The 72,089-nt window shown below is 35.7% G+C and overlaps 1 protein-coding gene across 1 annotated transcript; it reads right to left on the bottom strand.

Annotated features, from left to right (window-relative positions):
- Window positions 1-10,097: 10,097 nt before the first annotated feature.
- Window positions 10,098-23,571, bottom strand: LOC134532367 (uncharacterized). The gene is made up of 7 exons (XM_063368801.1): window positions 23,495-23,571; window positions 22,779-22,881; window positions 20,338-20,392; window positions 16,657-16,727; window positions 12,156-12,303; window positions 11,251-11,308; window positions 10,098-10,289 (listed from the first exon to the last, which is right to left on the bottom strand). The coding sequence occupies exons 2-7, from the start codon at window positions 22,842-22,844 to the stop codon at window positions 10,271-10,273; spliced, it is 417 nt and encodes a 138-aa protein (XP_063224871.1). The 5' UTR covers window positions 22,845-22,881; window positions 23,495-23,571; the 3' UTR covers window positions 10,098-10,270.
- Window positions 23,572-72,089: the final 48,518 nt, after the last annotated feature.

Consider the following 72,089-nt stretch of genomic DNA (forward strand, 5'->3'; position numbering starts at 1 on the left):
GAATTCAACTACTAACATTATTGTAAATTCGAACCACTGGAGATGATAAACATGCGTTCATGTTCCATGGTGGAGGCAGAACCCTTGATACTCACGCTTATGTTCAATCACTTTTCCAACGCCCGCACTACACATCCATCAGACTTCAGCTCTCATTTATTTCGTGTCATAGCGCCGCTTTTCGAATCATTTGAAGCAATCATGTAAAGGTAAGTTCTAAATTTGAACGGAAGCGGAGATGGATCATGAAACGGAGGATCTGCAATTACTCGCATGCTGACACGGAACCGTACAGATAGCTCGGCAAAGCTCAGCTCTTCCGCTTACGTTACTCTGTGCAAACAATCGAAGCCGAGTATTTCGAGGTGGTGGTAGCCATGAGTAGTATAGGTATGGCGGACGGGGGACATGATTCAGGGTGTGGTGAGTGTTCACGAACGCCATCTTGGATTAGTGACATCATGGCGGCCATCTTAAATGGCCTTGACTTTTGACCTTAACCATTAAATTTTGCTAAAATTAGCCTTAAATCCGCCAAAATCACCAGTTTTAATTTCGAAAATAAAATTCCTCCAAAAATCCCCAAAATTGAAAAATAATTTTTTTTTGTGCGAAAGATTTACGTTTTATTCCTCGTAAATTCAAAAATTGCGTACTAAAAGACTTTTGCCTTAGAAAGATCACAAATTCCATGTCTATAGCCTGCGGTAAGCCTCATCTAGGATTATGAAGTTACTGTTGCAATTTCCGTTACGTCCGCCATCTTGAAAATCTTTATATCTGATTTTAAACCAAATTATATAACATTTATAAAAAAATATTTGATAAAATTTTAACAAAATAATATTTATAAACAATATTACACAGAACATTACGCCTCGCCATCTTGGATTCTAGAAAATTTTGTATGTTTCATTACGAGTGCCAACTTAGATGAGTATGACAACATCGTTACAATTTTCGTTATGGCCGCCATCTTGAAAATCCGTAATTTTAATGCTATAAAATCGGAAAAAACCTTTAAATTGATAAAAAAAATTAAGCAATCAATTTTTAATAAATTATTATTTTAAAAATGTACTTACATCATGGAGTGTTCGGTTCGGATACGGCGAGGGACAAAATAAAAATAAAATGTCGATAGATCCTTCCTCCACGGAAGCCGCCGACAGACTAATGCAAAGGAATATATCACCAGATAGTATGAAGTAATGTCCACCATCCTATTTTCCTCTACTGGAGACCACCATCTTGTTTAAGTCGGTTATAGAGTGCTACCGCCACGTTTGTTTAATTTTTACCTGTTAGAGTGCAGTACTCATTTATTATTACTTAACGCTCGCCATATTTAAATTTGGGCGCCATCATGAATTGTGTAATTATTTAGCTATAAATTAGGGAAAATATCCACAATTCACCAAAAAAATCTGGTAATCAATATACTGATTTATTCGATCAGTTCCTGTCCTCAGTTCGTTCTCTGGGCGATGAAAAAAAATTGTATGTAAAAAATAATATTTTCAATAAATATGGTGGAAAGTCCTAAAAGCAGCTTAAGTTCCTCATATACCAGCCTCTAGTAAGGCGATAATGTCCGCCATCTTGGAAAATTGTATTTATTGGTTTATAAATTCTGACAAAAAAACTTAAATTCATCAAAAAATCACTCATTAATTTACATATTGAATCGAAACTTTGTTCGATACTTCGTCAATGCAAAAATTGTACTTTTAATTTAAATTACTACAAAAGTGTCGGATTCTTTAAATAAAACACCACAAGTTTTTCACATACATAAATTTTATTACATAATTTAAATTATACTGCACAAATGAAGAACAAAAAGCTAACGAGATCTCTCAAATATTTAATGTGTTGGGAATCAACATGGTCTAAATATGTACAGTTAAATATGTATTTTTTTATTTTATTAGTTATCGAATTTACATTGTGACACCTAAACAAAAAATAAGTTATTTTTTTATAATATTTATGTACTTTTTTAATAGAACCTTTTTATTCACAACGTTGTTTTAAAAAAATTGTGAAGATAATTTAATTAAATAATTTTTAAAAATAATACTATATCATTATATTTTTCACTTAATTAATCAATTATGCTAATCAATAAAATATTTCGAAATGAAACTGTATTAATTTATTAAAATTTTTATCACATTCAAAGTTAGGTTATTTTAGTCTGAATTTAATGGATTGTAAAATAGGCTTAGGGAAAATACTTCGGCCAGTTGGCATCACTGCTTTCACCTTAACAAGTTTATTATTAAATTGTTTATAAATATCATTTGTACTGAAATTCAATATCATCAATTTATTGGTTTAAAAAAGGTCTCTAGAAACTATTTTGGTGAAAAAATAGTTAATAAAACATATTCATAGTTGTTACATAATTTTAGGATTAATTTTACCTCTATTTTCAGACTTTACCAACAGATAAAAAAATAAAGAATATCCTATCTTTTTCTAATAAGTAGTTTGTATTTCAACCAAAGGACTAAAAGTTAAACATTTTCAGCCTAAATAGTCGTGCTGTTTTGTTTACTATTATGTTATTAAAATAACAATTTTTATAAATAACATTTATTCTCATTATACAAATGATTGCTTTTGTAATTTTAGTTTCTGTGCTAAAGGAAATTATTAAGCTAATATTGTATTTCAGGTTGAAATTTACAACTACCGTGACAGTTATTTTCACGATCTTAAAAAAAATTCCAACATTTTTCGAGGTTTTTCCTGGAATTTTCATTACTTTTCCATCTTTTCCAAAACTGTAGACAACCCTGGTATTAATACTGTGGAAGTAATGTGTTTTCTCTCTGTGAAAAAACAGTATGTATATAAAACTAAATAAATAAACATATATACCATAACATTTTGTCTCTGCCAACTGGCAACAAGGACAAATGTTTCTGCCACATTTCTAGCAGCCAATCACACTTTCTTTAAATATAATTTGTACTACTGCAATATACATATAGACCAAAAACAGATTTCATACAGCTGGTTTATTTCATTCTTTTCATGGAATTATATCACACTAATATTTCTACCTAGTCATATCCTTAAGTTAAGAAAAAATACACAATACACACACACACACACCTACACACACACACATATATATATGAAACTAAACATTCAGATTCCCTTGGCCTAGCAAGTTGTTCTTAGTACCAATTCCACTGTTGTTTTCTGCGAGCCAGTATATTCTCATACTGCCAAATGGAAGCTCCCACAAAAAAAGGCTGAGCTAAACTTGGAAATAAATACCTTCTTTAAATTCGAACACTTTTCTAGTCAACATACACATATCACAAAACAAAATTTAAAAATAGTTGAATGTGATGATGAACCGAGTTTTGCAGATCGTATAACGAGGTCTTTAAGCTCTAAAGTTCCATGTTAAAAATATTTTATTATTATTGGAATCATGCGTAAGAGACAAATAATTCAAGGATTGGCATAGAATTGACAGACATTATCCCACAGAAATCTATACAAATAATGCAATATCTCATGTGCAAATTATACTGATTTTGATTGTCTTATCGAAAAAGTTGTCGGTGAAAAACTGGAGCTGTTAATGTTTTTTTCTAAATATTTTCATAAACATTAATTGTATATGCTTATAATAGCCCAATATTAGACTAATAAATAGCTGTTTAAAATACATAGCAACACTTAATATTCTTTTGTATTATTGTAGCACTGACAATACATTAATGTTTACATTGGATGTATAAGCTCTCTCCAAAATGAAATTTGTGTATAAGCAGGTACTTGGAGTTAACAGAGACAAGAGAGAATATTTAATTTTATAGTATGTATAGAGGTAGGAATATCTATCCAACAACTGTCTGAGAAAAAAGATACGTACGAGGGATCTTCGTCTAACACTTGCTGAGCTAGCAACATTAATATATAAGTAGTATAGAATATGGCCTATTGGCACAGGCGCAGGCGCGTGGTGCCGGTGCCGGGTCAATGACCGATTGCTCTGACGTCCCGCCGGCCATCTTTGATGACCGTGACCTTGACCTTTGACCTTGAGCTTACTTTTCACCTACTAAATTGGCCAAAAATGGTCAAAAGTTGCCAAAATTTACCCCAAATCGCCAAAAATCGCCAAAAGTACAATTTTTTTGGAAAAAAATTTCACCAAAAATATTTTCTCAAAATCAAAAATTAATCTTTTCGCGGGAAACATTCTCGTTTCGAGGGAAAACTTACAGTTTTTAGTCACCAAATTGTATCATTTTCTCAATCTCTTTCAATAGTCTTCGAGACCACCCCCATCTTCGGTGCACTTTCAATTATATCATCCTCGAGTAGGGATCTTTGCTCGTGGACATTCTAACATCCCCTGCACTCGGCCGTCTACAGACCAAATTGCTAACTTGCTACGTAAACTGTTAACCAATTCACTGCTAGGGGAATTTACTGTAGGCCTTGGCCGTCCACATGGGAAACGTGCCCATGAGAGCCTTAACCTATGCTTAAAACCAAAGACATACTTTCTCTTGTGTAATACCGCTGCCGTTCCAACAGGTATATTATCTGGACTAAATTCAGCTCCCTACGAAATGTACCAAATGGTCAATATCATAGCACAGCCATTATCCATTAACTATCTAGCAGTTTGTGAAACTTTTACATAAGTTTTTAGTGTTCTACGTTCCATGTTCAGTCATTCAGACAGTGTTTGCAGCGTCATACATCACATGCGTGATATTTCAGACAGTGTACCTTCTCGCATCATAACCCTCCATCACCGCCGCATTCCATATAGTCATAACCATGCCACTTGCTTCTTATAAGTACATAGAGGCGTGCTCTGGCACCGATAATAAATGGGCTGGGTGCTGCGATAGCATTATATAAAGGATACTTTAAGTAATAAATCAATTTCATGTATTTCCTTCTTTCATTTAGTTAGTGCTGTCTCCAGCCACGTAGCCAGGAACCCCCTTGAGAACTCACCAGATATTAACTATCAGAACTTTAACCACAAGAGAGCCCATACAACGACATGTTCATAACAAGAAATAATCGCAACATAAAAAGTACTTCAGAAAATTAGAATAAAACCATTTAATTCGTGCGACAGTGCTGCTACCTCCAGGATTTTTGCCACAGCAAATGGTGATGTTTTCAAACATCCACTAGAACGTGTTGGAACCAGTTTATAGCCTTACGCAAGACACTGTTTATTAAAACAGTTACTGTCATGTTCTCTTACTGAAATTTGGTTTGTTACCGTTGGTGTTTTATCTCCGGGAGCAGTAAAGCCCAGTCCCCATCCCATACATAACAACCCCACTAGTGGAATGCACCTCTAGCCCATCTCTACATGCAAATAACTTCTAGTGTCGTGTGTGTATTAGCAAGTAATACTTATTTCAATTATTTAGAGTAGCTTAGAATGTCAAGTGTACTGCAAAACCAAAATAGTTTTCAAAAATAAATGTTGTAGAAACAGAATAAACGAACTGTTGCTATTTTAATTCATACTCTTTAATTAGTTATGAAAGTATAATTAACAGGAACATTTCAATACAGTCAGCCTTTTGTGTTCTTGTGATAAGTTTAATCAAGGAAATTGCTGTATGTTTAGTGTTTAAGTTTTACATAAAAAGGTTTATCGTGTCCTTGTGGGTTTGGTGTGAGGTGGCATTGTTCCCCCTAGTCGTGCCACCCCTCCTCCAGCAGTCTTCAACATGTCGCGGTTTGGAGTGGATACCAAGTTCCGTAGGGAGTCGTCATCTTTGTTGTCCTGGTAAAAGTAATTCTGGTAACTATTATTTCTTCAACGGAAGCCTTCTTTTTTAGTACTCCTCATGTGTCCCTGGACCATTTACAGTGCAGAGCATAACCTGGCAGTCATTAACTGCGCCGCCACTTAACCCTCCTGCCATGTAGTATCTTCCTATGACACTGTTCGACTCCAGACTGCAGAGTTTCTCCAGCCAGCTTAACGTCGATTCACTGCTTATGTTGTAGAGCCAGATATACTTTTGAGAGCTTAAAACCTTACCGGGTTGGCTGTACCCACTCCACATCACCCTTTCATACAGAGACTGCCGCTGGAACTATTTTAGAGTTTTTACCACCACTGTAGCATGCAACGTGTAGTAAATTTTCAAGGGTTTTCATATTCTGTCCACTCACTATTCATACATATCTAACCAGTGCCTCGAGTGAAGTAAAAGCGCCAATCTCCTCAAGATGTTCTACCATTACTTGCTGTTCTCCTGATAGCTTTCTATTTAGACTACAGCACACTATGCTGAGCAAGGTGTGAACAACAGTTTATTATCTAGCAAGGCAACAGCGAAATCGCAGCCACCGAGCTTAGTGAGCCATGCTGGGGCCGACTACCCACCCCACAGCAGTGGTTAGTTTGCAGGCTAGCCTGTCGCCCTCCCGGACAACACATAACTTGAACTCTTCCCAGCAACTACAAAGCTCCTCCAGGTTTCGAACCCGAGACCGCGGACAATGACAATGTATTGGATTATAGCCTGCGAGTTAGGTATTATTGGATGGAAAATGGCTTCTAATTCGCTATTAAATAAATTTGGCTAGATAACTTTAAATATGTTTTTAACCATGTGACTCTCAAGGTTCATTTTTGGTCTGATCTTTTCCAACTCTTCGATTTTTATTTAATGTTGAAATAAAATTATTCATCACATTGCTGGGTGATATTTATGAAGATATTAGATAATTTTCGTTTATTTACTAATTTTTAAAATCTCCTTTAGTTTAAATCACATTAATACTCATTACATAAATGAACAAATGTTCAGTGACTATTTAAAGTTGTCTAAAATGTTGTCATATGGGCTGTTCCATGGTTGAAGGAAACTGATAGTGGGACCCGTTGAGCTCTGAATGGGAGTTCCTAGCCACGTGGATGGAAATAGGAGTGGTTCACTGTTAATGAAAGAAAGTGACTACGAAGAGATGTTGAATTATTACAAAGAGATAGAACTTCACATATTGCTGCCGCAGCACTCAGCCTGTATTGTGCCGGGTGCCGGAGAATGTATACACCTACTTATGTTATGGAAGCATTAAGAGTACTGCGAGATCGGTTTTGTAACAGTGAAGGCGAATGTCCATTAGCTAACCCACGGTAAGTTCCACTAGCTTTAATGCGAAGATGCAGTCTTACTGACTCATCACGTTCGTGACGTGTAGAACAGATCAAACATTGTGAAAACTTGATAATAGTTACATTAATCACTAAACAACCAAATTAACATTACACTCACGGTTTGTAAAAAGGCTGCGCGAGGAACTATGATTGTGTCTTCCGGAAAATGTAAAATGTTAAGCGTCACTATAATGTGAAGTTACATAAAATACGTGGATGGTGTATAGTGATAAAGGCTGATGATGCCCTTACATGAAGAGGGAGTGATGAGAGACCCACTGGATGAGACGTGTCTGGCCTCGCCGCGGGTCGAGAGGCGACTGACGTGGCCCCGGCAGCCCGAAGCAACTCCGAGCCACGTTTCCTGTGCGAAGTACGCACAGCGCGGGGAAGACTTAGGTTGATATTTGCGACGTAGTCGTACAGTGAACAACAATTATTTAAATAAGAATGCCAAATGATGTAGTTACTTTAAATGACAAATAATGATGAAATATATAAATACCTAACAATGTTTGGGATTTATGTTCGGTGGATAAATACATACACTAAAGAGACGGATGAAGACATCAACACTCCTCTGGGGGCGTGGAAGATTTTGTGGACTACCAACCACCTTGTATTCCTCTCCTCCCCACTGTCAAAAAAGAATTAAATAAATAAATAGATAAATTAATATATATATATATATGAATTGGTGTTGCCTACCTTTTTTCTCGAACAAGATTTTTATGTTTTTTTTTTCTTGACAGCTAACTCACTGCACAGAGTCTTCCACTGCTTCGGGAAGAAGTGATTGTCTACAGCTGCACAATACTATTACCTACCATATATATATTTAATATAACACTATATGTCACTAAGTAACATATATATAACAACTGAAGAAGAGAGACGAGGGAAATTAATGTACTTATGTTTTATTAATGAACTCTAATTTTTATTTTTATTTTCAAATAAACATATAATATTCGTATAGGAGCGCACACGAGAGCTCTCTTCTCAGGGTTCAGTTATCACTGACTTTATTGCATGAAACTTTTGAACAAAAATCTTATGCGAGGATCACCTACACAAGGTAGTACGTAGCCCTTGCGCCATAGCGTGGGCGGATTCACCGAAAAGCAGCTGGCGGTCACTCCAGAATCATTTAATTGCTTGAATAATCGTTGAAGCTCACACTAAAACAACTTTGTGCACAGCCCGTAGGGCGAATATCCTGTGATGTAACTCATCAGTAAAAGATAGTTAATACCACACTCATAACCTAGTATCCAAAACAACTCTCTCAGTCTCAGGCTTCGGAAAGTTTGGTTTAATATGGTTTCGTACAACCCTCCTTGATGTACCAAGGTTAGTTGAAAGACCCAGGAAACAGCAAGCAGGGTAGATAAATGGGTAGTGTCATGACATCATGTCCCACTAGTCGGGTGTCCATGTTCACTTTGGACAGGTGCTTTACCTAACACTGGGGACACGAGTGGTTGAGGTCCATGCCACTTGCCTTCCACCAATGCTATCCGAGTTGTATTCACAACAGGGTTGAATCCGGATAACTTACAAGATAGGAAACGAGATGGCCTTCGCACTATGAACCATTGGGTTTCCTCAAGGTACTCTCATATTCACCACCCATCAGTACTGACAATGCTCCATTCTTATATCATCAAACCTCGTCATCAGTAGCGACATAGATGTCACCGAGATGTTAAGCCCTTGTTCATTAATTTATTCACTTCTTACCTAACATTATTTTATAAAGTAACAATTAATTTAAAAAAACTGTTAGTTTGAGGTATTACCAGTTAGTTTCCAAAATTTGTCTCACTGTATTGGACCTCATGATATTTACGTCCCTCTACACCAATGGCACTTATTCCAACTTAGAACATCATACTTTGTATATTTTTTTGTGTTATGTGGTTTTGTGCATCTGTTGAACAAAAAACTACACATTCTTCTATATCTACTATGAAAATTTCAATGATAATGTAGATATTGAGAAAATATAAATCTTTCATTCATATTTCAACTTGTACTAAATTTGCAAGAAAATCGGCTGAAATTATTTTTTTTATAATCCTGTGCCCTAGCTATGAAATACTTAGAGGGAGAGGTTCCAACCCAGCATTAAAAAAATTCTTAAGATAAACTTATCTTTGGCACTAAGCCTGTCTACATATGGTGAGACGATAAAATGAAAAGGTAATATTACTGCTATATAAATTTGTGCCAATTTTCCATTGTCTAACATGAGCTAAAAAGGGTCAAATGAGAGCCCTTTACAACTAAAACCACGGGATAACATAACGATGAAGGCTTTAGAATAAAAAGGACAGTAGTTAAATAAGCATCAATAAATGACAGAGAACAACAAAATACAATAAAACCAGTTAAATTTACAATACAAGTACATTAGGGAAATAAATCCTTTTAAAAGAAATAATATTGAAAGAAGACATTGTGTGTGTCCTCTGCATATTCTGTGATTAAATTTTGTTTATCATGCTGTTTAATGGTTTTTAGAATTTTACTTGTTAACTGAAGGAGGTATTTTTGACTACAATTACCATTTATTAGTTCACTATTTTCCTTACTTCATTGATATTATTCTTTGTTATTGATTACTGTCTAATTCATATCTAATGTGAATGTAGCTGGTTTTTGCAACTTTATGTTGGTCTGCTATTAATCCATAGGTAAATAAAATTTTTAAATGGAAGTTTTATTTAATAGTCTTTTTCTATCGTTTGTTATACAAATTTGTTGACTTTAGTTTATCAATAGAATACTTTCATTTAAAATCATATAGCTATACCAGATTAAATTAACTGTGTGCACCAACGGAGAATGTGGGAAATTAAACTATGTCAATGGTATATTTAAAGTTACATAAAAAATAAACAAGTTATTGTTATGCTTGAATGTGCATTTATTTGTAGTGCATAAAATACAAATACAATCTAAATTAAAGCCTTATAAATTTTAGCTATGATTAATGATTACATCCCATAACCTGAATTTTTTTACTCAGAAATAGCATATGCTGCAAGCTATAGTCGTCAATCTTGTAGAAGATCATAATTTCTAGCACGAACTATAATTCCTGAAACACAAGAAGGTAGTATTATTTTATGGTTAATTTACCACAAAACTAGCATACATTTTAAACTCAAAGTGATATATTGCTTGACATGGATAATATATTGCAACACCTTATGAGAACTAAATAAGTATGAAACATAATAACATTTATTAAGTCATTTTGCGGAATAAACTAAATATAGTGAAAAAATGATTACCCTGTTTTTCGAAGGGATATAAATCTTGAAGAATTTACTAATGTTTGATTTTCAGCACAAGTTTTTTAATGTTAACTTTTTAACTGGATGCACCTCTGTTTCCCGGGGTCGAATCATGGTCTGTCAAATATAATAAATTTTCCGTGTCTGTAAACCTCACTGTCAAAGTGTCAAAACTTAACCTAAGTAGAAGCCCGTGTACAGTTGAAGGTTTCTTATTTGTTCCGATAAAAGCTTCCAACATATAAATATACAAGCATCTAAGTAGTTATGGAGATTTATACTAAAGAACCCTAAGAGTTCAAGAAGCCAAATTATTTATCTATGGTAATTGGTTCTTAAAAATATAATAAATTGAGAAAACTAACAAGATATTACGGATATAATTTTTACGTTTCAAACAGATTTAATTCTGAAGTATTTATTAATTTCACATTAACGACATCTCTTATCAATTAGGTATCACACAGGCAGTGTAGGATTTGTGAAAACTCTGTGTATAAAAAATTTGCTATAGAAATATGCAAACGATTAATGACTGAACTTTCATTAAATTGTGTTATGTCAGCGAAACCATTCACATAACCTTCAATGTTTTAAACTTTAGCAGTGGCGTGGGTTGGCAGGTAATTCCTGTAATTGTCGACCGCACAGTAAATTTAAATATATATCAATAAACAACTGACAATGTTAAAAATAAATTGCTTTCGGAGAATTTATACTAGGAACATAAAAAAAACAAAGAAATAATTTTTTTTAACTTACTGGAAACAATTGATGTAGTTTTTCATCAAATCGCAGTTGGAAGTATCCAGATGGTTTGCTGGAAACATAATAAAACAAAATTTACATACAATTACAGCTCTTTAAAACATATTTATGAATATGGATATGAATATAAAGAATACAAAAAATATGAAAAAGAATATCTATGATTAAGATGATTGTGACGATAACGATGATGTAGAAGAAAATGAACATAAAAAATAAAACAAGGCGTTAATTATGATGAAGAAGATGAAGATGAAATTTACGAGGAAGATGAATATAAAATAAATATAAATTAGTTGATTTTTAAGTGATAAGTTCCGAAGTAAAGTAAGAGGGAAAACTGCGACTTATCACCTTTGCCTTCTGCAATGTTGGGGTGATGAAGGGACAAACAACTCCCAACCCTGGACCAAAGAAAGAATCCAAACCTGGTCAGGAATCGAACCTGAGACCCCTGGGCATTATAAACATTTAAAAATACTCAGATAAGACGAAAACTGTGTGAATCAATAAGGATATATATTATATTATTAAGTTTCAGTGATACGACTGGGTACATTAAATGTGTTCTTCGTACTATTGTGAAAAAATGGACAATATTAATGTTATAGGTATGCATTTCCATTTAAGATTTTTAGTTGTATGAATGTAGAATCTCTATATTGTGTGTATGTATTTTATTATGTGTGACATATCCTACATCACACACAGCCTACGTTGCATATAAGTAAAAAAATAATAATATTTTTTTTCCTTGTCTACTAATTGATTAAATTATTTATTAAATATAATTTATTCATACTTATATTTAGATCAATTTAAATGTGTACTAGAATATCATTTGATACGTGACAGAATAAAAGCTTCCTTGCACACGCCTCGCACACGATTAACCTTACCTCGATCTGCACATTCTACATCCTGCTTGTAAGGCACGCACAATGGTTGCGAAATATAACGATGGTTAAAATCATCCAACGCATCCAAGTCCATTTTCCCGTTATTATTGATCACACCTAGAGCGGCGCCGTAACAGATGAGAGCGCACTGCAATGCAAAAAAAATGTACAGATATATATTTGTAGATTTAAGTTTACCTGTAAGAAAAATATGACAATTCGAGGGCACATCAAAGTAGGAAACAATTATTACATGGACAAAATTGTATTAGATATGATACATATACCTAATTGAATCGGCAAATGAAATATTTGTGAGCAGTGAATGTCAAATTTCGTGTGTTCTACTGAAATCGAAATTTATGAGGTCAATTGTAATATTTTATATTATTACAAACACATTTTTACATCAATAAACTATGCTTGTTCTAAAAAACGTTGGTAACTGGTAGGTCCGTAATCCATAGGTCCCTTATATTACGGCACTTATTTTGCTTTATTTCTGAATAGCTTGAAAATATAGGGAGAAAGTGTTATTGGATATGTGCCAAGTTATATCATTATGATTAAAACTATCTGCAAAATGGTGGTTGAAAAGGTAACTGTCTTATTTGTCCAACTCCTTCAAATTTTTTGGGACGGAAGTATCGACGTGTTAAGGCTCTCCCACGCTATTCAACTCCCCGTAAAATTACTTTTATTCAGACAACGAAAAATTTCGACGTCGTGTAAAGCCACTAAAACACGTATGTCTTTTTTCCCCTCATTTTTGGGACATATTTAAATTTTTTTTCATGTTTAAACCAATCATAATAAGTCGATAAAATTATAAATAAATCTTAGTGCTTCTGCAGTAGGAACAACTGCATTGTAATCAAATTTCTAATTAAAAATAATCATATGTTGCTGAAATAAATTAACAGTAAAATCTAGGTTATATAAAATTTAATGTATATTTGACATATAAAGATGTCATTGCATGTCAAGCTAGTTATGTAAATAGATGTATTACTGCGCGTACATATTTATATAGGTAATTATAGAAAACCAGTTTATTCGAAGATAAGAATAATTAGTATTTTGATTGAAAATTAACATGTAAATTTTTTTGTACTTGAAATTAATGGTTATTTTTGAAGAAAATATTTATTGATAGCTTAATTTTTATAATGTACTAGCAGAACCCGACAGACTTTTCCTGCCAGCATTTATTTAATTACCGATATATATATATATATGTATATATATATGTGTGTGTATGTGTATATGTATAATGGATGGTTTGCATGTAATCTAGACACTATAAGGCATTTCATTTGAAATGGTATTCTATTTTAAACTCACTCACCAAATACTTATCACAATTACAAGTTTTTGTTATTGATTATTAAGGACAGTGAAAATCACAATATACCAATTTTAATGGCAATCTGTCGAACGGTTTACAAGTTGATCCGTTACAACGCCATTTAGTGGCGGGTTTAAGTAAAATAAATTGCATAAAAACTTTCTGCATGATAAACACTTTGATGTGCCAACTTTCATGGCGATCGGTTAATCGGTGTCGCAGTTTATCGACATATACACACATATATGCATACATATATACATACATACGTACCAATACCCTAAAATATGTATATAGATGAGGGTTGTGCATTTAAAAATTGTTTTTAAAATAATTACAGTCTAAAGACAATCATGTTTTACTTAACAATATTAAGGTACTATAGTTTTCGAATTTTATATATTACAGCTTTAACAGTGTGAGACAACCTCTCAAGAGACAGCCAAACTACTAAAAAAAAGTTATGTATCAAACCATCTGAAGCGAACATATAATGATTAAAACTGCAGTTTGACTAAATTTATTGGATAGAAAATTTACAAGTGCCAATAATTCGAAAGTGATTGAATTCTTATAGCTAGGTACATATCTTGTTAAGTTGGCAGCTTTTTTTACATCTAAAGACGCCTCAATAATATAGTTGTCTTACCCAACTGTTATGTTGAACCATTCTATGTCACTTGTAATAAATCCAATTATTATTTTAATTTAAATCTCAGTACCACGCTATTTATTAGCTACCTGCACCTGCTTTATCGACCGTGCATATACGAGAGTAAACATTGAAAGAACAAGTTAAGTTTTTTTTTCTATGGAAAGAAAAAATTTGATTTTCAAAATATTAAAAGACATGCAAGGTGATTAGTGACGAAAATGGGATAAACGAATGAGCTGATGACTGCTGTTTTATTTTAGGGTAATCCGAATACGCGCGGAGTTATGATGGTGCGCACAAACGCGTCAATGTGAAGCGCGCGCTCGCAGCATCAACCGGACAACACGCGGGTGAGTGATGCAACGCGCGCAGTTCACATGGATGCGGCGGAACGCTTTGCCACCGAAGGGGACGTGTAAAACTTCAACTGCTTTAGCTGGTAACCGGCATAACAACTCCAGGTATCAGCTCCTTTATTTATCAACTTCGTCATGAACCATCTTGTATATATTATGTTTATTAAAGCGTTAGCTTAGTGAAAAATTAGACCAACATAAACCATAAAAAAGTTAGTTTACTTTTGAAAACGCCTCGTACTCGTCCATCCATGTCCACCCCGGGTTTCGAACCCAGACACCCCCACGCAGGATTGCTCTTTAGCCAACCGCTCCACGGGGACTGGAGTGAAAAAAGGGGGAAAAAAATAATATCACTACATTGTGTTACACGAGAATGACAATTAGTGGAAGGCTCTGAAATACAATAAATGTGGGATTCCTATACAGCGTCTGGCGCAGAGCACAGCTGCAAGGGAATGTCATGGAACTGTGTCCCATTGGGCGCCAGTTGGGAAGGGGGGTGGGGGTTGAATTGTATCCTCTTGGAAAGGTTTAGGTTATGTTAGGTAGTTAAGTTTAGTTAATGTTAGATTAGGTTAGGTTAGTTTATGTTAGTATAGGTTAGGTTATGTTAGGTTAGGTTAAAGTGGATAACTTTCACGATTTTACAGCAGAAAATAATAGGCATTTTAAGAAATCGGAAAGGGTACCTTTCCAGTTTATTTTCCGTTGTGTCATTGTACAGAAAATCCTGAAAGGTACCCTTTCCGAGGGGATACCTTTCCAGTGCATATTTGCATTAAAAGTGAAACATTTTAAGAAATAGGAAAGGATACCTTTCCAGTTTTTACACAGCTACACTACCGCCACCACGAGTATGATAAGTACCCTTTCCAAGGGGATATAATTCTGTCGTCCGCGCCACCTTCACGTGCGGCCAGCCCGCACAGAGAGCAGAGTACACGCAGCCACACTCCTACACGGCCTGAGGAGAGGTACTATTCACAGTTGGGCAACGTGAGAAATTGTTCCAAAACTCTATAATTTTCTTGCTTGTTTCTTTAAGACGTTTCTTTACAGTTACAAGGACCAAAATTTAGTAAGATAAAAGCGATATTTGTGGATAGACGAGGTTTCGAAAAGTAAATTTGTTCTCAGTTCAGTCATGTGATCATTAGTTCTTTTTTTAGCAGCAGTGTCACTGGATATTTATAATAATAAATAATACGCCAAGTGTAATTTACAAACCGATAAAAATATATTTTTGGAGAATCGAACGTAAAAAAATCTCTGTATTAGTTTACTTTATTAGATAATTTTAGATTTATATAGGTACTATTAAATAGGAAGTATTTAAAGTGTTTAACTTTTAACAAGAGGTCTTTTTATTATATATTTAAAACAACCTTATATAGCCCTTATTTTGGAAAATCAAGTGATGATTCAAGATTTTTCCCTTTAAAAGTTTCAGTAAAAAGGTTTTTATTATTAAATTTCTAACATTTACATAAAGCCACAAACCGCGCTTGCTCATCCTTTCAGCACCAGGACCGGATGGCGACTCACGCTTTATAGGATCTCCATCCATGCGTCAGCCGTGCTACGTCAGACGCACTACGTCTGACGCTTGCGACAGACGCTGCTTTGGAATCGCACCAAGAGAGGAATATGATGGAAGGAAGTGGAAAAATCATGGAGTATGTATCTGTTTTGAATTTGAAGTTCCTCTGTTTTGCAATCGGGTAACAAAGCAAAATAAACTAAATCTTGAAATTAGTTTAATATCTTGAATGGAACTTGCTATAGGAATAATCTAAATATGCCATCATGAAGTTAACATTGTTCAAAAATAATGTTAAACAACATATCAGCAAGGAAATACCGTTAAACTTTCGTTACAAAACAAACATGTTTTGCTATCCAATTTGAAAAAAAAAACCTTCATTATAAACGCTAGATTGCACACACCCAGGCTCTAAATTATTACTTCCATAGGGACAATATTATAATAAACCAGTACACATAAAACGTTTTTCAAACCTCATTAAAGCATGTAGAGCATAAAACTATGATTTTACTTTCAAATGTCCGAAACAAAATATTTACACCATAGCCATAATTAACTTAAAAAAATTACATTTATGAAGATTTTTTACTTACGTTTGATTGGTTATTGTTTGGATCCAAGCTTAAGATTATCGGTGTGTGATTGGCTCTGAACTGATCGGCAGCTACAACAAAGCACGTTAAAGTGTTCAGTTCGGTATGTAATTCAACATCACAACTTATGAAATCGTAAATCAATTTTGAATGAGACAGTTGTATGTATCATTTTAAGTAAAAATCTCATTTTTACCCGAGTACGGCGATGCCAAAAGGAAGGGTTATTATGTTATTAGCAGGCAATATATGTTTGTATTTACGTATGTTCCACAGTAGCGCCTGAACTACTCATCCTATTTTGATGAATAAGGTATCAATTGATTAGTTTTTATATGGTCCGGGTGACATAGGCTACATTTTATACTAACAAAATCAATATGATAGATGATACATTGAAAAAAGTGGGGGGGGGGATTGTGGTTTTTCCTGTAATTTTTTTAAAATGTAAACAGCTATTTCCATGTTTTTTGTGTAAGACTGACTTATGTCGTGACGGCAAACGGCATGACGCTCTCTTATGACGTCATGCTCCCCCTGCACCGCAGATCACTGCCGCCGTGTTCATTCGAGGTTAGAAATTTGTATACTGATGTCAACAAGCGGTTTATTTTCTGCGCATGCGTACAAAACGCGGAATACGTACATCCATTTGTTTACTCCTTTCTATGTGTGTGCGCATGGACATTAAACAGGGTGACAAAGTAGAAAAAAATTCTTATAATATGTTTTTCTAGTGTTATTATTATAGACTACCCATGTTTTGTACATAATATTATAAGTGGTTAGTTATTTTTCACTTAACTATTATTTTGTTTTATTTATTTTTCTATTCTCGGTATTCTTTGTAGAAACTTACAGCTTTGTTGTGATTGGGCCGTCACTTGATTCGAGTTCCAAACGTTCATTTCTCATTAGGTTATTTTTTATTTAGTGATTTGGTTGTTATCGGATGTTTATAATCCAAAAGAGGATTTCTTGAAACATAGTCCCTATGTTAGTGCATTAATTTTAACAGAAAGCTTTAAGGAAAGTTTATGATTTTAACATTCATGTATATAAGTATATTTGCATTTATCGTGATATATAATTTAAAACTTTATTGCTTATGTACACATAAAATCATACGTAAAATGCTGCCACTTATTTTGTGTTGGGGTGTCACAGTCCACAAATTGCAGGGTGTACTTTGGATACGGTTGTTGTTGACGTTGGCAAACGTATTTTCGCAAAAGGCCAGGTCTATGTTTAACTAAGCAGGGTGAGATGATTGGAGGGTTTATTTATCGGCGATCTAAACCCGCGGAAACTTCTGTGTAACCCTAATGATTCAGTGTCTTTGACGGAGTTAGAGAGGCTGATAGGATTTTGACTCTGCTCAGTAATAAGCTAATACTTAATTAAATATTTGTATATATTTTCTTGAAGTACATTCATCTGAAAATATATATATATACTATAAAATGCACAGCATAATTGTTTCATCATAAATGTCCTAGTCTCGAATGTTTATTTACTATTAATTAAGTACAAACTATTTTTTTTTTTTTCATATTGTTACGAACGCGAGAGACCAGACCACGATGTCAGGTTTGGAGCTGACTTCTGCCCCGCATGGCCACTGACGTCACGCTCCTGACTTAAGGCATGGCACGCATACCTGGTCGAATTACAAGGGTCAATAACCCCTCGAGAGTGACGCGACGTGGAGTGACGGGATAGTGAGAGTGCGGCGACTGAGTGGCGCGAGGCTGGGTGTATGGAAAGGCGCGAGGTAGGAGGCGAACCACTGTTGAGCCCAGCTACAGTGAGCGGTGAGAACTGTGGGACGTGACAGGCATTGAGTGACTTGAGAATAAATAATTTTAAGTGCCGGTGATTTGTAATTGAACATTAAGGGAAATTATTTACTGTTTATGTACATTATAGGAATCAATAAAACTGTGATACAACGTAATTGGGTTATCCAATACGAACCCAGTACTCCCCACATTATAAATCGTAACAATATGTAAATAGAATGTCACTAATGTACCTGAACCCTTCGGATAAGTTACAATCGATATTAAGATCGTGTCAATAATATCAATTTTGTTATCGTATCAAAGGTGGAAACGGATAATTAAAAAATAAAATAAAAGTAAAAAAACTGTAAATCGACTACGGCGAAATAAAAAGTAAGAAACAAGTAGTTTATTACTATCAAATTCTAAAGGCGTTAGACAAGTATATTGTTATGTAGGATATGCTTGTTTATTCAGTTCTATTGAAGTCTTCTGACAGTTCCATATTAATGTTGATATTTGTATATCCTATTATAATGTATGATTTTTAACCGACTTCGGCGAAGCCAAAAGGAAGTTTTAATGTTTTGTTATTGATAACACACGACCACGGCATATTAAACATTTTAGAATATTATATTAGAATATTATAGCAATGAGAAACTGAATTGTTTCTTACTTTTTTAGTTCGCCGTTGCTGCAGTTCAGTTTTTTAAATTGTTATTTTAATTGGGTATTTTTCGTACATAATTAAATATTTGGTTTGTCCAAAAACTTAAAAACCTAATTTTTCAAGAGATTTGGGTATACAAATTTTTTGTTTATTAATTTTTGATATTCTAAAAAAATGTTTTACCAACAGGTTATATATAAACGGTCAATTTAAAATTGAATAACACAAAATATCATGATATCAGTTTACTTAATGATTGAAAAATAAATTGGCCTTAAAATATTCTCAAAACCAATAAACAACACTTTTTAGAGTGAAAAATTTCTTAAAATTTTTACTAGATTTATATTAAAATACTTTATTTAAATAACCAGCTCAAATTAAAAAAAGCAGATGCAACATAATTTAGGAAGCTACCCTCTTAATGGTTAGTGGAAGATGTCCAATTTACTCGATGCAAGCCTACCGAATTGTCGCGATTATAACAAAGTTTACATCGATATATCCAACCTGTTTCCTCGGGAACAGAAGATTATACGGCGTTATTTACTGAGAACGAAAAAACTAAATAATATCTTTGAAAAATGAAACTCTCAAAACTCTCTTGAGATCAAGATACACGCCGAAAACCCCATTGCCACAAGTATAACTGAAAAAAAAGGCATCGTGTACGCGTTTACATAGATTTATCCAATTATTAAAAGTTGCGTATAGCGTATAATTTTAAAATTTGGTATGTAAAAATAACTATTATAAATTCTAGTTTCGTGGAGTTTATTTATCATTTGCGAAAATATTTTAGGTAATGCCAATGAATCTGAGTTAGTGATTGCATTTTTCAAGACGGCAGCAATTTTCTGCAGCATAAAAAAGTAAAGAAATTTATTTTGGTACACCGTTTCGTTTGTTCTTAACTCTTACAACGCTTACATATCCCAGGGAGCAAAACAAGACGGCAAATAAAACAAACAAATTCGCCACTGCACGACCCATTTTGCTCTCGAGTTACTAATAATTTATTATGAGTAAATTAAGGTAAATTAAGAGAATTCTTCACTGCCGAAATTATTGAATGGTCGAAATCTTGAACGTCTCACCTAATAGCCTACACTGCAACCCCATAAGTATGCTACTAACAATATTTGTCAGTGTCTCTAATAAGCGACGTAATTAATATACATGATATAAGTTTTATACTGATTGTAGCCCACGAGATGTACTCACTTAAGTTACTGTTGTACATTTCGGAGCATGCTGCGAATTGGGCGTCATCAGCAACCTGTGAATCAAAATTAAGGCAATTTTATTTGACAATTTTTGATCATTTGTAACGCAAATGCTTTGTTTCATTTATAAAATAAAAAAAGACCATTATAGGTACTTACATAGAATTTAAAACCAATCATGTATCAATAGTCGAAAGACACACATTTGTGTAATCACAAGAGTCTTGAATAAAAGGGAAAATTATAAAAAAATTTTTTTTTAGGCATGCCTGGATGGATGAAGTTTATGATATACGGGTTTCCCAAGCCAGTACAGAAGTCAATCAGCAAAACGTCATACATATGAACATTTGAAATTAAATATATTTAATGTACTTAAGAACCTAATCCCTTGGCAAAATGTGCATACTAACATGTTATCAATTTAAAATTTAAGCTAAATATTTACATTTCTAGCAATAAACTTAATTTGTTCCTTTATTTTTAAATTCAACTAACATTTGACTTAAACTAGTTAATGATGTTACTGCGGAAAAACAAACTATTTTCTATTTAGTAAAAGTTATGTTAAAGTAACCTATTTTAAAAAGTAAGAAAAATGTCCAAGCAAACTGTTACTCGCAATTGTTATTTTTATCCTTTTTATTATCTACCCTTAAGTTTCATGCTGAAATTTGTGGTAAAATATCTGTTCGTTCAACTAATTTATCGTGGTTTTGGTTCAATATCATTAAGAATGAAATAAATATACAGTTTTCTTCACAAAATAACTTTTAAACCTTTACTTGTAAAGCAATTAATTTTAACTTAACTGTGTTAGACTTTGGGAAAACAAACTGACTTCACTTATGTTTGCAAAACGTACTCCTTTGTGCCCTTGGTATAGCAAGCATTATGAAACAAAATAAGCCTAGCTGACATTATGTCTACTTAATCTTAACATTGAAATTGCAGTCGATTAATGAATTATATTTTAAACAAAGAATCGAAATAAAATAAAACTAATTAAAGACTCTTCATCGTACCGGATAAATATATGTTTGCAGAAATTATGTCGTATTCCGACTCATAAGTTCTATGTTCCGTTTTCAAAACCGGTAAGACATGCGCTGGAAGGCAGAATTTGCGTTGTTACCGTGGATTGAACGGTTTATTGAATATATTTTTGACTTCAATATGGATCTCGTGACTTGATGTTTGCGGTAAGATAAATTCGGGGCATTAATGATGGTTTCTGGTAAATATAGGGCCCTATTCATTGGTAGGTACATGGGAGGACATAGCATTTTTTTCTCACTCAAGTGACTACAAGTTTCATAAAATGTTATACTCTTGTCCAAAGCTATGCCCTATTCACTCAGAGGCTATAAATCACCTGGCAACACAAAGTATACAAATTCTGGTAAAACCAAACACGAAGTTAAATAACGTTTATGTTAAAATTTTACGCCACAATTCTAAACATTAAACTATTATTATTATTAATATTATTAGCAAATTTATTTCCACAAAACTCTTAAGTTATTACAAATAGTAGCCAGTTTTAGCCCACGTCGTTTCTACGATCAAACAGTGGCTTGAATATGAAGGGCAATGGTGAGTGCTTTGTCCTCTTGTGCTATTTTTTGTTCGTCCTGCGTGTGGTTCCTGATAGCAAACACGTTTTGTTTAACAGCTGCTGATACATTAAATGATTTAAGAGTATAAGACAGTATACAAATGTTTTAAGTAAACTTTCTCAGTGATACGTGTATCGTGTTGCCGTCGGAACAAGACATAGAACTAGCAATCCAGCGGTACCTGGTTGGAATCCCGTTAAGCCGTCATCTCGGGGTACCAATGTTGCAGGAAATACCGCCTACATGCTGGGTTGCTTCCTGACCGATTACTTCTCAATTGTCTCTTAAATAAAACTAAAGCATACTAATGTATGTATTACTTTGCGCTTACAAGTTTCACCATCTCAAGTAAAATCACTGCCGCTAACAGCAGACACACTTTGGTCAGAAGGGCCTAATGTTTTGTTTGAACGTATACAAACCGTTAGACGTTAACTAGTTACTTACAATACTATCTGTGATTTTATTTCTAATATTAAGGTTCTGTATAAATACACATATAAGTTCACACATAACTGATAGTTGCAGAAGGCTTTGTTTTCAGAACATTATGATTATACCATAACGAAACAAATATCAAAATATTGTGTATTTTAATGTACTTAAGTTCTTTCTGTAGCAATTAAGTATCAAAAATCATGACGAGAAATAACGAAAAAAAGCTTATCTTTATGAGTTTTTATTTACATTATAATTAATTTGCCTTTTCTGTTAAACATTACGAGAAATAGTTTCTGTTTATTTAAGCCAATGGTTATTCCAGTGTATTCTCAACAAGGTTCTCACACATTAACAGGACAGAATAAAGTCAAGTTATTACCGTAATAGTAATGAGTGTTGAAATAACAGCGATGCACAGAGCAGCAACTAATGGATGACAATTCATTCCGTAGCTTCAGTTAGTAAATTGTAGTAAAGAATCTCTGAAAAAAAAAATACAAATCATCAAATGTTCAGTTTCTCAATCAAAAACAGTGATGATAATTATTATAATAATTAAATAAAATAAAATTTAATTTTTCGAGTTAATTTAGCGAAATAAAAATCTTTGGCACTATGGACGGATGAAAATATTATTGAGAAAATCTATTCCACTTTAAGTTACACATCTCCAAAACACTTCGTAATTAAATAAGTTTCGATACAAACTAATTGACAGTTTGACAGGGTCCTTAGTTAGATATTTATATTTAATTATTTTGGATTTTTAAAGCCAGCCACACAGTCGTTAGACCTAAACTATTGATGTTTAAATTAACACAAATACCTTTACTGAAAAACGGACAAACACATACATATATACTAAGAAATACACACATTCAAGCGCATAAAGACATGCATATGTATGGCCTATACATATATGAAGGAAAACCCTTTAAACTAGTTATAAATAATAATTTTGTTGACAAATGTTATGCAACATTTTTATTATCTATTATAATTTAGTATTATGATGCATTCTATGAGAGACTGTTTTCAAAAACTTAATAAATAAAACAATGACATCATTTAGTTAATACTTAAGACTTCAATTACCAGTTCGGTGTGACGAGCCAGCAGCTTGGAGCTCGACAGAACTGCGACCTGGTGTTTGTGCGACTGCGTTTCTCGCCGATGTGAGCCGTCTTTTTATTGGCCAAGAAAAGAAAAATGCAACGCCACTGAACACGTCAGTTCACAGGAGAACATCGCGATTAACTCGTGACAAAGCAGACCTCATAACCGTCAAGGTTCTTACCTGCAGAAATAAATGGCAGCATTTGCAAGCGCGACGTATCAGCAAATTGCAGTCGTTTCAAAAGACGACAGCAAACTGCTGCATTTAACCATCTATATCCCTGATAGTGTGCTTAATTTATGATCTCATTTTTCAACCTGATAGAGTTTTTAGGTATTGCTCAAAGAAAGTCTATCAATTGTGCGGCTACCGATAAATTTTAAGCAAGTTTATTTTTCTCCGTTTTATTGTATCTATGAGGCGTTTTTGGCTATGCTCACTAAATACGCTAGAGACAACCGCCTGAAAATACTATTAAAGTGCAGTCTTAGCAAGATACGATGAAAGGGAAAGTTGTTGAACCAGAATGTTAAATTTACTAAACTATTCCATAAGAATAGTTATAACTATGTTAATGGGCAGGCTTTTCCCAGAAATTACACTTTTGGTGCACCAGCCTACTTGCATTTACCATAAAAACACTATCATTACATACAAACACTTAAATTATATGTCAAATACCAAAGATAGTTGATTAATAATTTAATTACACTAACTGTGAAAATAAGTATAACAAAAAAACAATTGTGGCTCGAGGAAAAAACTACATTACTTAAAACCATGTTGAAAAATGGTTTATTAAATTTCAGGTACAATACGTTTCTACAAAAAGCTGCCTAAGTCCTTGCCACAGAGAGATTTACCAAACGGTGCGCTGCAAAATTTGAAAGTTCGGTGACAAAACGTTGTTAAGAACTGCCGGTATCAATACTACTAACAGACATACCTAAGCGCAAATGCTTTGAGTTTGTTATGTAGAAAACGTTCTAAGTGTTGCAGAAAACTTCTGGGTTTTTCTTATAATCGCAACACAAGGTAAAAAAAAAATCTTTCAGTAAATTATAAATTTTGCGATTTCAGTTCCAAGATTAACAAGGCGTTAACAGCATACAAAAAAGGGGGTGGGTATTATCGCTACACTACCAAATATATAAGTATATATTTTTTGCTTGAAAACGTGTCTCGTGGACCATAAGGTGTAGGCCTAATTTTAGAGCAAAGAGATGAAACTCAACTTTTTCTGAATGTATTTAATCATATATTTTTTTCTGTTTAATCTTAATATGATATTTTTCATTTTTCAAGTGTAAATAAATACTTACATTACGTTTAATAGATTTAAACGGTGTAGTGAAAAGATATATACAAGATGGTTTGCAAAACAAATGCATGTCGCGTTCATAGATCAGATCCAGACAGGTCCTAGCGATATAAGACTGTTCACCCGGGTCATTCTTAAAATCAAGTCCGAATTGTAAGTTTAGGTTTTCTGTAATTTTGTGTCAATCGACCTCAGTGAGATCGAAGTCACCATGAAGCACCGTTGGAACTTCCGAGTCGCCGACTAGGCCCCCGTATTCGACCAACTAGCTACAGGGATAGAGGTTAGCGGTAAGGAAGAGCGCTGCCCGTACGTAACGCCGTCGTAGTTGTGGACTGGTCGACGACACAATCGGTGGCCCTGCAACAGCGTCCAGCGCTTCAAGTCTGCGGCGCTCACGAAGGCGCCTCACTCGCTCTGCTGGTGAGTTCTGGCGCTGCTCTGGCTCGGCGCGAACCTGTCCGAGCACTCTGCCCTGTCCCGCCGCCTCTGGAACTGAATACTTCTGTAACCGCGCGGCATTGCCTGAAGCAAGCAATTTTAGAACGTTATGTAAAGTTTCACCTGGCACAAATTTTCACTCGACAACTTTTTTTGTAGAACAATCACACAACCAACATGTAAACAATAGCAATTAGGTGTGAAAAACCACTGTTTTAATAATAAATTCACACAGAAAATGTAAAAGTTCACAAAAATATATTTAATCTGTACATTGGCAAGACCAGTTTTTTAGAGGGATGATAGAAATGCGTCTTCGCTGGAATAAATAGGCCTAGAATCAAAGGTTCCATAGAATGACTGCAATGTTCAGACACAATAATGTTTATTTGGGCAAATGTGATTAATGGCAAATATATTATGAATAAGATGTTAATTTACCCATCTGTGATATACAATTTGCATATTGTTTTATTTCTTCATGTTATAAGGTATAAATGACATTATTTCATAAATAAATTAAATTAAAAAAATTAATACAAATATTCATCATATTAATTAATTTTCAATATTAATTAAAATTTATCTCGATTTATTTACTATATTATTCAATTGGATACACGTGTTTATATTAATATTGCATAATGATAATTTTTAAAAAAATTTTATTCCATTAAATTGATTTTATAATTTAACAACCGTATTTGAATATCACTTCAATCATTTTATTATTTTATTTCAATTAAATAATTGTATGCCAATTTTGAGTTTGTTTTTAACACACCATGCAACATTATTTTTAACGCGTGTACTAAGTCCACGCCCACATTTTTTAAATTGACATATTTGAAGGAAACGTGTTTAATTATAACTTAATATTCGAGATGATATCACAGTACGCGAGTACATTTAATTTATTTCACAAATAAATTAAGTAAAAATATTTTGAAAAAATACACAAATAACAATAGCATTATCAACTCACTAGTTTACTGTCCTTCGAAAAACCAAATTCTGACCTTTTCAGTAACGTCGCGCCCGCGACGCAATATAAATAGAAAATATTTCTAATCGTAAAGATTAGAAATCGCGTTCGCCATTTATGTCATGCCTGTGTCGTGGATGCAAAGTACGTAATATGTTGGAATCGCGGCATTCAGGTTGTTGTTATTCCATAATGACTGTGCAAAATGAATGAAGAACGTAATGATAACGCCAAAATAATGTTATAATGATTTTTTTATTATAAAGATTTTTGCCTCTTGCATGCATACAGTCCAATACCGCCTAACGTGATGACTGGTGTAGGTTATTTGCAAGTGGGATATTCTAAAGCATCAGATGCAATCACCACCTCCTTTTTTCCCATGCGAATCATCCAGATTTGCGTATGGAATTAGAGATCTATGGTTGTGGCAGTCACTAATAAGGAGTTGGTTGTGAGTATATGGGTTGCCCCATGCTATACTTATTTTTTATTTTAAGTATAAAAATTATTGTTACGTCTGAAATTTTGTAGATTCATAGCCTTGAAATTTGTTTTGAATAATACATTTTTTTTTTACAAATTTACTTCTTACAAAAAAAATCACACTCTCTTTACACCTAATGAATATAGATACATAGTCCTCAACGATTATCTGTGGTTGAGAATTGTTTTGTAAATATTATTGTTGTTTTACCCTAAACAAATATCCCTTTTAGTCTGGGATCCAACATAACATAAACAAACGAATGTTGTTACGACGTGTTCATTTCACCTAGGATACGGAAAAATGTTCTTGGAGAAGATTGCAAATCTTTGATTGCTGACCTGTCATCTTTTAAAACAACTGTCAATTTATCAACGACAACGCGTCCACTGATAGTAACTTTCCATTTATTTATGATATATTTTTATTTGTTTGCAGGTCACTGTTACTTTAGATATTTTCACATTTTAAGGCTAGAACTCACGGTGTCACGTCGGATATTTAATTTTCTCATCATTTCTTGTTTGAGTGCATTTTCTGTCAATTTATAAACCTAACATCCTAACTGTCTTGTGCTTTGTTTTCGTCTCAAATTTTCTCAACAGATTTTCTTTAAGGATTATGTAATAGCAGTAAAAATTCGCGTATTTTTTTTATCATAATGATTATTTGAGTGAATATTTACAGCTTAAAAATTAACGTTTACCACATATATCTTATGAATTTTGTTACCAAGCAACAGATGCAATTGAGTAAACGGAATACATTTAGAGAGAATTACTTGTTTATTTGTAATGAAAAGTAATGTAGATATGTTACTAACTCGGCGTGTGAGACAAAAAATTTAGAACCCTTAAGGTTAGAGTTTTCGGTTGGTAGTACTAGCTATGTTTATTATTTATACCGAATATATTTTTTTATTCTTGATATGTTTTGGGTGTAAAAATTTTCTTAAAACATTTTTTCCCCCTTTTCATTACCGCAAATGTAGAATTCTGTATTTAAATATAGCCTAATTTTTGAGTTAGCTAAAAACCTTACCAATAAAAAATGTTTTATCAAAATACGACAAGTTACTTGCGATTTTTGTTGGAACAAATACAAAAAAAAAAAAAAGAACACTACACAAAAAAAAGTTTAAAATTATGTTTATTCTAATTAATGCAATAACAAAATCAATTTTTTTTCAATTAATTCATAGACTCTATACAGTTTTATAATTAGTATAGGTGTATTATTTAAAAAAGTAGTAAAAAATCGGAATTCTCACAATGGGATCTACTGCTATAAGCTGCATTTCTTCAAATTACTCCAGAAAAGATAAAAAAAAATATTAATTCTGTATAAATAAATAAATGTAAGAATATAATAAAGTTCGGAAATGATAAAAGTTGATATTCTGTGTGCCGTTGCATTTCATAACGTTGCATGTACTCAACCTGTTGTCATTTTTTTTTTGTTTTGCAAACTGGACATCATGTAGGCTCAATTTTGTGATTTTTGAAAAATATTTCTTTGTTATGTAAATTTTTTATTTTAATAATATCTAAATGTTAATTGTGAGAAATGTGAAACCTATTTTTAATCTAAAGTGAAGTGCTTCAAGATATTCTTTCAACTAAAGACATTAATTTATAAAATCATTAGTTTAAAGGACTTTATAAAAAAATAAGTTTTTGTTTTAAACACTAATATTTAATTACCTTAATCCTTTTCTTTTACTTGAGATGTATTAGTGATAATTTTGGAGCTAAACCTGTCTTGTTTTCATTTTTGCTCACCAAGTTTGACGTCTTGTGTCAATATAATATGGTGTAGCTTCTTAAGGAGATGTTATATTTGCCTCCTTCTTCTTCTTAATCGGTCAGCCATTATATAATCATCTTCATTGAAAACTTCTGTTTTAATCCGCTGGATTATGCGGTGAATTGACTGCCGCCTACCGCCTTTTGGGTGAGTTTTCTTTCTTGATTCCTCAGAAATCATGTTCTTTATTTGAAGAGTGGAAATGTCAAACGTTCTAATTTCCGATTTCTGAAAAAATAGTTTTATCTCACAGTACTGTTCTATTTGCCTAGTTTCGTATCCCCAGCAATGTTAAAAGTGCCAATACACCCTGGAAGTAGTTCAAACACTCGACAAAAGATAGCGCCAGCCTATGTGCCAAGCGGTGCTGCCGTTCGGTGTTCTAAGTGCCATGCAGCATGAATTGTTAGTGTATCATTACCGTCCTGTTGTTATGCGCAGTTACAAGCATCAATGATATTTTTTGTGTCTTTTTATTTGTGGTCGATGTCTTAATTTTGGTGAATTTTTTTTTGTTAATTCTTTTAGCGGTCCTTGTGAGTGGCGTGAGACATCCGGGCCATGCTTAAGGTAGGTAGTCCACTAAGTACGGGAAGGGAGTGAGCCTTGTCTCCTCCACTATTGGTATCAGGATGGCTTCCAGCATGTTTCGGCATGAAGTTTAATCTGCTTTCGGCATCATCGGCTCTATCGAGTTGAAATATTGTCTGGTGAAAGGAACTTTCCGTCGCTTCGTTTAATAATGAATAAAAAAAACATTTTAGTTATTAACCTCAAAAAATTTTTTTATTTATTTGCCACTGGTGTAACCAGCCATGTGCTTTTTGCCTCTTAAAGTGTTGTAATAGTACAGGGCCCCTAGCTTGCAAGTTTAATTTAATGTTTTGTGAAACAGAATACTCATATTTTTGTTAGTTAAGTATGTGCATGATATTATTTAAAAAAAAAAACAATAATTTAAATAGGAATAAATGGCCTGAACCGTTATAAAAATGTATTATTTATTGTAAAATCAGTTCCTTGTCGTAAATTAATTTAATAAATATTTGTGGTGTTCTATTGGTTGTAAGAGCCACGTGATGAGTCAGTCAGCATTTTTTCTCTACTTGTATACCTCTTCACATATAAAGCAGTGCCATTGAACCTAAGGTCCTGGAGCTTCCCTGTTCTATCCACCCCACAAGGTTAACCTAACCAACTGAGGTGGATAGGGCAGAACAACTGAATCACTTCAAATAACTAAAGCGGAAACGGTAAACAAATCGGAAAACAAAGTTAATTTGGCCATGTTTTGAGAAGTCTTAAAGATCTGCGTATTACACAGCTAAGTCGTTAGGCTCATATAATGAAACAAAATCACGTTCCTACCTACTTCATAATTGTTTTGGTCTTTAAATCAGCCTTCATAAACAGCTAAATGTTTTTAAATTTGGTGTACTAAAATAGTTTAAACTGAATAATCATATCTCAGAAAACAGAGAGGAATCTCATCAGGAATACCTATGCAATACAAGTACCCAGTTCTATGGGGGGTTTTATTTTATTTTTTGAACATAATATCTCACATACTAAGTGGTAGTTCTTTTTGTTAAAATAAAAATAAATAATTTAATAAATTAAAAATATTTTCCATAAAATTGGATAATAATTACGGGTTTTCAAGATGGCGACCGTAAGGAAAATTGAAACTCTTGGGAGTCGGTCATTAGATTTCAAGTTGGCGGAACATTCTAAACAATAAAGTAGTGAATTAACAAAATGGCAGATCTGAGATGTGTAATTCAATATGGTGGTATCCAAAATGGCATATCCAATATGTCTGCCGAGGTCAAGGTGAAACCAAAAATTAAGGACAGCCATAGATGGCCGCCGTGACGTTACAATCAAACATGCTGGTCTGCTCCACACACAGATCCCAGTCCCCAGATATAATTTACTATATTAATTTTGTTTTCAGTAGGTACACTTTCCAATATAAAGCATTTCTCTCTATTTCTTTATCTCTGTATATATCCCTCTATAAATCTCCATTTTCTCTCTATATATCTTTCTATATTTATTTAGCTATCTCTATCTTTTTCCATATCATCGTATATTTCGCTATATATCTCTAGGATCCATATATATCTCCCTACATCTTTCGCTATATATTTCTTACTCTATCTCTATATATAAACATTAATATCCCTCTATCTCTACTTTTTTTATTAATCTCTGTTTCTATCTGTCTATAATGTTCTCTATATCTCTACCTCTTTATATCCATATCATAAATAGAAGCCAAAAACACAAACATTATATTATAAAAATAATTTACCTATCTATATATTTATCCATCTTTTTAACTGTCACAGTGTGACATATATAAAAACACGGGCGTTTTTAAATGCAACGTGTTTCGAAAGTCCAAAGCAATCTGTGAAAAACTTTCTGAGAGTTAAGATTTTGAACGAACATTTACACTGTTATATATATATATACACTGTCTCATGAATTAAACTACTAACATTATTGTGAACTTCGAACCACTGGAGATGATAAACATGTGTTCATGTTCCATGGTGGAGGCAGAACCCTTGACACTCACGCTTATGTTCAAACACTTTTCCAACGCCCACACTCCACATCCATCAGACTTCAGCTCTCATTTCTTTCGTGTCATAGCGCCGCTTTTCGAATCATTTGAAGCAATCATGTAAAGGTAAGTTCTAAAGTTGACTGGAAGCGGAGATGGATCATGAAACGGAGGATCTGCAATTACTCTCATGCTGACACGGAACCGTACAGATAGCTCGGCATTGCTCAGCTCTTCCGCTTACGTTACTCTGTGCGAACAATCGAAGCCGAGTATTTCGAGGTGGTGGTAGCTATGAGTAGTAAAGGTATGGCGGACGGGGGACATGGTTCAGGGTGTGGTGAGTGTTCACGAACGCCATCTTGGATTAGTGACGTCATAGCGGCCATCTTAAATGGCCTTGACTTTTGACCTTGACCATAAAATTTTGCTAAAGTTAGCCTTAAATCCGCCAAAATCACCGTTTTAATTTGGAAAAAAAAATTCCACCAAAAACCCCCAAAATTGAAAAATAATTTTTTTTGTACGAAAGATTCACGTTTTATTCCTCGTAAATTCAAAAATTGGGTATTAAAAGACTTTTGCCTTAGAAAGAACACAAATTCCATGTCTAGAGCCTGCGGTAAGCCTCATCTAGGATTATGAAGTTACTGTTGCAATTTCCGTTACGTCCGCCATCTTGAAAATCTTTATATCTGATTTTAAACCAAATTTTCTATTATTCATAAAACAATTAATTAATAAAATTTTAACAAAATATTATTTATAAACAATGTTACACAGAACGTTACACCTCGCCATCTTGGATTCTACAAAATTTTGCATGTTTCATTACGAGTGCCAACTTAGATGAGTATGACAACATAGTTACAATTTTCGTTATGGCCGCCATCTTGAAAATCCGTAATTTTAATGACAGAAAATCGGAAAAAACCTTTAAATTGATAATTAAGTAATTAAGTAATCAATTTTTAATAAATTATTATTTTAAAAATGTACTTACATCATGGAGTGTTCGGTTCGGATCTGGTGAGGGACAAAATAAAAATAAAAAGTCGATAGATCCTTCCTCCACGGAAGCCGCCGACAGACTAATGCAAAGGAATATATCACCAGATAGTATGAATTAATGTCCGCCATGATATTTTCTTCTACTGGAGACGACCATCTTGTTTAAGTCGGTTATAGAGCGCTACCGCCACGTTAGTTTAATTTTCACCTGCTAGAGTGCAGTACTCATTTATTATTACTTAACGCTCGCCATATTTAAATTTGGGCGCCATCATGAATTGTGTAATTATTTAGCTATAAATTAGGGAAAATATCCACAATTCACCAAAAAAATCTGGTAATCAATATACTGATTTATTCTATCAGTTCCTGTCCTCAGTTCGTTCTCTGGGCGATGAAAAAAAAATTGTATGTAAAAAATAATATTTTCAATAAATATGGTGGAAAGTCCTAAAAGCAGCTTAAGTTCCTCATATACCAGTCTCTAGTAAAGCGATAATATCCGCCATCTTGGAAAATTGTATTTATTGGTTTATAAATTCTGACAAAAAATTTAAATTCATCAAAAAATCACTCATTATTATTTTACATATTAAATTGATACTCCGTCAATGCAAAAAATTTACTTTTAATTTAAATTACTACAAAAGTGTCGGATTCTTTAAATAAAACACAAGTTTTTCACATACATAAATTTTATTACATAATTTCAATTATACTGCACAAATGAAGAACAAGAAACTAACGAGGTCTCTCAAATTTTTAATGTGTTGGGAATCAACATGGTCTAAATATGTACAGTTAAATATGTATTTATTTTATTTTATTAATTATCAAATTTACGTTGTGACACCTAAACAAAAATATAGTTTAAAAAAGTAAAGAAACATGCTTTTAAAGATTATCAAACTAAAAAGTAAAAAATCATTTTAAAATTTAATTTATGACAATAGTATATAAGCAATACTAGTATAAATGAGAAAAAAGCTTGAGGCGCTTTGTGCCATATTTTTTGTATATTAAGCGCCCCATGCTTTTTTAACTTTTTAGTTTGATATTCTTTAAAAGCATGTTTTTTAGTTTTTTAAACTATATTTATTTTTAACTTTTTAGTTTGATATTCTTTAAAAGCATTTTTTTTTAGTTTTTTAAACTATATTTATGTATAATTATCATAGGGAAATGAGTTACCGACACTACCTATTACCATCTGAGATAAATATTTGGAGTTGCAACGTCACAAAGAAATGGTAAAGTCTCTCCGAATCATTTACAGTTAGATGTATGGATATAATCATAGAATTTACCGGAAAAAAAAAATATATTTTTCGGAGTGGCCGGGAGTAGAACCCACGATCGCTGAACCCGAAAGCTGACGTCACAGAAGTCGCGCGCCGTAGACCGCTCGGCTAACGAACGTAATGAAATTAGTGGGACATTTTACAGTGATGAGCTACCCACTCTTAGTCGAAAGAGTTACAGACGGACAGACAAACAAACATACAGGTGAAGCTAATATAAAGCATGTAAAAATAAGTTAATTTTTTTATAAATCTTATGTACTTTTTTAATAGAACCTTTTTATTCACAACGTTGTTTTAGAAAATTTGTAAACGTAATTTAATTAAATAACTTTTAAAAATAATACTATATCATTATATTTTTCACTTAATTAATCAATTATGCTAATCAATAAAATATTTCGAAATGAAACTGTATTAATTTATTAAAATTTTTATCACATTCAAAGTTAGGTTGTTTTAGTCTGAATGTAATGGTTTGTAAAATAGGCTTGGGGGAAAATACTTCGGCCAGTTGGCATCACTGCTTTCACCTTAACAAGTTTATTATTCAATTGTTTATAAATATCATTTGTGCTGAAATTCAATATCATCATTTTATTGGTTTAAAAAGGTCTCTAGAAACTATTTTGGTGAAAAAATAGTTAAAAAAACAAATTCATAGTTGTTACATAATTATAGGATTAATTTTACCTCAATTTTCAGACTTTACAAACAGATAAAAAAATAAAGAATATCCTATATTTTTCTAATAAGTAGTTTGTATTTCAACCAAAGGACTAAAAGCAAAGCATTTTTCAGCCTAAATAGTCATGCTGTTTTGTTTACTATTATGTTATTAAAATAACCATTTTTATAAATTACATTTATTCTCATTATCCAAATGATTACTTTTGTAATTTTAGTTTCTGTGCTAAAGGAAATTATTTAGCTAATATTGTATTTCAGGTTGAAATTTACAACTACCGTGACAGTTATTTTCACGATCTTAAAAAAAATTCCAAAATTTTTCGAGGTTTTTCCTGGAATTTCCATTACTTTTCCATCTTTTACAAAATTGTAGACAACCCTGGTATTAATACTGTGGAAGTAATGTGTTTTCTCTCAATGAAAAAACAGTATGTATAGGTATAAAACTAAATAAATAAACATATATACTATAACATTTTGTCTCTGCCAACTGGCAACAAGGACAAATGTTGCTGCCACATTTCTAGCAGCCAATCACACTTTTTTAAAATATAATTTGTACTACTGCAATATATATATAGACCAAAAACAGATTTCATACAACTGGTTTATTTCAATCTTTTCATGGCATTATATCACACTAATATTTTTACCTAGTCATATCCTTAAATTAAGAAAAAATACTCAAATTAACACACACACACACACACACACACACACACATATATATATATATATATATATATATATATATATATATATGAAACTAAACATTCAGATTCCCTTGGCCTAGCAAGTTGTTCTTAGTACCAATTCCACTGTTGTTTTCTGCGAGCCAGTATATTCTCATACTGCCAAATGGAAGCTCCCACAAAAAAGGCTGAACTAAATTCGAACTCTTTAAATTCGAACACTTTTCTAGTCAACATACACATATCACAAAACAAAATTTAAAAATAGTTGAATGTGATGATGAACCCAGTTTTGCAGATCGTTTAACAAGGTGATTAAGCTCAAAAGTTAGATGTTAAAAATATTTTATTATTATGAATCATGCGTTAGAGACAAATAATTCAAGGATTGGCATAGAATTGACAGACATTATCCCACAGAAATCTATACAAATAATGCAATATCTCATGTGCATATTATACTAATCTTGATTGTCTTATCAAAAAAGTTGTCGGTGAAAAACTGGAGCTGTTAATGTTTTTTTCTAAATATTTTCATAAACATTAATTGTATATGTTTATAATAGCACTCTATTAGACTAATAAACAGCTGTTTAAAATACATAGCAACACTTAATATTCTTTTGTATTATTGTAGCACTGACAATACATTAATGTTTACATTGGATGTATAAGCTCTCTCCAAAATGAAATTTGTGTATAAGCAGGTACTTGGAGTTAACAGAGACAAGAGAGAATATTTAATTTTGTAGTATGTATAGCGGTGTGAATATAAATCTAACAACTGTCGGAGAAAGAAGATACGTACGAGGGATCTTCGTCTAACACTTGCTGAGCTAGCAACATTTTAATATATAAGTAGTATAGAATAGGGCCTACTGGCACAGGCGCAGGCGCGTGGTGCCGGTGCCGGGTCAATGACCGATTGCTCTGACGTCATGCCAGCCATCTTTGATGACCGTGACCTTGACCTTTGACCTCGACCTTATCTTAAAACTTCAAAATTTGCCAAAAATGGTCAAAAGTTGCCAAAATTCACCCAAAAATCGCCAAAAATCGCCAAAAGTACCATTTATTTGATAAAAAATGTCACCAAAAATTTTTTGAAAAAATAAAAATGTCTCTTTTCGAGGGAAACATTCCCCTTTCGAGGGAAAACTTACCGTTTTTAGTCAGCAAATTGTAAGATTTTCTCAATCTCTTTCCATAGTCTTCGAGACCACCCCCATCTTCGGTGCAGTTTCAATTATATCATCCTCGAGTAGAGATCTTTGCTCGTGGACATTCTAACATCCCCTGCACTCGGCAGTCTACAGACCAAATTGCTAACTTGCTACGTAAACTGTTAACCAATTCACTTCTATGGGTATTTACTGTAGGCCTTGGCCGTCCACATGGGAAACATGCCCATGAGAGCCTTATCCTATGCTTAAAACCAAAGACATACTTTCTCTTGTGTAATACCGCCACCGTTCCAACAGGTATATTATCTGGTTTAAATTCAGCTCCCTACAAAATGTGCCAAATGGTGAATATCATAGCACAACCATCATCAATTAACTATCTAGATGTTGTTTGTGAAACTTTTACATAAGATTTTAGTGTTCTACGTTCCATGTTCAGTCATTCAGACAGAGTTTGCAGCGTCATACATCACATGCGTGATATTTCAGACAGTCTATCTTCTCGCATCATAACCCTCCATCACCGCCGCATTCCATATAGTCATAACCATTCCACTTGCTTCTTATAAGTATACAGAGGCGTGCTCTGGCACCGATAAGAAATGGGCTGGGTGCTGCGATAACATTATATAAAGGGTACTTTCATGTAATAAATCAATGTCATGTATTTCCTTCTTTCATTTAGTTAGTGCTGTCTCCAGCCATGTGGCCAGGAACCCTCTGGAGAACTCACCGGACATTAACTATCAGAACTTTAACCACGAGACAGCCTATACAACGACATGTTCATAACAAGAAATAATCGCAACTTAAAAAGTACTTCAGAAAATTAGAATAAAACTATTTAATTCGTGCGACAGTGCTGCTACCTCCACGATTTTTGCCACAGCAAATGGTGATGTTTTCAAACATCCACTAGAACGTGTTGTTACCAGTTTATAGCCTTACGCGGGACACTGTTTATTAAAACAGTTACTGTCATGTTCTCTTACTGAAATTTGATTTGTACACGTTGATGTTTTACCTCCGGGAGCAGTAAAGCCCAGTCCCCACCCCATACATAACAACTCCACTAGTGGAATGCCCTTCTAGCCCATCTCTACACGCAAATAACTGTTAGTGTCGTGTGTGTATTAGCAAGTAATACTTATTTCAATTATTTAGAGTAGCTTAGAATGTCAAGTGTACTGCAAAAATCAAAATAGTTTTCAAAAATAAATGTTGTAGAAACATAGAATAAACGAACTGTCACTATTTTAATTCATACTATTTAATTAGTTATGAAAGTATAATTAACAGGAACATTTTAATACAGTCAGCCTTTTGTGTTCTTGTGATAAGTTTAATCAAGGAAATTGCTGTATGTTTAGTGTTTAAGTTTTACATAAAAAGGTTTATCGTGTCCTTTGGGTTTGGTGCGAGGTGGCATGGTTCCCCCTAGTCGTGCCACCCCTCCTCCAGCAGTCTTCAACATGTCGCGGTCCGGAGTGGATGCCAAGTTCCGTAGGGAGTCGTCATCTTGGTTGTCCTGGTAAAAGTAATTCTGGTAACTATTATTTCTTCAACCGAAGCCTTCTTTTATAGTACTCCTCATGTGTCCCTGGACCATTTACAGTACAGGGCATAACCTGGCAGTCATTAACTGCGCCGCCACTTAACCCTCCTGCCATGTAGTTTCTTCCTATGACACTGGTCGACTCCAGACTGCAGAGTTTCTCCAGCCAGCTTAACGTCGATTCACTGCTTAAGTTGTAGAGCCAGATCTACTTTTGAGAGCTAAAAACCTTACTGGGTTGGCTGTACCCACTCCACATCACCCTTTCATACAGAGACTGCCGCTGGAACTATTTTAGAATTTTTACCACCACTGTAGCATGCAACGTGTAGTAACCTTTCAAGGGTTTTCATATTCTGTTCACTCACTATTCACACATATCTAACCAGTACCTCGAGTGAAGTAAAAGCGCCAATCTCCTCAAGATGTTCTACCATTACTTACTGTTCTACTTGATAGCTTTCTATTTAGACTACAACACACTATGCTGAGCTAGGTGTGAACAAAAGTGTATTATCTAGTAAGGCAACAGCGAAATTGCAGCAATGGAGCTTAGTGGGACACACTGAGGCGGACTACTCACTATACATCAGGGGCTAGTTTTTAGGCTAGCCTGTCGCCCTCCCGGACAAAACATAACTTGAACTCTTCCCAGCAACCACAAAGCTCCCTCGGGTTTCGAACCCGAGACCGCGGACGATGACAATGTATTGGATTATAGCCTGCGTGTTAGGTTACAGCTGTATCCAAACATGACAGAGCTTATTTGCTACCTTACCTGATTGTCTTGGAATAACACCCTAAATATATTTGACAATACATTTGTAAAGGTATTATTGGATGGAAAATGGCTTCTAATTCGCTATTAAATAAATTTGGCGAGATAACTTTAAATAATTTTTAAACCATGTGACTCTCAAGGTTCATTTTTGGTCTGATCTTTTCCAACTTTTCGATTTTTATTTAATGCTAAAATAAAATTATTCATCACATTGCTGGGTGATATTTATGAAGATATTAGATAATTTTCGTTTATTTACTAATTTTTAAAATCTCCTTCAGTTTAAATCACATTAATACTCATTACTTAAATGAACGAATGTTCAGTGACTATTTAAAGTTGTCTAAAATGTTGTCATATGGGCTGTTCCATGGTTGAAGTAAACTGAAAGTGGGACCCGTTGAGCTCTCAAGGGGAGTTCCTAGCCCCGTGGCTGGAGATATCAGTGGTTCGTTGTTAATGAAAGAAAGTAACTACGAAGAGATGTTTTATTACAAAGAGATAGATTTTTACATATTTCTACCGCAGCACTCAGCCTGTATTGTGCTGGGTCCCGGAGAATGTATCTACCTACATATGTAATGGAAGCATTAAGAGTACTGCGAGATCGGTTTTGTAACAAAAGGCGGATGTCCATTGGTTAAGCCACGGTAAGTTCCACTAGCTATAATGCGAACATGCAGTCTTACTGACACATTACGTTCGTTACGTGTAGAAAACAGCACACACTATGAAAACGAAAGCACAAAGAACATTAAGCCCTACACAACCAAATTAACATTACACTCACGGTTTGTAAAAAGGCTGCGCGAGGAGCTATGATTGTGGCTTCCGGAAAATGTAAAATGTTAAGCGTCACTATATGTAAAGTTACATAAAATACGTGGATGGTGTATAGTGATAAAGGCTGATGATGCCCTTACATGATAAAGGAGTGATGAGAGACCCACTGGATGAGACGTGTCTGGCCCATGGAGCTAATATACAGTAATACATCTGGAGAGGACAAGGGAAGGCCAGCAAAGGATGCGAGGTGAAGCCGGGTATCGGCGTTTGTTCCCTGCTTCCTACGCTGGAAGAAAACGAAAACGAGCCAAAATTGTCTCGCGCGGCCGAAAAATCCTCCAAACTAAACTCGCAACAGCTCCGAAACTATCAAAACAATCAAACTGAAAATTTTACTGGATTATCTGTAAACATTCTTCCCCACACCGCTTTAATATTTTTTTCTAAACATGAATACTTTCATTTTTAAAAATTAAATACCTATTTACTGCCAAATATTTTTGTGAATACGCAGAGTAAATTTCAACATCGAGGAAAAATTTTTGTTTGCAACTATAGGTGGGGGACACCTGCGTATGAAATTAGGAAGAAGCTTCAAATTTTATTTATATACCACTCTTGACGCATTCAACCCCATACTTTTATTTTTACAGAGAGTTGAAGTGGGAATAATGTTTCAGTGGGTAACACTACCGACATATGTCTTAGTAACGCACTTCTTTTTGTTATTATACTTCTTAAATTTTATAATTTCATACACAACGTTTATAAAAAACGAATTCTTACTTACTTCATTTAATCTATTACAAATCTCTTGTAATATACGTGTATTAGTAGAAGTTAGAAGTCTTTTCAATATCATGTTCATGTTCCAGTCTACTTACTCAACCAACGTAACATGCAAACTTTAGCTTAACACTGGTAGAGAATTGTTTGTAATAACTGTAATGCTATGCATATACTGACAATGTAAGAAACTTTCAATTTTATTAATTGTTTGCATAAGAATTAATAATTTAAAAAAATCATAGAATAGGCCTTTATAGACTGAAAACCTTTCACGTAGTTTCAAGTAGCGTACATAAAAGTTTTTAAATATATATAATTACCAAATATTGTTGAATATATTTAACATTTGTATACATGTTACAACACACATATATTAACAAGCCTATATAGGATATAAAAAGACAGACGCTAAATTTTAGCATTTTGTATTTCTTTTCTCTGTGTGAATAAAATAACAGTTCTTAACGTAGTTGCTAATACATACTGTACTATATTTCTAAAAAAAATACGAAAACCCCTGACATCGTCACCATAACAATGATAAATTTGCAAAATAATTAAGGCACGTCTTTTAATGCTACGAAGCACACTCTTAAGAGAAATGTTTTAAACTTATGTTGGGATTTATCTAATTTCTTAAAAGCATTGTGAAACCGTTCCTTTGAGGGAAACCTTAATATAGCGAACACCATATCATCCTTTAATCGAGTTAGATTTTTCGCTTCTTAAGACCCATTTGTCTTCAAAATGCACTGTACACAATGCATGGTTCGGAGACGCAGTCCAATTTTTCCGCTTTGTCGCTTTTTCCCAGATCTGTCGTTGATCGTCACGTTTTGGAAATCTATGAAAAAAGTAAAGAATTATACTTACAGCTGAAACAACTTCTCTTTGTTAAATAGTTTTCTTAGGTTTTTCGAAAAGTTCGAAGATTAGTTACTTCTGTTTAAAACATTTGCCACTTTTTTCTGATGCTTCAAAAGTTTTGGGAATTAATTTAGTTAACAAATGAAAAAAAAAAAAAAAACCTTTAATACATGTGAAAAGCAACGCCATCTGGCTTGGAATTCCATCGATTTGTACAGCCATATGCGCTACAGGAAATCACCATTGTAGCCGCACACCAGCGCCACTCAAACCTCAAGGACAAGTGGGCTGGGGCTGCGTTTGCAGTAGAAATACGCTCTCTTCCTCTTTCTTTTCAACCCTTCTTCGCAACCGGCTGGCCCTACACATGTCCACTCCAGATCTTCTTACATGCTCCTTGGAGCGAAGCCAGCCGGTTGCGAAGAAGGGTTGAAAAGAAAGAGGAAGAGAGCGTATTTCTACTGCAAACGCAGCCCCAGCCCACTTGTCCTTGAGGTTTGAGTGGCGCTGGTGTGCGGCTACAATGGTGATTTCCTGTAGCGCATATGGCTGTACAAATCGATGGAATTCCAAGCCGGATGGGTTGCTTTTCACATGTATTAAAGATTTTTTTTTTCATTTGTTAACTAAATTAATTCCCAAAACTTTTGAAGCATCAGAAAAAAGTGGCAAATGTTTTAAACAGAAGTAACTAATCTTCGAACTTTTCGAAAAACCTAAGAAAACTATTTAACAAAGAGAAGTAGTTTCAGTTGTATAATTCTTTACTTTTTTCATAGATTTCCAAAACGTGACGATCAACGACAGATCTGGGAAAAAGCGACAAAGCGGAAAAATTGGACTGCGTCTCCGAACCATGCATTGTGTACAGTGCATTTTGAAGACAAATGGGTCTTAAGAAGCGAAAATCTAATTCGATTAAAGGATGATATGGTGTTCGGTATATTAAGGTTTCCCTCAAAGGAACGGTTTCACAATGCTTTTAAGATATTAGATAAATCCCAACATAAGTTTAAAACATTTCTCTTAAGAGTGTGCTTCGTAGCATTAAAAGACGTGCCTTAATTATTTTGCAAATTTATCATTGTTATGGTGACGATGTCAGGGGTTTTCGTATTTTTTTTAGAAATATAGTACAGTATGTATTAGCAACTACGTTAAGAACTGTTATTTTATTCACACAGAGAAAAGAAATACAAAATGCTAAAATTTGGCGTCTGTCTTTTTATATCCTATATAGGCTTGTTATTATATGTGTGTTGTAACATGTATAAAAATGTTAAATATATTCAACAATATTTGGTAATTATATATATTTAAAAACTTTTATGTACGCTACTTGAAACTACGTGAAAGGTTTTCAGTCTATAAAGGCCTATTCTATGATTTTTTTAAATTATTAATTCTTATGCAAACAATTAATAAAATTGAAAGTTTCTTACATTGTCAGTATATGCATAGCATTACAGTTATTACAAACAATTCTCTACCAGTGTTAAGCTAAGGTTTGCATGTTACGTTGGTTGAGTAAGTAGACTGGAACATGAACATGATATTGAAAAGACTTCTAACTTCTACCAATACACGTATATTACAAGAGATTTGTAATAGATTAAATGAAGTAAGTAAGAATTCGTTTTTTATAAACGTTGTGTATGAAATTATAAAATTTGAGAAGTATAATAACAAAAAGAAGTGCGTTACGAAGACATATGTCGGTAGTGTTACCCACTGAAACATTATACCCACTTCAACTCTCTGTAAAAATAAAAGTATTGGGTTGAATGCGTCTAGAGTGGTATATAAATAAAATTTGAAGCTTCTTCCTAATTTCATTCGCAGGTGTCCCCCACCTATAGTTGCAAACAAAAATTTTTCCTCGATGTTGAAATTTACTCTGCGTATTCACAAAAAAATTTGGCAGTAAATAGGTATTTAATTTTTAAAAATGAAAGTATTCATGTTTCGAAAAAAAATATTAAAGCGGTGTGGGGAAGAATGTTTACAGATAATCCAGTAAAATTTTCAGTTTGATTGTTTTGATAGTTTCGGAGCTGTTGCGAGTTTAGTTTGAAGGATTTTTCCGCCGCGCGAGACAAGTTTGGCTCGTTTTCGTTTTCTTCCAGCGTAGGAAGCAGGGAACAAACGCCGATACCCGGCTTCACCTCGCATCCTTTGCTGGCCTTCCCTTGTCCTCTCCAGATGTATTACTGTATATTAGCTCCATGCTTCGCTCTCGCCCTACACATGTCCACTCCAGATCTTCTTACATGCTCCTTGGTCTGGCCTCGCCGCGGGTCGAGAGGCGACTGACGTGGCCTCGGCAGCCCGAAGCAACCCAGAGCCACGTTTCCTGTGCGAAGTCCGCACAGCGCGGGGTAGACTCAGGTTGATATTTGCGACGTAGTCGTACAGTGAACAGCAATTATTTAAATAAGAAAGACAAATGATGTATCTTCTTTAATTAACAATGAATGATTAAATAAATAACAATGTTTGGGATCTAAGTTCGGCGGATAAATGCATACACTAGAGGCGGACGAACACATAAACACACCTCCAGGGCCGTGTGGACTACCGCCTTGTATTCCCCTCCTCCCCACTGTCAAAAAAAATTTTTTTTATATTTATATGAATGGGTGTTGTCTACAGAATTTCACGAACAACATTTTTGTTTTTTTTTTTCCTGACAGCTTACTCACTGCTTTGGGATGAAGTGATTGTCTATACAACACTATTACCATATATATTTTTAATATAACACTATATGTTACTAAGTAACATATTGGATTTAAAGATCACACTTCAACTGAAGAAGAGAGACGAGGGAAATACATGTACTTAAGTTTTATAAGTGAACACTACAAATAATTTATTTTCAAAGAAACATTTAATATTTTTATAGAAGCACACACCAGAGCTCTCTTCTCAGGCTTCAATGGTAACTATCACTGGCTTTAATGCATGAAACTGTTGTACAAAAACCTGTGCATCATAGCGTGGGCGGATTCACCGAAAATAAACTGGTGGTCAGTCCAGAATCATTTAATTGCTCGAATAATCGTTCATGGTCACACTAAAACAACTTGGTGCGCAGCCTTTAGTGCGAATATCCTGTGATGTAACTCATCAGTAAAATATAGCCACCAACCACATTCATAACCTAGTATCCAAAACAACTCTCTCAGTCTCAGGCTTTGTAAAGTTCTGTTTAATATTGTTTCGTACAACCCTCCTTGATGTATCAAGGTTAATTCACAAGACCCAGGAAACAGCAAGCAGAGTAGATAACTGTGTAGTGTCATGCCAACAAGTCCCACTAGTTTGGCGTCAATGTTCACTTGGGACAGGTGCTTTACCTAACACTGGGGACACGAGTGGTTGAGGGTCATGTCACTTACCTTCCTCCAATGCTATCCGAGTTGTATTCACAACAGGGTTGAATCCGGATATCTTACAAGATAGGAAAAGAGATGGCCTTCACGCCATCAGCCTGTGGGTTCCCTCAAGTAATCCCGTATTTCCCACCCATCAGTTCTGACAATGCTCCATTCTTATATCATCAACCCTCGTCATCTTTAGTGACCTAGATGTCGGCGAGATGTTAAGTCGATGAAGTCTTAAGAATAAAAAAAAAGACATTAGCATTTAAATACGCATAAAAAATGACAGAGAAGAACAATATACAATAAAATCAGTTAAAATCACAATACAGTTAGATTAGGACGATCAATCTTTTTCAAAGAAAAAACATCGAAAGAAGACATTGTGTAGTCTTGTGTTGTCTATTCTGTCATACTTAAGTCTATTTTATCTGCATCTTCTGTGATTACATGTTGTTTTATCACGCTATTTAGAGGTTTTTCGATTTTTATTTGTTTACTGGAGGAGAATATTTTTTGACCACCATATACCGGGTACACCAAACAGAGAAGGTTGAAATTAAACAATGTTAACGGTAGTAGTATATGAATGGGGCTCCGGAAACAGGCTTTAAGGCTGTGGTGCTTGGTGCCGATCCACATCTCTGACGTCACGTCCATCTCTGACGTCACGACGGCCATCTTGGATGGTTGTGACCTTGACCTTTGACCTTGACCTTGAATTTGATCCTCAAAAATCGCCAAAATCCGCCAAAATTGGGCAAAATTTGCCCAAAATTCCTCAAAAATCGCCAAAATTTCCATTTCTGTGGAAAAAAGTTCCGCCAAAAAATCTCAAAAAATTCCACAAATTAAAAATTTCTCATTTCGAGGGAAAAATTTCCCGTTTCGAGGGAAAAATTCCCGTTTTTAGTCCTTAAAAATCCCAGCGGCTGAAAATTCCTAAAACTGGCTTAAGCATCCTTAACTCAAGCCTCAGTTAAGCCATTTCTAGGAATAAGGATACCATGACCGCCATCTTGAATTATGACGTCATCGTTGCAATTTCCGTTACGGCCGCCATCTTTAAATTTATTATCCGATTTTAATGAAAAAAAATTTAAAATTCATAAAACAAATTAAATAATAAAATTTTTAATAAAATATTTAAAAAACAAACATTTACGACACGGAGCTCGGAGTCCTCGGTTCGAACCCGACGAGTGCAAAAAAAATAAAAATGGCGACCGATCCTTCCCCCGAGGTGGCTGCAGGCATACTGACTCCCACCACTTTTTATCATCATCTAGTATGACGTCATGGCCGCCATCTTGTCTTCGATGCTGGAGACCACCATCTTGTTTTCGGCCGCTAGAGTACGCTGACGCCATGTTAGTTTAACTCTTACCCGCTAGAGTGCAGTAATCATTTATTATTGCTGTGACACCCGCCATCTTGTCATTTGGCCGCCATCTTGAAAATCCGTAATTATTTAGCTAGAAATTCGGGAAAAGTTCCAAAATTAATTAAATAAATCACTCATTAATTTACATATTGATTCGATCGATTCCCGTCCTCGGTTCGATACCCGATCGTTGCAATAATGTTTAATTTTATGAAAAAAAAATAATTTAAATAAACCATGTTCAACATTCTTAAAGAGACTTTAAATCCTCTACTACCACCATCCTATCAGACATCAAGACCACCATATTGGAAATGTGTAATTTTAATGCTAGAGATCCGGGAAAAAGTTCAGAAATCATTAAATAAATTTCCGATCAATATACTGATTAATTAGATCGACTAAGATCCTTGGTACGATCTAGGATGATGCAAAAAAAATTAAATATATCATCAATTTAACATAATAGTAACAGGTTCGAGGAATTAAACACCGCAAGTTCTTTTACAAACATAATATTTATTACATAATTTCTATTCTACTACAGGATCACTTACGAAAGCCAACAATCTTATAATCATTTAGTTCCGCAGCGGTGTGAAATGACTAATTCTTAGCTCCAATCGGTTTATACTAGACAGAGTCCAGCCAGAACCTTTACAGACATAGTCCACCTCTTCTTGACAGAGTTTCTGGATACCGTTTTTAACAGTTTGCTTCACATCGTTAGAACTGTAAATTACTGCAGCAGATGTCTTGAATGCACACTTCTTCACTTCGTCATCGAACGGATATGGCTTTCCATATATACAGTCCAACCACAAGTTATATTTCAAAGGTCCGTTTGTTGCTACATCATCAGTAAGCTGATTGATTATCTTCTGTCTGATATCGTCAAGAAAATTACAAATGTCCTTCGACTCACCGAACGTATTTAGATAATAGTAGTCTTTCAACGTTCCACGAAATGCAGACTGCGCCAAGTAGAAGCCATTATCGTTCACTTGTAATGCTACGAACACAGTCTTAGGTTTAGTTCCATGTTCAGACGTCATAACAATCGGTTGCTGGGCATCTGTTTTTTTGGTTGTACGCTTTCGTGTCTCCAATCTAAAGCGAGGAGTCGAAATGTCGGCAGGTAGTTCAGCAGTAGGAGCACAGACTCCACCTTTACATTTTTTCGCATGATGTCGCAAACTGTCAATTCGAGTAAACCATTTAAGGCACTCATCACATCGAAACTTCATGCGAGAAGGATTCTTCGCGCATTTGCTCCGCTCATGTCTTCGTGCATCATGGTAAAATGCGAACGACGTATCACAGTAGCTGCAAGGATACCGTGGTGATGAAGACGATCCTTTCAGACCCGATCCAGATACAGGCGTTGCAACAGTAGTACCATTTCCAGGCATTCTCTTATGCACATCGATGCATCGTTGTTGCGCCGAAACCTTTACTTTCTGCCGCACAGCAGGACCTTTGCATGCCTTCATGTGCGTTTTCATATTATCTTTTCTGGCTAACTGCTTATGACATTTCTCACAAACAAACATTTTACGATATAGGTTCTTGGCACATTCGCTCCTCTCGTGTCGCCGAGCATTGCTGTTGTTTGAGAAAATCTTGTCACAGTAACAGCACCGATGTTCGCTAGTTGTCAAATCAGCATCCATTGAAGTCTCCATCGAGGTCGTATCGTCGATCGTCGTGGTTTCCTGCACATCCAGCTCAGTAGTCATTAAGCTATCTTCTGCTGGTGGTATCACATCTGTTGAAATCTCCTCCAATGTTGACATCGTCGTTGTTGCCAACGGGATCTGCTCCACCATTGTCGTCGCTGTCGTCAAGGTTCCCGTAGACGATGATACAACGTCCATCGAGTACGACGTTAAAGTCGGTAAATATGCCATCGAGTTCTCAAGAACAGGTAATTACGCGACTTATTCACCAGATGAAATAATCTAGTTGATCCTTACACCGTCGACGACAGTAACAAACTGAGCGACCTGCTGTCTAGGACTCGCTTATATACATGCACCGGATGGAATAATACGCAAGTCAAATCAAGAACCACTTACTATAATACCAGAGTCAAAACAACATTAAAAATAGAAGGACCATCAACGAAAAGGCAGCACATTTGGAAGCACCGACAACGAAAAGGCAGCACCGACAACGAAAAGGCAGCACATTTGGAAGCACCGACAACGAAAAGGCAGCACCGACAACGAAAAGGCAGCACCGACAACGAAAAGGCAGCACATTTCGAAGCACCGACAACGAAAAGGCAGCACCGACAACGAAAAGGCAGCACATTTGGAAGCACCGACAACGAAAAAGGCAGCAGCGACAACGAAAAGGCAGCACATTTGGAAGCACCGACAACGAAAAGGCAGCACCGACAACGAAAAGGCAGCACATTTGGAAGCACCGACAACGAAAAGGCAGCACCGACAACGAAAAGGCAGCACATTTGGAAGCACCGACAAAGAAAAGGCAGCACCGCCAACGAAAAGGAAGCACATTTGGAAGCACCGACAAAGAAAAGGCAGCACCGCCAACGAAAAGGAAGCACATTTGGAAGCACCGACAACGAAAAGGCAGCACCGCCAAAGAAAAGACAGCACATTTGGAAGCACCGACAACGAAAAGGAAGCACCATCAACGAAAAGGCCGCACCGCCAACGAAAAGGAAGCACATTTGGAAGCACCGGCAAAGAAAAGGCAGCACCGCCCACGAAAAGGAAGCACATTTGGAAGCACCGACAAAGAAAAGGCAGCACCGACAACGAAAAGGCAGCACATTTGGAAGCACCGACAACGAAAAGGCAGCACCGACAACGAAAAGGCAGCACATTTGGAAGCACCGACAACGAAAAGGCAGCACCGACAACGAAAAGGCAGCACATTTGGAAGCACCGACATAGAAAAGGCAGCACCGCCAACGAAAAGGAAGCACATTTGGAAGCACCGACAAAGAAAAGGCAGCACCGCCAACGAAAAGGAAGCACATTTGGAAGCACCGACAACGAAAAGGCAGCACCGCCAAAGAAAAGACAGCACATTTGGAAGCACCGACAACGAAAAGGAAGCACCATCAACGAAAAGGCCGCACCGCCAACGAAAAGGAAGCACATTTGGAAGCACCGGCAAAGAAAAGGCAGCACCGCCCACGAAAAGGAAGCACATTTGGAAGCACCGACAAAGAAAAGGCAGCACCGCCAACGAAAAGGAAGCACATTTGGAAGCACCGACAACGAAAAGGCAGCACCATCGACGAAAAGGAAGCACATTAATTTGTCATTGACTGCAATATTCATTGGTTCCAATATTCATTGGCTCCAATATTCATTGGCTCCAATATTCATTGGCTCCAATATTCAATGGCTCCAATATTCATTGACTCCAATATTCATTGGCTCCATCAGTCATTGACACCTACAGTCTTTTGGTCCCAAAAGTCTTTTGGCTCCAAATATATTAGGCTAGAATTCTTCGAGTCTAAGAGACTATGAGACCACATGGTTACAGAACTACGTGACTACGAATCTTCAAGTTTACGAGACTGCGAGGCTACAGAGCTACGAAGCCTCTAGTACACAGGTTTACGTGACTGCGAGGATACAGGACTACCAGTCTGCATGAGTACTTGACTACGAAGCTACTCGTCTACAAGGCTACAATTACAGCATCTGTTTTCGTCAGAATTTTCTCTTTTGCTCCAACTGCACCACCAGCATTATGTTATAAGATTACAAGGCCGCCTGCTTACGTAGCTTCAAGTCTACGAGGATACTTGGATACGTAGCTTCAATTCTACGAGGTCCTAAGACTTCATGACTACGCGACTTCGAGCCATGAGGTTACGAGATTACGTGACTACGAATCTTCATGTTTACGAGACTGCGAGGCTACAGAGCTACGAAGCCTCTAGAAAACGAGTTTACGTGACTGCGTGGATACAGGAATACAAGTCTGCATGAGTTCTTGACTACGAAGCTACTCGTCTGCAAGGCTCCAATTGACACATCTGTCTTCGATGGAATTTTCTCTTTTGCTACATCTACACCATCAGCATTATGTTATAAGATTACAAAGCTACTTGCTTACGTAGCTTCAAGTCTACGAGGCTCCAATACATCATGACTACGAGACTACGAACCATGAGGTTACGAGACTATGCGATTGCAAGTCTTCAAGGTTACGTCATCGCGAGGCTATAGGACTACGAAGCTTCCAGAACGCATGGTTACGAGAATGCATGACTAATTGGCCGCATGGCTACGAAACATTATGTCTCTGACTGACTACAATAGCACTATTCAGTGGTGAGAGTTAATTTATTTCATGCAAAGGTACTTGCTGCAAGCAAAACATGACGTCATCTGATGTTGAAAAGCGGAACTGCTTGCAGCAAGTACCTTTGCATGAAATAAATTAACTCTCACCACTGAATAGTGCTATTGTAGTCAGTTAGAGACATAAAGTTTCGTAGCCATGCGGCCAATTAGTCATGCATTCTCATAACCATGCGTTCTGGAAGCTTCGTAGTCCTATAGCCTCGCGATGACGTAACCTTGAAGACTTGCAATCGCATAGTCTCGTAACCTCATGGTTCGTAGTCTCGTAGTCATGATGTATTGGAGCCTCGTAGACTTGAAGCTACGTAAGCAAGTAGCTTTGTAATCTTATAACATAATGCTGATGGTGTAGATGTAGCAAAAGAGAAAATTCCATCGAAGACAGATGTGTCAATTGGAGCCTTGCAGACGAGTAGCTTCGTAGTCAAGAACTCATGCAGACTTGTATTCCTGTATCCACGCAGTCACGTAAACTCGTTTTCTAGAGGCTTCGTAGCTCTGTAGCCTCGCAGTCTCGTAAACATGAAGATTCGTAGTCACGTAATCTCGTAACCTCATGGCTCGAAGTCGCGTAGTCATGAAGTCTTAGGACCTCGTAGAATTGAAGCTACGTATCCAAGTATCCTCGTAGACTTGAAGCTACGTAAGCAGGCGGCCTTGTAATCTTATAACATAATGCTGGTGGTGCAGTTGGAGCAAAAGAGAAAATTCTGACGAAAACAGATGCTGTAATTGTAGCCTTGTAGACGAGTAGCTTCGTAGTCAAGTACTCATGCAGACTGGTAGTCCTGTATCCTCGCAGTCACGTAAACCTGTGTACTAGAGGCTTCGTAGCTCTGTAGCCTCGCAGTCTCGTAAACTTGAAGATTCGTAGTCACGTAGTTCTGTAACCATGTGGTCTCATAGTCTCTTAGACTCGAAGAATTCTAGCCTAATATATTTGGAGCCAAAAGACTTTTGGGACCAAAAGACTGTAGGTGTCAATGACTGATGGAGCCAATGAATATTGGAGTCAATGAATATTGGAGCCATTGAATATTGGAGCCAATGAATATTGGAGCCAATGAATATTGGAGCCAATGAATATTGGAACCAATGAATATTGCAGTCAATGACAAATTAATGTGCTTCCTTTTCGTCGATGGTGCTGCCTTTTCGTTGTCGGTGCTTCCAAATGTGCTTCCTTTTCGTTGGCGGTGCTGCCTTTTCTTTGTCGGTGCTTCCAAATGTGCTTCCTTTTCGTGGGCGGTGCTGCCTTTTCTTTGCCGGTGCTTCCAAATGTGCTTCCTTTTCGTTGGCGGTGCGGCCTTTTCGTTGATGGTGCTTCCTTTTCGTTGTCGGTGCTTCCAAATGTGCTGTATTATCTTTGGCGGTGCTGCCTTTTCGTTGTCGGTGCTTCCAAATGTGCTTCCTTTTCGTTGGCGGTGCTGCCTTTTCTTTGTCGGTGCTTCCAAATGTGCTTCCTTTTCGTTGGCGGTGCTGCCTTTTCTTTGCCGGTGCTTCCAAATGTGCTTCCTTTTCGTTGGCGGTGCGGCCTTTTCGTTGATGGTGCTTCCTTTTCGTTGTCGGTGCTTCCAAATGTGCTGTCTTTTCTTTGGCGGTGCTGCCTTTTCGTTGTCGGTGCTTCCAAATGTGCTTCCTTTTCGTTGGCGGTGCTGCCTTTTCTTTGTCGGTGCTTCCAAATGTGCTTCCTTTTCGTTGGCGGTGCTGCCTTTTCTTTGTCGGTGCTTCCAAATGTGCTGCCTTTTCGTTGTCGGTGCTGCCTTTTCGTTGTCGGTGCTTCCAAATGTGCTGCCTTTTCGTTGTCGGTGCTGCCTTTTCGTTGTCGGTGCTTCCAAATGTGCTGCCTTTTCGTTGTCGCTGCTGCCTTTTTCGTTGTCGGTGCTTCCAAATGTGCTGCCTTTTCGTTGTCGGTGCTGCCTTTTCGTTGTCGGTGCTTCCAAATGTGCTGCCTTTTCGTTGTCGGTGCTGCCTTTTCGTTGTCGGTGCTGCCTTTTCGTTGTCGGTGCTTCCAAATGTGCTGCCTTTTCGTTGTCGGTGCTGCCTTTTCGTTGTCGGTGCTTCCAAATGTGCTGCCTTTTCGTTGATGGTCCTTCTATTTTTAATGTTGTTTTGACTCTGGTATTATAGTAAGTGGTTCTTGATTTGACTTGCGTATTATTCCATCCGGTGCATGTATATAAGCGAGTCCTAGACAGCAGGTCGCTCAGTTTGTTACTGTCGTCGACGGTGTAAGGATCACCTAGATTATTTCATCTGGTGAATAAGTCGCGTAATTACCTGTTCTTGAGAACTCGATGGCATATTTACCGACTTTAACGTCGTACTCGATGGACGTTGTATCATCGTCTACGGGAACCTTGACGACAGCGACGACAATGGTGGAGCAGATCCCGTTGGCAACGACGACGATGTCAACATTGGAGGAGATTTCAACAGATGTGATACCACCAGCAGAAGATAGCTTAATGACTACTGAGCTGGATGTGCAGGAAACCACGACGATCGACGATACGACCTCGATGGAGACTTCAATGGATGCTGATTTGACAACTAGCGAACATCGGTGCTGTTACTGTGACAAGATTTTCTCAAACAACAGCAATGCTCGGCGACACGAGAGGAGCGAATGTGCCAAGAACCTATATCGTAAAATGTTTGTTTGTGAGAAATGTCATAAGCAGTTAGCCAGAAAAGATAATATGAAAACGCACATGAAGGCATGCAAAGGTCCTGCTGTGCGGCAGAAAGTAAAGGTTTCGGCGCAACAACGATGCATCGATGTGCATAAGAGAATGCCTGGAAATGGTACTACTGTTGCAACGCCTGTATCTGGATCGGGTCTGAAAGGATCGTCTTCATCACCACGAGTAGTATAGGAATGACGGAGCTGGCACAGGGTCCAGGGTGTGGTGTATGTGGTGTTTTCCGCCATCTTGGATTGTGACGTCACGGCGGCCATCTTGGATGGTTGTGACCTTGACCTTTGACCTTGACCTTGACCCCGACGGCCATTTTGTATCCGCCATCTTGGATCCGCCATTTTGGATGACGTCATTGTGTTCTCGAAAATTCCGGCGATGTGTTTTCCGCCATTTTGGATGACGTCACCATTGCAATTTGGACGCCATCTTTAACTTTTGTATTTATTATCCGATTTTAATGAAATTTTTTTTAAATTTTATAAAAAAATTCAATTAATAAAATTTTAATAAATTTTTTTTAAAAATCATACATTAACGTCACGGAGTTTGGAGTCCTCCGTTCGAACCCGACGAGGTCAAAAAAAATTAAAAATGGCGACAGGCTCCTTCCTCAATGGTGGGTGCTAGCAGACTGACCCCCACCACTGGTACCAATGCATATACGAACTTACACCCCCCCCCCCCTAAAAAAATTATTTTTCTCGCACATGACGACCAACCCCTCCTCTTTTTTAATTTATTATTATTTTTTCATCGTAATAACCACCCCTCCACCACTACTCTAATGTTTTCCCCTCCCTCCCTCACCTTACCGTAATTCCCACCCCTACCCTCCTCCTCACCCCTATTCTACCTTTTAAAGTATAAATACCGGCTGCAGGACCCGGGAGCCTTCAGTTTTGCAGTCGCTCCCATCCTGAAGGAAAGACGATGTATGCTTGTTGTGCGAGCGGAGCAAAGATCTTGTCGGCCATCTTGAAATTTGGACGCCATATTGAAAATCTTTATTTATTATCCGATTTTAATGAAAAAAATTCCAAAATTCATCAAAAAATTAATGTATTTGAATTCTGTTTGATTATATCGATGTACGTCCTTGGTTCGATTCCCGACGAGAGTAAACGGTAGATCCTTCCTCCATGAAAGCCACCTAGACTGATCTACCACCACCAGTACCAAAGTATATATCATCAACTGATATGACATCATGTCCGCCATCTTGTCTTCATCCACTGGAGACCACCATCTTGTTTTCGTCTGCTAGAGTGTGCCGATACCATGTAGTATAATTATCTGGTCACCATACTTTTGTCCTCAACTGTTGACCTTGAAATTTGACCTTGGCCTTTGACCTTGACCTTGAACTTTGACCTTGACCTTTAACTTTGACCTTGACCTTGAAATTTGACCTTGACCTTGAAATTTGACCTTGACCTTGAAATTTGACCTTGACCATGAAATTTGACCTTGACCTTAAAATTTGACCTTGACCTTGAAATTTGATCTTGACTTTGAAATTTGACTTTGTCCTTCTTGCCGACCATCATGGATCCGACATTTTATGTTCAGTACATGCTACCAGGAGCGACCACCTGCTGGAGTACACCATCTTGTGCGTGTACTCGTATTATAGAGTACATTTCCATCTGGTTAATTTTATTCTAACCCGCTACAGTGCAGTAATCATTTATTACCGAGGTGCCCCCGCCATCTTGAAATTCGGCCGCCATCTTGAAATCATGTAATAATGTATCTAGAAAAGCGGGAAAAAATCCAAAATTCATCAAAAAAATCACTCATTAAATTACATATCGATTTGATCCGCTCCAGTCCTTGGTTCGACCCTCGATCGTTACAATAATGTTTAATTTTATGAAAAAAATAATAACTTCAATAAACCATGTTCAACATTCTTAAAGAGACTTTAAATCCTCTACTACCATCATCCTATAAGCCATCAAGACCGTCATATTGGAAATTCGTAATTGTAATGCTAGAGATTCGGGAAAAAGTTCAAAATTCATTAAATAAATTTGTAATCTATATACTGATTGATTAGATCGACAAAGGTCCTTGGCACGATCCTGGAAGAAGCTAAAATAAATGTAATTTAAATACCAGAAAAGCGTAAGGTTCGAGAAATAAAACACCACAAAGTCGTTTACAAACACAATATTTATTACACAATTTCTATCCTACTACAGGACCACTTGCGAAAGCCAGCAATCGTTTAAACATTTAGACCTGCATAGACGTGCAACGACTACTTCCTAGCTCCAAATGCTCCAGCAGCTCCAAATGCTCCAACAGCCCCCAAATGCTCCAACAGCTCTAACAGCTCCAACAGCTCCAAATGCTCCAACTGCCTTTTCTTTCAACAGCTCCAATGATATTGGGCTACAATGCTACGAGTCTAAGAGACTACGAGGCTACAAGGCTACGAGTCTAAAAGGATCTAGCTGGTTCCGAGTTATACATGGCTGCGAGACTGCATGACTAAAAGACCGCATGGGCTACGAAACTATATGTCAATGAAGCTACCCGGCTCCAACACGCAATGTACACACAGTACACACAGGAAAACGTAATGTACACACAGGAAAACGGAATTTACACACAGGAAAACGAAAAGTACACACAGGAAAACGAAATGTTCAAACAGGAAAACGAAATGTACAAACAGTAAAACGAAATGTACAAACAGGAAAACGAAATGTACACACAGGAAAACGAAATGTACAAACAGGAAAACGAAATGTACAAACAGGAAAACGAAATGTACAAACAGGAAAACGGAATGTACAAACAGGAAAACGTAATGTACAAACAGGAAAACGAAATGTACAAACAGGAAAACGAAATGTACAAACAGGAAAACGAAATGTACAAACAGGAAAACGAAATGTACAAACAGGAAAACGAAATGTACAAACAGGAAAACGAAATGTACACACAGGAAATTGGAACGTACACACAGCACACACAGGAAACGGAATGATCACACATACAGTAGCGGAAACACAGGCTTATTTGGAAATCAGGATACAAGAAATAAATCATACTTTTTTAAAATATAAATAATTCATTTTATTTTTCATTAGTACACACATGACAGTTAATCAAACGATTATTGTATGTAGCCAGCGTTCCGAAGTTCTTACAGTATGGACGATACTTCCACGATATGCGAGTAGTTTCCTCTACGAACAGATGCCACCATCAGTCTTAGCCGGTCAACCAATATTTTTGGATATTTCCATGATGTGGAATCAATCTCTTCTGCCACCATCTTCATTGCTTGTTTATTATAAATATTATGATCTCTGGTGTCTTCCGTTTTAACACCATCCTCAGGGTTACTTTCATCATCTAGCCAGCGATCATCACAAGCTTGATCAGATTTATTTATTATAACACGACGTTTCCATCGCTTCGGTCTCAGGACACCACCACATTCTTCGATCTTGTAAGCTGTAGGTTCTGCATCACAGTCCATGCCTTTGTAAACAGCCTCAGAGTCACTGTAGCAATCACCGCAGAAGACAACGTCTTCACCCAGATTACTGCAAGAACTCAATATCGTTGATGTCGAAGTGTCTTCATCGCCTGTATGCTTCCTTTTCAGGAGTCCACCATTTATACAAAGTATGGAGGATCTGCTAAATATAGGCTTGAATGTATTCTCACTTTTCACAGTGTTGATACCTTCATTAGTTTCAGTCTTCCCGATACCATCAACATCCTTCAATATTTGTTTCTCGTCACGATCGGCGTGCTAAGGCTTCCATCTTTTCTATATTAATAATATTATTTGTCTTAAAATCTCCGCGTCCGTGTCACTATCACAGATGTAAATCATCATCATAGCTGTCATCAATATTGTCATGAGCTGCATCAATATCACTCATTTTATCATATAGTCTCCACAGTTCAGTTGTCAGTGATTTACCACAATCTATGAACTTGTGAGCTCCATTCTCATTTTCTGTAAAAGCCTATGAGTCCAGTTTTATTATTTAATCCTTCAACCCATCATCCCAAACTCAATTAAATAATTGTAGTATATAGAAAAAAAAATCATCAAAGTTCCTTTCATTTAATCTTGGAAACCGTATCATCCTTTCCACCTATAGTAGGTATAGTTTCTTGAGCCCAAGAGTCTTTCATTATATATACCATGCAGTGTTCTTCAAGAGATGTAGTATACCACCATTTCTACATACAAATCCATCCTATCATTAATTTGTTTACACATTAGAAAAACCTTCACGCTAATTTTACGTGTTTTATTAAATTACCACTTCGACTAAAATAATTACCACACATAGTAATTTCTACAAAGGACACTTTGTCCAAGACATTTTAACCATAATCTGTCTGAAAACAACCATGTCCCATCTATATCACAAAGTAAACGAGGGTTAGTGGAGATAGGTCAAACAAGTGCTAGTCACTCATAGGGTAAGAACCATGTGTTCGATACCTATCTCAGTCAATGTAGCATCTATGTATTTTTATTACCTCATGTAGAAAAATATGTTCCAATGCATACGAATTTAAACTTATTCACATACGACTAGTCAAAAGTACATAAATTCAAGCACGCCAACCGCAAAGAAAATTTTAAAAATTCTCAAGGATGGAGGCAGAGACTTCTCGATCGAGACACGCCTACCATCACCTGCAAATGAACATTGACCCCTCGCGCGGGAATTGCAAGCTTGCAGAATGCTGCGACACTCATATGTTTTGCTCAAGACATGCATACATCACATCACTAGCCTTCCAACTCAGTACACGTAAAACTCCAGTGAAATCATAATCCAGCATACGTAAAGTACTTGCTGGAACCACTTCAAAGTATACATCACCGAACCAGAGCAGAAAATCAGCCTACGAATGTATATCTTGCTACCTACAAAAATAAATGTGTAGCACATATACGAGAGGAGTCGAACTCCACATACCATACTCAATACTCTGATAATTATAAGCGTCAAAATATTTTTAATCAAGACCTTAGCCAGTATACAATTTTTTTTCCATGTTGTAAAAATTCATGTTAGTAATCAGCAACGAAGGAGTGAGTAACTTGGACGAAGAACCGCTTACCAAGTATCCAGAATCTTACAGATACAGCCCATCCAGTGCACCAGCTTACTCCGAAGTGTGGTCAATTGATTAACACTCATTAATTTTTTAATATCACCACCATAGTTTACACCAATATATGACAGGTTACGATTTAAGACCATAAATTTCCCACAAGTCTGTTAGTTTTATTTCGGGAAGTAATAAATTATTTCTCAAAAATAATAAATCAAGTTCCTAGTCAGATTTGCTCTAATGTTGCGGTATTACCTGTACCAGCACTTTACCAAAACATCTCCCATAAAAAAAAATCTTAAGAATGCAGATGACATACTCAGACAAAAATAATTTTAGCAAAAAAAAACAGACTTCATCATTATTGGTAAAACAAAATAATACACACAAACAAGACAAAATGGACATTACAAACCCGACCAAAATTACGTGTCACATGTAGTTTATTACATTAAGATAAACGATGTAGGTTAGGGAAAAATAAATAAAAAATTCTTTAATTCTATAATTTATTTAAAATTGTACATTTATACACAATAAAATTTGACACTGTATATATTTTTTACATTTCTCAGTCCATGCGACATTCAATATTATTAAAATAAATTATTATAGTTCGTATTAAGAGTGACAAAATACAAATAATTCATACAGATCACGATACATCAGTTCAGGAGTGTAACACCTTAGAGGGCCAGAAATTATGCTGGAGACCTTCCTTTACAAAATTTATAATGTTTTTTCAAGTAAAATTTTCGTGTAACCTGTATACCGCACTTCTCACACAGAAATTTTACACGGTCAAGATTTCTTCTGCAGCCATGCTTTTCATGGATGCGTGTACTTCGTAGTCGTTCAAATCGTTTACCACAGTAGCAGCACTGATACAGATACTCATCGCAATTACCATCGCTTCCCCGATGTACAACCTGCAAATGAACTTTGCTTTTACAATGCCTAATCAAATTACTTTTGTTTGTGAAATGTACACCACACGGGTCACACGGAAATGTCTCACGATTAGCGTTTCTTCTACAGACATGATTTTCATGTCTTCTTGCATGTTGACGGTATTTAAAACTTTTGTCACAGTACGTACACAGATGTCTCGTCGTTAGACCTTGAGTCACCGACGGCTCGGAAAGTATCTTACTTTCAATGTGCACTGCTGTTGTAGGCGACGAAGTCCCGTATGTTGCATGAGCTGGAGATTTCCCAGTCGACATTGACAGATCATATGTACTGGATGCCAAAGAATCTGATGTATACACGACTGATGCAGAAGCTGGGAATTGCTCACAAAATGTTTTATTTACCAAATGCGGAGTAGTTACAGGTATTGTAGTCTCCTCTTCGTTCGTTAATGCACACATTGAAGTCTCTTGGAGTGAAGAGACAGTAGATACAGCCATCATTGAGATCTCTAGAGATGGTAGGCTCGTTACCATCGGAATCTCTGGAGCTGCCCTCATCGTTGTCATAGGGATCTGCTTCGTCATCACCGCCACCGTCGTCAGGGACCCCGATGAAGACGCGAGACCCTCCGTCAAGATCTCTGCAGTCGGTGACCCCGTCACCATTGGGATTTGTACCGATTTCGACGTTGCTACCATTGAGTTCGGATACACATCAATATTCATGTATCGGACTTATATGCAGACAAGCAAATTCATCAGATCTGCACTGTACCACTACAAGAGGTGGACTGAGGGACCTGCTGTCTAAGACTCGCTTAAATAACAGTGTCCGCTTGTATAATACGCAAGTCAATACATCATCCATTGTTATTACTTAAAAAAATTAGGAGTTTCAAGGAATGAGAATTTAAATTATATATACAATCAACTAATCACACATCCTACATACACGGTTAATTTAGACTTAATAGAGGAGCAAGAGTCTGTAATCAATGGAACTTTCACAACCCAAACAAAATTTAAAGTAGGTACCCAAATTTAAATATTATTATGTAGAGCTACACATAACATCCAACTGACTCCAAATGACTACAACGCATGACTAAAATAATTTATACGATACCAGGCTAGGTCCAAAGTCAATTTTTTTTGTACCTCTCATCTACAGTTCAGAGGACATTCAGTGTTGATATAGCTACAGCCAAGACATGTCCAGTACCATACATTTTCAAAGCCTTCAAAGTCGATCCTTGTTAAGCCTTATGACAAAACTCTCCGAAACAAGAGACCTACTCTACAAGATTACTAGACATTTTAAGCTTGTCATAGCACACATCGATAAAAATCTTCGTAAATAACCCTAAATATTATCAGACCACTAGCATTCGATTTATGCACATACAGTAGGTCACCAACATATTCGTCAACACATGACCATTCTACATTAAGCTCCTCACTTACTTATATCAGCCTACTCGACTACACCCAGCACACATAAACTAAAAGAAGTCAAATAAAATCCTATTATTTATTTACATTCGAATATTTAACAGCATGCCGACTGCTAATTAAATAAGCCTGACAGTGAACATGTTAGCAAAGTTTACTTTTATATAGGACCAGGAATCCATTGAACCTTCAGAACCTAGCTACACATACACAGTGCTGGATGCAAGGAATTCTACACTCATTTGTCATCACTGACACTCACATTCCATAATCTAATCTCAATTCGGCACTCATTTTCCATCATTAACATTCACACAAATGCAAATTAACCACCATCAACACTCAATTCAACACTCACTTTCCATAATCTAAACTCAATTCGGCACTCGTCTTCCATCATCGACACTCATATTACATCATAGGCACTTGAGTCAACACTCATTTTCCATCATTAACAGTCACACAAATGCAAATTAACCACCATCGACACTCAATTCAACACTCACTTTTCATAATCTAAACTCAATTCAGCACTCATTTTCCATAGTCGACACTCAATTCAACCCTCACTTTCCATAATCTAAACTCATTTTCCATAGTCGATACTCAATTCAACACTCATTTTCCATCATCGACACTCAATTCGACACTCATTTTCCATCATCGACACTCAATTCGGCACTCATTTCCCATCATCTACACTCAATTCGACACTCAATTTCCATCATCGACACTCAATTCGGCACTCATTTTCCATCGATGACACTCAATTCAACACTCATTTTACGTAATCGATACTTAATTTTACATACTCTTTCCTTCTTCGACACTCATTTTCCATCATCTACATACAGTAAAATGGAAACTTTCCATCATCCACACACACACACACACACACACACAGATACATATATAAATATATTCATACACAACTCAATTCTTTAAAGTAGCAAACACATGAACTTTATTAGGGCATAAATAACGACACATTTTAATAACAATTTTTAAAATTATATTTATATCAAAAATACAAAAGTATAAAATTTCATCAGTCAATACACATTACTAACATATTATATATACCCTGAAATTCTAAGTTCATCAAATATAGCCCACGTTTCTTTGATAACTGATAAAATTTCGTCATCTTGCGAAACAAGTAAAAGTCGCAACCTGTTCACCAACACGTTCGGGTCTTTCCACGATATATAATCAATTTCACTTGATGACACCATCTTCTTCGATTGTTTGCTGAACATATTCTGAAAATCGTTGTAATAATGATTATGATAAGTTGTATCATCATCATCGCTGCTGTCCACATCTTTATCAAACACACTGACATCTTCATCTTGCATATCCCAGTATTTCGAATTTTTGACATTGGAGTACCGTCATTGACATCAAGCTTACTTGCTAATTTTACAAATAAATATTCCAAAGTCCGTAGAAGTCTACTATAAGACGTCTTGTCACTTTTTCTGGAGATGTTACTTTCATTATCTTCTACCTTACTTATATCTCCAACACCATTTAAGCTATATCCTTTCTCAAGACCTGGAGAGATTTTAACACAATCGCTTTTAAGACTAGGTCGATCAATTTCATTGTAAGACATACTGTCCCCGAGCTTGGCTTTACAAGTTTTATAGTGTCTTTTTTAATTCTCTCTTTGTGTCATCCGCCTACCACACTTGCCAAAACTTAGTATTTGACGGAATGGACTTTTAACACAATCGTTCTTTTCATGTCTACGAGCATTATAGCTTTTATCAAAGTTTTTGCTACAGTATGTACAATGTCCTTCAGATCGAGATCGATATTTGAGTATCGTACCTTCACTAGACTGTACGTACTCCATAATGGTTGAATAGCCACTAAAAGTATTATTTAGGTACTTCGTATTTTTATGTATGAACATTCATCAATTATTTACGAAAAAAGATTTTTTTCTCATTTTGACTAAAAAACTCATGTTCCACGTAGTTTTACTACCCACCTTCATATTTCCTCATATGTTATGGTGTAAAAGCAACCAAAGTTGGTTGTAGGTTACGGAATGCTCACTCACGATCTGTTGAAAAAAGTGTGCTTCCCTAGATCTCAAGAGGAAGAACATTGACCTTATTTAAAAATTTGCGAATAATATCATGGCCTAGCAAGAATCACAAGATAATCTATTCTCATATTAGCAACCATCATGTATCAGTTGTCTGTATATGCAGTCTCTGTTGTCTGTATAAGTAGACAATGTTTTGTGTGGGATGCGGGATGCTCCCTAACGATCGCAACAGAAGGAGGGCTTCGCTAGAACTCAAGGGGAAGGGAAATCTTCGTGTGTGATAGCTTTTCCCATTTGTTTCAAGACATAGTAATCGTATGATTTATGAACTTTGGTTTTTGTGTGATTTCCATCTGTTAAAATTCTTTTTTAAGTGTTGATTTGATAATATGACTTCGGAAATTTAAACGAAACTCTGAATAAAATTACCTGTCTTAGAAACCAAGGAAAATGCAGTTTGTCCTTCATGTTAATGCTTCTCATCTGTCTCAAAGCTTATTATTTGTCTGAGTAAAGTTATTATTTTTTTAAATCCACCTTGATAAAAATATTGTAAGTGCTGATTTATTGACAGAATTTCACTGATTAAATGTAACTCTGACTAGAAATGACATGACTCATTAAGTAAAAAATTCTTCATGCAGAGCTGGATCTCTCACAAATAATCTGTAGCACTCGGCGAAAACCATCAGATGTCTAGTTAGGTATAATCAGAAACACTTGGAGAAAGCCATCAATATAATAACAAGAATAATCTGAAGCACTCGGAGAAATCCATCAGATGTCTATTTAGGTATAATCAGAAACACTTGGAGAAAGCCATCAATATAATAACAAGAATAATCTGAAGCACTCGGAGAAATCCATCAGATGTCTAGTTAGGTATAATCAGAAGCACCCGGAGAAAACCACCATAATATTGACAAGAATAATCGGAAGCACACGGAGAAAACCACCATAATATTAACAATAATAATCGGAAGCACACGGAGAAAACCACCATAATATTGACAAGAATAATCGGAAGCACACAGAGAAAACCACCACATGTTTTCTTTGATATCATAAAAATACAGAAAAAAAAATATTTAAAAATTAAAATAAATTAATAAAAAATTTAAAATGACAAAAAATAAAATAAAAAAAATACATAAAATTCTGCTAGCTTGTGAACTTCTCATTGTTGAACAAAGATAGAGTTCTAGTACAAGCCAGAATTTTATGTATTTTTTTTTATTTTATTTTTTGTCATTTTAAATTTTTTATTAATTTATTTTAATTTTTAAATATTTTTTTTTCTGTATTTTTATGATATCAAAGAAAACATGTGGTGGTTTTCTCTGTGTGCTTCCGATTATTCTTGTCAATATTATGGTGGTTTTCTCCGTGTGCTTCCGATTATTATTGTTAATATTATGGTGGTTTTCTCCGTGTGCTTCCGATTATTCTTGTCAATATTATGGTGGTTTTCTCCGGGTGCTTCTGATTATACCTAACTAGACATCTGATGGATTTCTCCGAGTGCTTCAGATTATTCTTGTTATTATATTGATGGCTTTCTCCAAGTGTTTCTGATTATACCCAAATAGACATCTGATGTATTTCTCCGAGTGCTTCAGATTATTCTTGTTATTATATTGATGGCTTTCTCCAAGTGTTTCTGATTATACCTAACTAGACATCTGATGGTTTTCGCCGAGTGCTACAGATTATTTGTGAGAGATCCAGCTCTGCATGAAGAATTTTTTACTTAATGAGTCATGTCATTTCTAGTCAGAGTTACATTTAATCAGTGAAATTCTGTCAATAAATCAGCACTTACAATATTTTTATCAAGGTGGATTTAAAAAAATAATAACTTTACTCAGACAAATAATAAGCTTTGAGACAGATGAGAAGCATTAACATGAAGGACAAACTGCATTTTCCTTGGTTTCTAAGACAGGTAATTTTATTCAGAGTTTCGTTTAAATTTCCGAAGTCATATTATCAAATCAACACTTAAAAAAGAATTTTAACAGGTGGAAATCACACAAAAACCAAAGTTCATAAATCAGACGATTACTATGTCTTGAAACAAATGGGAAAAGCTATCACACACGAAGATTTCCCTTCCCCTTGAGTTCTAGCGAAGCCCTCCTTCTGTTGCGATCGTTAGGGAGCATCCCGCATCCCACACAAAACATTGTCTACTTATACAGACAACAGAGACTGCATATACAGACAACTGATACATGATGGTTGCTAATATGAGAATAGATTATCTTGTGATTCTTGCTAGGCCATGATATTATTCGCAAATTTTTAAATAAGGTCAATGTTCTTCCTCTTGAGATCTAGGGAAGCACACTTTTTTCAACAGATCGTGAGTGAGCATTCCGTAACCTACAACCAACTTTGGTTGCTTTTACACCATAACATATGAGGAAATATGAAGGTGGGTAGTAAAACTACGTGGAACATGAGTTTTTTAGTCAAAATGAGAAAAAAATCTTTTTTCGTAAATAATTGATGAATGTTCATACATAAAAATACGAAGTACCTAAATAATACTTTTAGTGGCTATTCAACCATTATGGAGTACGTACAGTCTAGTGAAGGTACGATACTCAAATATCGATCTCGATCTGAAGGACATTGTACATACTGTAGCAAATACTTTGATAAAAGCTATAATGCTCGTAGACATGAAAAGAACGATTGTGTTAAAAGTCCATTCCGTCAAATACTAAGTTTTGGCAAGTGTGGTAGGCGGATGACACAAAGAGAGAATTTAAAAAGACACTATAAAACTTGTAAAGCCAAGCTCGGGGACAGTATGTCTTACAATGAAATTGATCGACCTAGTCTTAAAAGCGATTGTGTTAAAATCTCTCCAGGTCTTGAGAAAGGATATAGCTTAAATGGTGTTGGAGATATAAGTAAGGTAGAAGATAATGAAAGTAACATCTCCAGAAAAAGTGACAAGACGTCTTATAGTAGACTTCTACGGACTTTGGAATATTTATTTGTAAAATTAGCAAGTAAGCTTGATGTCAATGACGGTACTCCAATGTCAAAAATTCGAAATACTGGGATATGCAAGATGAAGATGTCAGTGTGTTTGATAAAGATGTGGACAGCAGCGATGATGATGATACAACTTATCATAATCATTATTACAACGATTTTCAGAATATGTTCAGCAAACAATCGAAGAAGATGGTGTCATCAAGTGAAATTGATTATATATCGTGGAAAGACCCGAACGTGTTGGTGAACAGGTTGCGACTTTTACTTGTTTCGCAAGATGACGAAATTTTATCAGTTATCAAAGAAACGTGGGCTATATTTGATGAACTTAGAATTTCAGGGTATATATAATATGTTAGTAATGTGTATTGACTGATGAAATTTTATACTTTTGTATTTTTGATATAAATATAATTTTAAAAATTGTTATTAAAATGTGTCGTTATTTATGCCCTAATAAAGTTCATGTGTTTGCTACTTTAAAGAATTGAGTTGTGTATGAATATATTTATATATGTATCTGTGTGTGTGTGTGTGTGTGTGTGGATGATGGAAAGTTTCCATTTTACTGTATGTAGATGATGGAAAATGAGTGTCGAAGAAGGAAAGAGTATGTAGAATTAAGTATCGATTACGTAAAATGAGTGTTGAATTGAGTGTCATCGATGGAAAATGAGTGCCGAATTGAGTGTCGATGATGTAAAATGAGTGTCGAATTGAGTGTCGATGATGGAAAATGAGTGTTGAATTGAGTATCGACTATGGAAAATGAGTTTAGATTATGGAAAGTGAGGGTTGAATTGAGTGTCGACTATGGAAAATGAGTGCTGAATTGAGTTTAGATTATGAAAAGTGAGTGTTGAATTGAGTGTCGATGGTGGTTAATTTGCATTTGTGTGACTGTTAATGATGGAAAATGAGTGTTGACTCAAGTGCCTATGATGTAATATGAGTGTCGATGATGGAAGACGAGTGCCGAATTGAGTTTAGATTATGGAAAGTGAGTGTTGAATTGAGTGTTGATGGTGGTTAATTTGCATTTGTGTGAATGTTAATGATGGAAAATGAGTGCCGAATTGAGATTAGATAATGGAATGTGAGTGTCAGTGATGACAAATGAGTGTAGAATTCCTTGCATCCAGCACTGTGTATGTGTAGCTAGGTTCTGAAGGTTCAATGGATTCCTGGTCCTATATAAAAGTAAACTTTGCTAACATGTTCACTGTCAGGCTTATTTAATTAGCAGTCGGCATGCTGTTAAATATTCGAATGTAAATAAATAATAGGATTTTATTTGACTTCTTTTAGTTTATGTGTGCTGGGTGTAGTCGAGTAGGCTGATATAAGTAAGTGAGGAGCTTAATGTAAAATGGTCATGTGTTGACGAATATGTTGGTGACCTACTGTATGTGCATAAATCGAATGCTAGTGGTCTGATAATATTTAGGGTTATTTACGAAGATTTTTATCGATGTGTGCTATGACAAGCTTAAAATGTCTAGTAATCTTGTAGAGTAGGTCTCTTGTTTCGGAGAGTTTTGTCATAAGGCTTAACAAGGATCGACTTTGAAGGCTTTGAAAATGTATGGTACTGGACATGTCTTGGCTGTAGCTATATCAACACTGAATGTCCTCTGAACTGTAGATGAGAGGTACAAAAAAAATTGACTTTGGACCTAGCCTGGTATCGTATAAATTATTTTAGTCATGCGTTGTAGTCATTTGGAGTCAGTTGGATGTTATGTGTAGCTCTACATAATAATATTTAAATTTGGGTACCTACTTTAAATTTTGTTTGGGTTGTGAAAGTTCCATTGATTACAGACTCTTGCTCCTCTATTAAGTCTAAATTAACCGTGTATGTAGGATGTGTGATTAGTTGATTGTATATATAATTTAAATTCTCATTCCTTGAAACTCCTAATTTTTTTAAGTAATAACAATGGATGATGTATTGACTTGCGTATTATACAAGCGGACACTGTTATTTAAGCGAGTCTTAGACAGCAGGTCCCTCAGTCCACCTCTTGTAGTGGTACAGTGCAGATCTGATGAATTTGCTTGTCTGCATATAAGTCCGATACATGAATATTGATGTGTATCCGAACTCAATGGTAGCAACGTCGAAATCGGTACAAATCCCAATGGTGACGGGGTCACCGACTGCAGAGATCTTGACGGAGGGTCTCGCGTCTTCATCGGGGTCCCTGACGACGGTGGCGGTGATGACGAAGCAGATCCCTATGACAACGATGAGGGCAGCTCCAGAGATTCCGATGGTAACGAGCCTACCATCTCTAGAGATCTCAATGATGGCTGTATCTACTGTCTCTTCACTCCAAGAGACTTCAATGTGTGCATTAACGAACGAAGAGGAGACTACAATACCTGTAACTACTCCGCATTTGGTAAATAAAACATTTTGTGAGCAATTCCCAGCTTCTGCATCAGTCGTGTATACATCAGATTCTTTGGCATCCAGTACATATGATCTGTCAATGTCGACTGGGAAATCTCCAGCTCATGCAACATACGGGACTTCGTCGCCTACAACAGCAGTGCACATTGAAAGTAAGATACTTTCCGAGCCGTCGGTGACTCAAGGTCTAACGACGAGACATCTGTGTACGTACTGTGACAAAAGTTTTAAATACCGTCAACATGCAAGAAGACATGAAAATCATGTCTGTAGAAGAAACGCTAATCGTGAGACATTTCCGTGTGACCCGTGTGGTGTACATTTCACAAACAAAAGTAATTTGATTAGGCATTGTAAAAGCAAAGTTCATTTGCAGGTTGTACATCGGGGAAGCGATGGTAATTGCGATGAGTATCTGTATCAGTGCTGCTACTGTGGTAAACGATTTGAACGACTACGAAGTACACGCATCCATGAAAAGCATGGCTGCAGAAGAAATCTTGACCGTGTAAAATTTCTGTGTGAGAAGTGCGGTATACAGGTTACACGAAAATTTTACTTGAAAAAACATTATAAATTTTGTAAAGGAAGGTCTCCAGCATAATTTCTGGCCCTCTAAGGTGTTACACTCCTGAACTGATGTATCGTGATCTGTATGAATTATTTGTATTTTGTCACTCTTAATACGAACTATAATAATTTATTTTAATAATATTGAATGTCGCATGGACTGAGAAATGTAAAAAATATATACAGTGTCAAATTTTATTGTGTATAAATGTACAATTTTAAATAAATTATAGAATTAAAGAATTTTTTATTTATTTTTCCCTAACCTACATCGTTTATCTTAATGTAATAAACTACATGTGACACGTAATTTTGGTCGGGTTTGTAATGTCCATTTTGTCTTGTTTGTGTGTATTATTTTGTTTTACCAATAATGATGAAGTCTGTTTTTTTTTGCTAAAATTATTTTTGTCTGAGTATGTCATCTGCATTCTTAAGATTTTTTTTTATGGGAGATGTTTTGGTAAAGTGCTGGTACAGGTAATACCGCAACATTAGAGCAAATCTGACTAGGAACTTGATTTATTATTTTTGAGAAATAATTTATTACTTCCCGAAATAAAACTAACAGACTTGTGGGAAATTTATGGTCTTAAATCGTAACCTGTCATATATTGGTGTAAACTATGGTGGTGATATTAAAAAATTAATGAGTGTTAATCAATTGACCACACTTCGGAGTAAGCTGGTGCACTGGATGGGCTGTATCTGTAAGATTCTGGATACTTGGTAAGCGGTTCTTCGTCCAAGTTACTCACTCCTTCGTTGCTGATTACTAACATGAATTTTTACAACATGGAAAAAAAATTGTATACTGGCTAAGGTCTTGATTAAAAATATTTTGACGCTTATAATTATCAGAGTATTGAGTATGGTATGTGGAGTTCGACTCCTCTCGTATATGTGCTACACATTTATTTTTGTAGGTAGCAAGATATACATTCGTAGGCTGATTTTCTGCTCTGGTTCGGTGATGTATACTTTGAAGTGGTTCCAGCAAGTACTTTACGTATGCTGGATTATGATTTCACTGGAGTTTTACGTGTACTGAGTTGGAAGGCTAGTGATGTGATGTATGCATGTCTTGAGCAAAACATATGAGTGTCGCAGCATTCTGCAAGCTTGCAATTCCCGCGCGAGGGGTCAATGTTCATTTGCAGGTGATGGTAGGCGTGTCTCGATCGAGAAGTCTCTGCCTCCATCCTTGAGAATTTTTAAAATTTTCTTTGCGGTTGGCGTGCTTGAATTTATGTACTTTTGACTAGTCGTATGTGAATAAGTTTAAATTCGTATGCATTGGAACATATTTTTCTACATGAGGTAATAAAAATACATAGATGCTACATTGACTGAGATAGGTATCGAACACATGGTTCTTACCCTATGAGTGACTAGCACTTGTTTGACCTATCTCCACTAACCCTCGTTTACTTTGTGATATAGATGGGACATGGTTGTTTTCAGACAGATTATGGTTAAAATGTCTTGGACAAAGTGTCCTTTGTAGAAATTACTATGTGTGGTAATTATTTTAGTCGAAGTGGTAATTTAATAAAACACGTAAAATTAGCGTGAAGGTTTTTCTAATGTGTAAACAAATTAATGATAGGATGGATTTGTATGTAGAAATGGTGGTATACTACATCTCTTGAAGAACACTGCATGGTATATATAATGAAAGACTCTTGGGCTCAAGAAACTATACCTACTATAGGTGGAAAGGATGATACGGTTTCCAAGATTAAATGAAAGGAACTTTGATGATTTTTTTTTCTATATACTACAATTATTTAATTGAGTTTGGGATGATGGGTTGAAGGATTAAATAATAAAACTGGACTCATAGGCTTTTACAGAAAATGAGAATGGAGCTCACAAGTTCATAGATTGTGGTAAATCACTGACAACTGAACTGTGGAGACTATATGATAAAATGAGTGATATTGATGCAGCTCATGACAATATTGATGACAGCTATGATGATGATTTACATCTGTGATAGTGACACGGACGCGGAGATTTTAAGACAAATAATATTATTAATATAGAAAAGATGGAAGCCTTAGCACGCCGATCGTGACGAGAAACAAATATTGAAGGATGTTGATGGTATCGGGAAGACTGAAACTAATGAAGGTATCAACACTGTGAAAAGTGAGAATACATTCAAGCCTATATTTAGCAGATCCTCCATACTTTGTATAAATGGTGGACTCCTGAAAAGGAAGCATACAGGCGATGAAGACACTTCGACATCAACGATATTGAGTTCTTGCAGTAATCTGGGTGAAGACGTTGTCTTCTGCGGTGATTGCTACAGTGACTCTGAGGCTGTTTACAAAGGCATGGACTGTGATGCAGAACCTACAGCTTACAAGATCGAAGAATGTGGTGGTGTCCTGAGACCGAAGCGATGGAAACGTCGTGTTATAATAAATAAATCTGATCAAGCTTGTGATGATCGCTGGCTAGATGATGAAAGTAACCCTGAGGATGGTGTTAAAACGGAAGACACCAGAGATCATAATATTTATAATAAACAAGCAATGAAGATGGTGGCAGAAGAGATTGATTCCACATCATGGAAATATCCAAAAATATTGGTTGACCGGCTAAGACTGATGGTGGCATCTGTTCGTAGAGGAAACTACTCGCATATCGTGGAAGTATCGTCCATACTGTAAGAACTTCGGAACGCTGGCTACATACAATAATCGTTTGATTAACTGTCATGTGTGTACTAATGAAAAATAAAATGAATTATTTATATTTTAAAAAAGTATGATTTATTTCTTGTATCCTGATTTCCAAATAAGCCTGTGTTTCCGCTACTGTATGTGTGATCATTCCGTTTCCTGTGTGTGCTGTGTGTACGTTCCAATTTCCTGTGTGTACATTTCGTTTTCCTGTTTGTACATTTCGTTTTCCTGTTTGTACATTTCGTTTTCCTGTTTGTACATTTCGTTTTCCTGTTTGTACATTTCGTTTTCCTGTTTGTACATTTCGTTTTCCTGTTTGTACATTACGTTTTCCTGTTTGTACATTCCGTTTTCCTGTTTGTACATTTCGTTTTCCTGTTTGTACATTTCGTTTTCCTGTTTGTACATTTCGTTTTCCTGTGTGTACATTTCGTTTTCCTGTTTGTACATTTCGTTTTACTGTTTGTACATTTCGTTTTCCTGTTTGAACATTTCGTTTTCCTGTGTGTACTTTTCGTTTTCCTGTGTGTAAATTCCGTTTTCCTGTGTGTACATTACGTTTTCCTGTGTGTACTGTGTGTACATTGCGTGTTGGAGCCGGGTAGCTTCATTGACATATAGTTTCGTAGCCCATGCGGTCTTTTAGTCATGCAGTCTCGCAGCCATGTATAACTCGGAACCAGCTAGATCCTTTTAGACTCGTAGCCTTGTAGCCTCGTAGTCTCTTAGACTCGTAGCATTGTAGCCCAATATCATTGGAGCTGTTGAAAGAAAAGGCAGTTGGAGCATTTGGAGCTGTTGGAGCTGTTAGAGCTGTTGGAGCATTTGGGGGCTGTTGGAGCATTTGGAGCTGCTGGAGCATTTGGAGCTAGGAAGTAGTCGTTGCACGTCTATGCAGGTCTAAATGTTTAAACGATTGCTGGCTTTCGCAAGTGGTCCTGTAGTAGGATAGAAATTGTGTAATAAATATTGTGTTTGTAAACGACTTTGTGGTGTTTTATTTCTCGAACCTTACGCTTTTCTGGTATTTAAATTACATTTATTTTAGCTTCTTCCAGGATCGTGCCAAGGACCTTTGTCGATCTAATCAATCAGTATATAGATTACAAATTTATTTAATGAATTTTGAACTTTTTCCCGAATCTCTAGCATTACAATTACGAATTTCCAATATGACGGTCTTGATGGCTTATAGGATGATGGTAGTAGAGGATTTAAAGTCTCTTTAAGAATGT

This window comes from Bacillus rossius, chromosome 5 (genome assembly GCF_032445375.1).
Source record: "Bacillus rossius redtenbacheri isolate Brsri chromosome 5, Brsri_v3, whole genome shotgun sequence".
NCBI lineage: Eukaryota > Metazoa > Arthropoda > Insecta > Phasmatodea > Bacillidae > Bacillus > Bacillus rossius.

Coding starts and splice junctions, on each gene's coding strand:
- LOC134532367 (XM_063368801.1), bottom strand. CDS start 22,844: ATGAATTGTCATCCATTAGTTGCTGCTCTGTGCATCGCTGTTATTTCA. Junction 20,393..22,778: donor CAACACTCATTACTATTACG/GTAATAACTTGA, acceptor TTTGATTCACAG/GTTGCTGATGACGCCCAATT. Junction 12,304..16,656: donor CAAACAATAACCAATCAAAC/GTAAGTAAAAAA, acceptor TTTGCATTGCAG/TGCGCTCTCATCTGTTACGG.